The following is a 69,007-nucleotide window of genomic DNA, read 5'->3' as shown; positions in this document are numbered from 1 at the left end:
TGTGTGTATATGATGTATATGGAGTCAGTTCTTTCCTTCAACCTCTATGTAGTGTAGGTTCAAAAGATCAAACTCAGGGCGTTCCACTTGTGCAGCAAACACTTAATCTGCTGAGCCATCTTTCCAGCCCTGGGCTTGGTTTCTGGTATGGAGGGAACTGGTTTTCCCAACATCACTTATTAAGCATACTGCGGTCCCCTGTCCATCTGAGCTGCTGTAGAAACTCCAGTTAGCTCCTAGATTCACACACCCATGTGCCACACATCTCCCTGGGATGTGGCTCTTGGACCTACTTGTGGATAAGCTCACCCTTGCTTGGACCATCACTTCTGTTTGTCAGGGTACCACCACAGCCCTGTGCTCCTCTGTCTTACCACAGCATGCAGGAAGGTGAGAACCCTCTCCACCCCAGACATTAAGGGGCTGATCAGAGAAGCCTGCCTCCTCCTCACTGGAACCAGCACCCGCATGGAAAAGACACGCCCTCACGTGAGAGGAGAAAGTCAAGGCTGCCAAGAAAATGGGTGCGATGTGTTAGCTCCGCTTCCTCCTTCTGGAAACTTCTTTTCCCACACCCTCCCCTCTGTATCAGCACAGAGAGTCAAAAAAAGTGTTACTGACAATTGCATTTTATTTTCCCTGACCCATACGGGGCTGGGACAGGAAGGAAAGTCCTGAGAGGGTGGCCTATCACTGGCTTGCAGCCCAGCCACCATTTGGCTTTGATTTTTGTGGTATAAGGTGGTTAGTCCTCCTCAGGGTGCCCACCTTCCAAGTGAGAAATGGGGGAGGTGTATTCAGTCTTTACCACCTGTCTTCCTTTTAGAAGGTGTTGTGACAAGGTCTCGGCTATCCCAAAGGTTGCTCTGAGCTCTCTACAGCCAATGGCGGCCTCGGAGTGATGCGCTCCTAGGTCGGGGATCACTGAATGCAACGCCACACCCTGTTCACACCCAGTAAGTGCTAGGTGAGCATTCCAGCTGCATCCACAGCTGTTTTGTCACTGGGTAGCCCAGGCTGGCCTGAGTCTCCAGGTCCTGCTGCCTCTGTCTCCTGAGTACGGGAATTGCAAGTGTCAACTACTCCCTTCGGCTTTCCTTCCCTTCCTTTTGCTTTTAAAGTTTTCAGTGCTGGGGGAATGGGCAGGGGCAAATGGAGGACAGGGGACAAGGCGGGCAAGATGGCTCAGCTGGTAAAGGTGATTCCTCCAAGCCCGCCCACCAGAGTTCAAGCCCCAGGACCCACAGGAGAAATACAAACCCTGCAAGTTGTTCTCTGACAGAACAGGCCAAGACATGCACGTACCTCCTCATCCTTCTCGTACACACGAAACAAAACTAATAAAATGTAACAAAAACGTTAAAGTTCAGTATGGGGTTGGAGAGCCGGTGGTGGTGGTGGTGGTGGATATTAAGCTCAGGGACTTGCACATTCCAGGCAAGCTGTCTCTCACTTGGAACAAGGAGAGGCTGGTGTTCTGTGACCTTGTCTGACTCCACATGTTAGATAAACTGGGTGCAGCCGAAATGAGCTTATCAACCACCCCCCTACTGCATTGCTGGCCAAACCCAAATGTTGCTCATGTCCACAAGTGACCTGGAAACCACACCCTCAGCCCCTCACTGGGGGATTCTGGGCAGGGGCTCCACCACTGAGCCCCGACTCCAAACCCTTACTTGCTCCCTTCTAACACCTATAGTTTCCCTAGAGACTGACTGCCCTCAGGAGTCCTTGGCTTCCATTGTCTTACTTAGATCTCCATGGCACCCTTGATACTTGCAGGCTACTTGCTAGCTAACATACATGAGAGCTGGGCTTGGCCAGGAGAGCGGGGGAGGACTGGGTGAGCTTATCTCGGCTTTATCCAGTTTACCTAGTGTGGAGTCAGACCAGGTCGCAGGGCACCAGCCCTCTTCCTTTCCCATCTGTATGCCTTACCTTCTCTGCTCACCCTTGACTCTGGTCCTGAGCTGGGGTGCATCCAAGCTCTGCCCTTGCAAGAAGCAGATTGGAGATGGGACCTGGGTCTTTGGGAGGTGGTGAGTCTCCTACAGCTTCCCTGCTCTGTTTCTACCTCAGGTACAGTAAATAGCTCACAAACCACCTTCTCGTGTGTGTGTGTGTGTGTGTGTGTGTGTGTGTGTGTGTGTGTGTGTAGGACAGAGGTCAAGGCCAGGTGCCATTCCTCAGGAGATGCCCACCTCATTTTAAGAAACAGAGCCTCACTGTGGTGAAATATGAACAAAATGCACGTTTTTCCATCAAAGGGTTAAATAAGGCGGAAACTCCATAAAAAGTAGAATAAAAAAGCTGTTTGGCAGACATTCAAATCCCCCAGGGTCAGAGCTTCTTGAAATCAAAACACATGCTCAAGGTTTCACCCTCTTTTCAAACATTGTGCTTTGTTGATTGGCTGTGCCGTGCTGAGCCCTGGGAACTCAGGAATATGAATCCAGGTAAAAGCCAGACCGTGGTGGCACACACCTTTTATCCCAGCAGAGGCAGGCTGGGTTTGAGGCTAGCCTGGTCTACAGAGCGAGTTCCAGGACAGCTAGGGCTACACAGAGAAACCCAGCAAACCTATGGGACCCCCCCCCCAACTGTGCACGCTTGGTTTGCATGGCTGTGCAGCCCTTCTGCAGAGAAACATCCAGAGGCCAGCAAGGTGGCTCAGCTGTCAGAAGCACATGCTGCTCTTGCTGAAGATCCAAGTTTAGTTCCCTCACCCACAAGGGGAGGCTCACAGCAGCCTGTAGGTACAGCTCCAGGGGATCTGATGCTCTCCTTTGACCTCTGTGAGCCACGTATCCATGTGCAACGCCCACAGGCAGATACATATAAATAAAAAATAAATGTAAAGAAATCCGGGGCCTGGTGAAATGAACCTGTGTGTGCCGGCTTGGGTTTGATCCCAGGGCCCACATGGTGGGAAGAGGAAATAAACTCTCAAAAGTTGTTCTTTAACCTCCACAGAAGTCCTCCCTCCTCCCCAAAAACATTGAAAAAATCGAAGAAACAAAAAGATGGGCCTGGAGTGATGGCTCAGAGGTTAAAATATGTGGCTGCCCTTCCAGAGAACCTGGGTCTTTCCCTCAGCTGGACCCACAGGTCATCTCAAACTATAATTCCAACCCCAAGGGATCCGCTGCCTTTTCTGGCCTCCAGGGGCACTACACACAGGTAGAATATAGTCATACGCACAGACAAAACACCCATACACATAAAATCATATATATACATATATACATATATATGTGTATATATATTTTTTAATTTTTTTATTTTTTTAACAAAAAAGAAAAGAAACAAACGTGTTTTTTTTTGTTTTTTTTTTTTTTTTTTGTTTTGTTTTGTTTTTTTGGTTTTTTGAGACAGGGTTTCTTTGTGGCTTTGGAGACTGTCCTGGAACTAGCTCTTTAGACCAGGCTGGCCTTGAACTCACAAAGATCTGTCTGCCTCTGCCTCTGCCTCCCGAGTGCTGGGATTAAAGGCGTGCACCACCAACACCCAGCATAAACAGGTGTTTTAACAACAGATTAATTCCCAACATCCCGCCTGTCCCAGACGTCAGCACATCACACATGGTGAGTCGCTTCCGCTGTAACCTCAAGGCTGATGGAGCCTGGCTTCTCTGCCCACCGTTAAGAGAGAACATTTATGTTACTGAGCTTTCCGTGACAAAATACCTGAACTGAGATAAATACCTCAGAAGGAGGAAAGGCTTATTTAGAATTGGGGTTTTAGAGGTTTCAACTCATCTTGCTTTTGGGTCGGTGGTGAGTTACTCATCATGGCAGGTTTGGGAGGTGAAAGAGGCTACTCAAACCATGGTGTCCAGAAAGTAAAGAGAGAGGAAAGGATAAGGTCCTGTCCTTCTTCAAGGGCTTATCCACCATGACCTAACTTCCTTCCACTGGGATCTATCTCTCCAAGGTCTTGCAGCTCCTAAGATCACAACCAGCCTGGACCAGCCCTTTGACATATGGGCCTTTCAGAGACACTTAATATCCAAACTACAATAACATCAGACTGCATATCACTAGCTTGGGAAGAGAGACCAAAATTCAACATCATAGGCTGGACCCGGGACTGTAGGAAAGAGAGAACTCTTTCTCCCTTAAGTTGCCTTTGCCAGGTGCTTGGCCACAGGCTTAGAAGAGTAACTAAAACAGTTACCGTTTGTGAAGAAAATGTAAAGTTACCAAAGGACCCACGCAAAGTCATTGTCCTGGAGGAGAAGCCACTGTGGTGTCACCGTAGGTCCTATATTTGAATGCTTGGTCCTTAGTTGGTAGAAATGTTTGGGAAGATTCAGAATGGTGTGGGCTTTGAGGTTTTAAATGTCTGTGCTACCTTCAGTTAGCTTTCTCTTTGTTTTGTGGTTGTATCTCAAGATATGAGCTCTCAGTTACTCTCCAGCACCATGCCTACCTGCCTACCGCTATGCTCCTCCCATAATGGTCATGGACTCTAACCCTTTGAACTGTAAGCCCCATATAAATTCTTCCTTCTATAAGTTTCCTTGGTCTTGGGGTCTTAGCAGGCAAAGTATGTAAGACAGCCCCTTGCCCACAGCTGCAGCACAGTAGAAGACACACCAAGGAGGTTCTTCCCATGGTTTTTTATTTCTGGGTCTAAATCTGGATTATGGATGCAGAAAAGGCTCAACTCTGGGTTTGTGGATGGATCCACTGAGGACAATTGGTTTCAACCCAGCCCTTGTCATTCCAGGAAGTGCCCCAGGGTCTGGCTATAGGAACAGAGCCAGTCCACCATTTGAGATGAGGATCTTGATGCCAGGAGACATAGAGCTTCGTCTGGGGAGACTGGGAACTGTCTGAAGCATCCTCAAAGAGAGACAGTGCTCCTCATTGCAGTGGGGTGATGCTGGCTCCATGGGTCCTGGTGTGGATCATGAGTTGGATTTGATGGTATCATCAATCCACTTAGAGAACTCACAAAGGTTGGTGTAGACACCTGGTCTATTCCTCTGGGCACAGGGGAAATCACCCCAGGACACAAGGCCCTGCAGCTGGCCATTGCAAATCACAGGTCCCCCGGAATCACCCTGTTGAGAAAGAATGGAGACACACAGAAGGAGGCAGAGATGTGGTGAGGTAGAGTGAGAAGGAGCAAGACACCCAGTACCATGTGTTGATGCAGAAGGGCCAGGACACAGGAAGCAGGTAGAAACAAGGGGGAGAGGATAGGCAGCAGTCAATGCAGGTAAAACAGGCAGAGGCAGAGAGAAAGGATATTGTCAGTATTTCACTTTAAGTTCAGATTGTAGATAGCCCACCAGCCAGGCTCTAGCCAACACCCTAACCTCCTCCCACCTCTGTCTCTGCTAGCTTCCTCACAAGATTTCTAGTCTGTCTCCTCTCCTCCCCATCTCCCCATCTCCCCAGCTATCCATCTATCCATCCACCCACCCACCCACCCACCCACCCACCCACCCATCCATCCATCCATCCACCCATTCATCCATCTATCCATCCACCCACCCACCCACCCATCCATCCATCCATCCATCCACCCATTCATCCATCTATCCATCCACCCACCCACCCACCCATCCATCCATCCATCCATCCACCCATCCATCCACCCACCCACCCACCCACCCACCCATCCATCCATCCATCCATCCATCCATCCACCCATCCACCCATCCATCCATCCATCCATCCATCCATCCATCCATCCACCCACCCACCCACCCATCCACCCACCCATCCATCCATCCACCCACCCACCCACTCACCCACCCACCCATCCACCCATTCATCCATCCATCCATCTACCCACCCACCCACTCACCCACCCACCCATCCATCCATCCACCCATCCACCCATCCATCCACCCACCCACCCACCCACCCACCCATCCATCCATCCATCCATTCACCCACCCATCCATCCATCCATCCATCCATCCATCCACCCATCCATTCATACACCCATCCATCCATCATCTATATTTGCTTCCTTCCCTTCCCTCCCTCCTTTTCCTCTCCCTCTCTCCCTTCCTGCTTTCCCACATCTCTCCTCTCCCCTACTCTCCTTGTCTCTTCTCCTCTCTTTGTTTATTTTTGTTGTTGTTTGTTTTGAGACAGGATCAGGCCGGGCTGGAACTTGTGACCCTCCTGCCTTAGCCTTCTGACTAACTGGGATGATAGTCCTATGCTCCAAGGCCCAGATTCTGTCTCAGTGATTTTCCTTTAGATCTTTTCATCGAGTTGTGGGAGTCCATTAGTCAGCTTCTCTGAACCTGGTCCCTAAGGCTCAGGACAGCTGCTAACCTGTGCTAATGAGTGGATGCCTGTAAGTACAGTGAAGCAGAGGCAGCCTTAGTCAGTCAACACGGTGATTTTATTAGCAGTATCAGTCTCGCAGTCGTTTACTATTAGTGTTGTTGTTGCATATGTGTGTGTGCACACGTGTGTGCATGTCCGGGTGGAGGTCAGAAGACAGCCTCACATCATTCCTCAGGCACTGCCCATCTTGGTTTTTGAGACAGGCTTTCATTGGCCTGGAGCTTACTGACCCAGCTAGGCTGGCTGGCCAGCAGCCTCAGGGACCCAGCAGTCGCTGCCTCAGCTTGTAAACTGCTTCCCCTGATTCAACTGTGCCAAGAAATAGTGATTCCTTTCCATTCTTTGAATCAGCCAAATCCCTGCCTCGCTGCCTTTGCCTGGAACTTCTCTGTGCCCTTAGCCTGGGTGAGTCTGGCTCCAGGATGTCTCATAGGCCCTTACACATTCTAAGGAAGCCCTTGCCTCCTCATGACCACCGTGGACTGGTCCTTGCATTGGCTGTGGTGATGTATTATTTCTTTTATTTATCATGCAACATTGTCTTTGTTAGTGACTCCATATAACTTTCTGAAATAGCACTACTTGTAAATTTCTTTTTAAGTTGTTACAGTACATTTTAAAAAGACTTATTTTTATTATGCGCAATCAGTGGTTCTCAACCTTCCTATTGCTGGACCTTTTAATACAGTTCCTCATGCTGTGGTGACCCCTAACTATAAACTTATTTTGTTGCTACTTCATAACTATAATTTTGCTATTGTTGTGAACTGTAATATAATTATCTTATAGGCAGGATGGTCTGAGGTGGCCCCTGTGAAAGGGGTCTTTCACCCCAGAGGGTCATGACCCACAGGTTGAGAGCCACTGTGTTAAATTGCACTTACACGTGTGAATTTGTGTGTGGGTGTGTGCCTGTGAGTGCAGGTAACCAAGAAGAAGGTGTCAGAGCTCCCGGAGCTGGAGTTAGAGATGTGGGTGCTGGGAACAGAACTTGGGACTTCTGGAAGAGCAGCCAGTGCTCTTAATGGCTGAGCCATCTCTCCAGCCCTGACCATAGGATTCTGTGTTTTACTTCTGCTTCTTCACCACTTCCAACAATGAAGGCTATCCTAGACACTTTCTAAAATACTTCAAACACGTTTTCTCTTTTCTTTCCTCATGACATTGTAGTGAGATATTCACTCTGTCTGCCTCTGTGGCACTGACCACGCCCTTTGGGGGTGGGGAGAGGGGTGGGTGTGACCTGGGCAAAGTAGGTCTGGGGGAGCCCCCCACCCAGTGTTCTCTGGGACAGAGAGCATCTGGAGGCATCCTTGGGACCAGGAACCTGCTGGTGTTCATCTGTCTCTGTTGTAAGTTATTTCTCTCTGAATAAACATCTATTCAGCCTAAATATGACATGTTATTAGCCTTTATTAGAAAACTATCATCTAATGAATTCTGTTACAATGAGGCATTTACCCATCACATGCTTGGAGACAGAACTGTGACAGCCATTACATAAAGGGGGTCCCCCTGAGATGCAGCTCCTTTTGAGATGCAGCTCCTTTTGCAGGGTACAACCTATTTGACCACAAGGAATAACCTTGATTTTTCTTTGGAGGTCTGGATTGGGATATGGGAGTTAAAGGATGTCTAGAAAACTGAAATGGATTTCCAGGGTAAAAGGCACTGTGTGTTGGGTGTCTGTAAATGTGTAAATGGTGTATTTATAATTGTTATATATTAACTAAATTCTGAAAAATGTCACTTGAGAACACAGAGAGATCACATATTAATTAATTAAATAAATATACTATTAATGTTAATTTCACCTCCTTAGTTATTTATTGTTTTGTAAGTCAGGAGATAGAACTCAAGCCTTGTTGCATTCTGTACAAGTACTCTACCACTGAGCCACACCCCAGCCCCTCACTGGGGGATTCTAGGCAGGGGCTCTACCACTGAGCCACACCCCAGCCCCTCACTGGGGGATTCTAGGCAGGGGCTCTACCACTGAGCCACACTCCAGGCCCTCACTGGGGGATTCTAGGCAGGGGCTCTACCACTGAGCCATGCCCACAGGCCCCTCACTGGGTGGTTCTAGGCAGGGGCTCTACCATTGAACCATACCCCTAGCTTCATTTTTACTTTTAATTTTGAAATAGGGTCTCACCACATTACTCAGGCAAACCTTGAACTTACTCTGTAACCTAGGCTGGCTCTTGGATTTTATTCTTCCCGACTTAGCCTCCCACATATCCAAGATGACAAGTCGTGCCCCATTTCCTTTCATTTTCAATTTTTTCCTATATGAAAACCGGAGGCTCAAGCTGTGTGTCCGTCAGAGAACAGCGAACATGAACTATGTGAAAATAAGGTTCCTGGTACTTAATAAAGCCCAGGGAATCTGTATGGCACTTGATGGGCTGGGGAGGTGGCTCAGTGGTAAAGGTGCTAGCCAAGCCTGGCAGCCTGAGCTCAGTCCTTGGAACCCACTTCCATGTGTTGTCCTCTGACATTCACGCACACCTTCTGACACATGCACTCACACAGATATTTAAAAAGCATAAATGGCACTCAGTGATTTTTCTGCATAAATGGAGCTGCATCCAGTCCTTACCTGGCAGGAGTCCCTACCCTCTTCATCACCAGCGCAGAACATGCTCTTGTCTATCTGTCCGGGGTAGGAGTTTTTACACTTCTCCTCACTCAGCACAGTGATATTCAGGCACTGGAGGACTTTGGGGAAGTTATCTGTCAAAGCAGAGTATTGTGAGGGGCAGAGGGTGAGAGACAGCACAGCTGGGCATGGTGGGGTAACCCTGCTACCCAAGCCCCAGTGAGGCTGTGACAGGAAGATGGAGAGTTCCAGGATAGTCTGGGCAAGAGTTGGCTGAAGAGCCGGAATTAGAAGCCAGGGTACTCACTGTGGCTGCTGCTCGTTGTCCCCCAGCCAGACACCATGCACCTGGTCCCCTGGGCAGGACAGTCAGAAGCAATTTTGACAGGCTTCACTGAGTGAGAGTCACGGATTTTTCTGTTCATTTTGATGAGCATGAGGTCATTGGAGTGGCCAGGGTGGGAGTAGCCAGGGTGGGGGATAGATTTGATTCCCTGGAACATCTGCTGCCCAGACTCGTAGACAGGTGACATGGAATGGTGGCCCAGACGGATTCTGTACACTCTGAGGAACATGGCAATGATCATTGCCAGCCCAGAACTCCGACCACCTGTCCAAGGCAGTCTCAGTCCTTGCTCTAACCCCAACACCATCCATCCAACTTCAACTCAACTTCATCCCATCTCCAACCTCACTCCCTCTTATCCTCATCCACTACTCAATCCTGTCTTCAACCCAACTCTATCCCAGCCTTAACCCCAACTCTACACATTCTGAACACAGTTCTATACCATCGTTCTATACCATGGAGGTCTATGACCTCCATCCCCAGAACAGCTCCCAGCCCATCTGCATTCCATCTCCCACACTGACTGCAGCCTGAGAGTGTGCCATCAAGCAACCATCAGCATGAGCATTCTCAACCCCAAGTCTATATCTTGGGGTTGTCCATGTCTTGCCTATAATCAGATTATGCCCTGCACCCATAGTAACCATCTCAGCAGGGATTGGAAGCATAGGCTTATCATCTCGGATATTAGGAGATGGAGGCAGGAGGATCAGGAATTCAAGGTGTAGCTAGTTTGAGGCCTCCTTGGTCTCAATAAAGTAATGACAAAACAATGCATCAACCCCAAAGTGTTCACTCCATGAACAAACCCAACTACACCTTCTGTCTTATATCCATTCCTAGCCCCAACTCTGTCAACTGTCTTTTTCTCCACCCACCACACTTCCCACTAACCTCCATTCTAGATCCAGTCCTAAGTCCATCTCACCCCAAACCATCAATGTATGTGTGCCCAACCCCAACAGTACTCTTTTCCCAATCCAAAACCATGCACATGGGTCTCTCAAACCACACTCAACTATCCCCATCTCCAAATCCAGCCAGGTTCAGTCACTTTCCTGACTCTAACCCCAACACACTGTCCAATCCAAGCCCTATACCCAGCCCCTTCCTAACATCGTCTTTGTCTTCACAGGTCCTAATCCCACCTCCATTCCAAACCGTTCCACATATCTGTCTCTGCATAACCTTTATAGCCTGCGTCTCTCTCCTTACCTCCTCCCTTACCTCTGTTGCAGGCTCTTTCTTATCTATCTCTACCCCCTTTAGCTTGCAGTTCCATCTATCCCTACCTCCCATGCTCAGATCGGCCCTCTTACCAGTGTTAACCTCATACTCATGCTGTTGTCTCCATCTGTCCTTCAATCTTTCCACCATCCATCCACCCATCCTTCCAAACTCCCATCCATCCACAAATCCATCCATCCACGAAGCTCCCTCCCTCCCTCCCTCCCTCCCTCCCTCCCTCCCTCCCTCCCTCCCTCCCTCCCTCTCGTCCCATCCCTGGATCTCTCTTCTGCCCCATCGCCAGCTTTCTCCCATCCCCTTTTCTCCAGCTGCACTCACGGTTTTCTGCAGTGCGCTGCTGTGAGAAGCCACTGTGGATTGATCAGCACTGCCCCACAGTACAGCTTGTTGGGTCCCAGCAGCAGTGCGCCCTGCCATGGCTGATCATCCTTTTTACAATCTGACCCATTCACGATGCGAGAGCTGCTATCCGAGCGGGAGTCCTCCCCTGACTCCTGCTGAGAGTCCCTGCTGAGGTCTCGGTCAGTCCCAGAGGACTGGCTGCCAGAGGGGTTGCCACAAGAGGAAGCATCATCAGCGAGGACAGGCTCTGGAAATAGAGCGTGGGTGGAGAATGGGCTTGGGGTGGGGCTTGAACTTGGGGAAGGGGCTTAGATGCAGAATCAGGAACTGGAACCAGCCAAATTGTCTGACCTGACCTGACACCCCAGGCCCTTGGATAAGAAATTGCAACCAGGAATGTAGAGGTGAGGGCAGGGGTTATAGGACTGGGCAAGGGCTGAAGGACGAGTCCTAGAATGTAGACAACAGAGCTGTAGGGGCGAGACTAGGGCTGAAGGGTTGGGTCAGGGCTATAGAAGTAGGGCCAAGTGGTAGAGGTGGGGCCAGGTCAGCCAGGTGTGGCCCTATCTATAGGGGTGGGGTCAGAGCAGTGTGGGCAGGGCCAAGGCTGCAGGGAAGTCCCTTTCAAACAAGCAGGTCACAAGTCAGTCAGGGAGCCGGGTTTAGGACAGAGCCCGAGCTCTAGTGGGCTCCTTGGATTTTGCAAGCCTCGGGATTCCTGACATTGCTTATTGCTTTAGAACTAGGTTGGTGATATCGGGGTGGGAGTTTCCCTGGGACACAAGCGCCCTCAAGGGCAGAGCAGGCTTGAGGTTTGGAACCTAGTTTCCAGAAGTGGAGTCAAGCCAAGCCTACTGTCTCAAGCCTGTCAGCCACCTAGTCAGGAGGCTGCAGGATGGCAAGTTTAAGACTTGGGAGGTTGGGTACTTGGAATTAGTCTAGGGAGAGGCGAGGCCAAGATCACTTGGGGTGATTAGTCTCACAAAGAGCTCTGACTTTGGAAGGGGTGGTGGAGCTGAACCCCGGAGCCACCTACAGCAAGGTGGAACCTAGTAAAAAGGCTGGAAATATTGGGTGGAGTCAGAGCTCTCAGGTGGAGCTTGGGGAGGGGGACAGGAAAGAGGACTCTGGTGGGGTACAGCAAGGCTCACTCTCTGAATTCCCACACAGACCTGTATGCCTTCTGCCACCACCCCCTTATCCCTTACAGGCCAGTCACTGGTCATGTTCCTGGCCCAGGTCATGTTCATGACCTAGAGAAGGGGGACCTCAGCGCTCTATGCACCCACAGGCACATTCCAATACACGGAACACACATGTACTGTGGCCAAATGTTTCTGCTCCTGAGTGTCAGGAGCTGTTCCTCAGGAGCTCATGCATCTGACCAGCATCTGAGTGACAGGCAGGTATGTGTGGGTGAGGGTACCACACACAGTTCTGCACAGGGGTGTGTGACACATCACACTTAAAGGAGATTTGTCTTCTGATTCTCAGCTTGGTACAGCCAAGAGAATCGTTCCAGTAGCTACTTCCATCTACATTCACTCAGTTCCCTGAGGCAGGGTCAGGAACCCTAGAAATAGTCGCATGAGCACACATCCAGCTGCACTCACAGCCCCCCAAGTGCACAGCCCCCCACATGTAAAGTTCCGCCTGTTACAATCACAAATACCGTTACAGACACAACCTCACACGTGAAAGGGGCTGTCTATAAACATAAGGGCCACATATTTTCCCAGTGATAAGCAGAGCCGTGCTGCATTCCAGACATAGAGACTGGAGTGCAAAGGAGACACACCGAGCCAAATGCACAGTAGCTTTCATGCCAGCCTGGAATGTGCAGGCACACACTCGCAGCACCGAACACGATCTGAAGTGCAGGGACACCCAGCCATACAAAGTCTCAAAGGGTCAGTGCCATCTGCCACACACAGTCAATTGGTAGGGGAAGAGGCCACACAAGCCACACACAGTTGCTCACAAGCTGAAGCAAGAGGAATGAGTAGAATTCAAAGCCGGACAGGACTGCAGAGTGAGATCCAGGAGAGCCCAGGCTATAGAGCAGGTTCTGGGCTCGCCTAGGCTACAAAGTGAGATTATGACTCAAAAACTAAAAATAAGGAGTCTGGAAAGATGGCTACTCTTGCAGTGGACCTGGGTACGATTCCCCATATTCAACAACAGCTCACAGCTACCCATGACTCCAGTTCCAGAGTCTGAAGCCTGTTCTAGCCTCCTTGGGCATCAGGCAAGCTTAATGTAAAATCCATACAAATAAAGTAAAGTAAACAAAAAACAAAACAAACCAATATAGTAGCAAAACCACTTGATGGCACACAACTGCAATCCTAGCCCTCATGAGGCAGGTTATAAGAGGACTGGCCACAAGTTCAAGGCCAGCCTGGTCTAGATAGTGCTTTCTAGACCAGCCTTATCTACACAGTGAGACTCTGCCTCAAAAAACAAAAGCAAAAACCCCAAATCAGCGCCTCTTCTCCTCCCCAGTGTACACACAGCCATGGGGCCGTCATTCAGTTGTGTAAGCACACAGACACAAACGCACATTCACCTGGTCCCAGGGACACACCCACTGGTCCACAGAGGCAGTTTCTCCTCCGACACCTAGGGACTCTGGTTACCTGAGACCCCCAGAACCAGGGTTGCAATCAGGGTAGCCATGCTCCACTTCCAGGAATGTCTTGCCCTTGCCATGGCTGCTGCACCTGGTAGGAAACAGAGGCCTAGGTGGTTCTGGGAGTCTTGACCCACTTCCCACACCTTCTCTGCCCAGGGTCCCTAGAAGAGATGTTTATCACAGGAGAGGGACAGCTTCACCCGTGGCACTCAGGGACCAGGAGTGGAGGGGAGGGCTGCGAGCATCCAACAGTCTGTGAGTGTGGAGATGCAGGGCGAATTCAAGATAAGACAGAGCCTGCCAGGGGTGCCCCTCTCCTCCCATACCTGCTGAGACCCCCTCCCCAGGTCTCACCTGCCACTGTCCCCAGTCCCCTGGGCAGTGGGTGGTGGGGGTCTGGCTCTCTCTATGGCTGCAGACTTCTCCGGCCGGCCTGAGCTTGCAGCCACCTCCTCTGCGCTGGCACCTGGTGATATAACCACCCACTGGTCCCCGGGGCACATTCCCTGGCAGTGAGGTTCCTGTCAGTCTGGGCCCCAGCACTCACTCTTCCTGTCTCCCCTCCCCTCCACCCCCAGAACACCCCCCACCCAGTGCCTAGTGCCACTCCTTCCCTCCCTGGCCCCAAGGATGGGGAGGGTCCGCAGCCAGGCAGGCCCTCCTCACACTTGGCTTCTCGCCAGCTCAGAGCGTGCTCTTCCAGAGCAAGGACTTCTAGTTCCCCCCCCCCCATGTCACATTCACTCGATCATTGATCATTACGGTGTCAGTCCTCCTAGGACCCTTCAGCGTCTCTCAGCATCTGACATCCAGTGAGTCTGTCAGCATGAGCGAGCCTCTCCGTACCTCTCTGCCCCCACGGCTCTCTGCCTGCTTTTGTGTGCATCTCTGTCTCTATCTCCTGGGCATCCCAGCTCCTCTCTGTCTCTTTGCCGCCAATTCTCACGGTCTCTGTACCTCTCTCTCTCTCTCTCTGTCTCTCTCTCTCTCTCTCTCTCTCTCTCTCTCTCTCAGTTTTTCAAGACAGGGTTTCTCTGTATAACCTTGGGTGCCATGGAACTCTCTCTGTAGACCAGGCTGGCCTCAAACTCACAGAGATCAGCCTGCCTCTGCCTCCCGAGTGCTGGGATTAAAGGTGTGCTCATCACTGCCTGGCTTTCTTCTTTTCTCATTCTCTCTCTCTCTCTCTCTCTCTCTCTCTCTCTCTCTCTCTCTCTCTCTCTCTCTCTCTGCTTTATTCTTTTCCTGGCTTCTTCTCTCTCCCTGCCTTTCTTTTCTATCTCTCTGCCTGCCTCTCATCTCTAGCTCTCTGCATATTGGGTCCCTGTCCCTTTCTGTCACAGTACCACCGTTCCTGTTGTTTGCGCAGGGGAGACAAGGCTATTTGCAGTTGAAACCCAGGACCCCCTTCTGCTCCCCATACTGGGTCCCAGGCCAAGGGTCAGCAAGGGGCAGGGAAGCAGGCTGCCACCACCAGGTGCCCTGGTCCAGCCGGCACAGCCAGACGTGGATGACACAGTTGGGCAGGGCAACCTGTTAATGGAAAAAGAGGCCGAGAGCCAGGACCAGAGGTGGGTGGCTTCTAGTGCTTTGGGAAATGGGACGCTGGCTGGTGAGTAGAGCACCACCCTCTGATCCTGACCATCCGGCATCCTCACTAACCCTCTTCTGTGTCCTGACTTCCCTTTCTGTTGACACCCTCACTCCAGCTCTCCATTCTCTATCCCACAGGGAGGTGGGAGCCCAGCCTAAGGCCAGACATAAGCCTGCTCCCCATGAAATGACAGCCATGAAGACTGAAGATTCCAACAGAGGCGTTAGCCTGGGACGGGCTTTACTGCACAGGAAGAAAAGCCAAACAGCAAAATCCACATGGAGGTTTAATGTGATTCTGGGAATTTCTAGTTCATATATTAAAGCTACAAAATCAGCAACCCGTTTCTCTCTTGGGATTTGTTCTGACTTACATAGTCTTTGAGGTTCAGTTTGCAGCTGTTAACTGTTTTATTTGTAAAATTTGAACTATATTATAGTTTACTTGTCACTTTCTCATTTAAGTGTTTAATTTGGTGTTGTGTGTGCACGTGTGATTTAAACACTCAAGTGGAGATCTGAGGATGGCCCGCAGGAGTTGATTCTCTCTGTCCACCACGTGTCTCAGAGACCAAGCTGAGGACATCAGGCTCAGGAGCAAGTGGTCTCTGAGTGGTCTCCACGGTCCAGTTTTGTTCCTTGAGATAAGATCTTGTGCCATAGGCCAGGCTGACCTCTAACTCATGGCAATCCTGCAGTCTCAGTCTTCCAAGGGCTGGAATTACAGGTGTGAGCCATCACATTTAGTCATAAACTAACATTTTTGTAGACAAGGTTTCATTTTGCCTACACTAGCATTGAACTCATGTCGTAGCTGATGACCTTGAACCCCAGACTCCTCTGCCTCCATCTGCTGAGTGCTGGGGTGGTATGTTCTCCCACAACTTGCCTGATGCAGTGTTCAGATCAAACCCAGGACATCATGAGTAACAGGCCAGCCCTACCAACTGAGTTACATAATACCTCAGTTGTTTTAACTCTAGTAGCATCTTCTTTTTTTTCCTAAGGTTTTGTTTTTAATGTGTATGAGTGTTTTGCCAGTTTATCTGCGTATGCAGCATCAGGTACCCATGGAAGGCAGAGGAAGCCCCATTCCCTGGAACTGGAGTTACAGACAGCTGTGAGCCAACGTGTGGGTGCTGGGAATTGAACCCTGCTTCTCTGGAGAACAGTCAGTGCCCTCAACTGCTGAACCACCTCTCCAGCCCCTAGACAGATATTTAAAAAAAATTTTTTTTTAAAACTTGCTCCAGAGATCTTGTCCCTTTCTCCAGGGGACCATTATGTCTCTCTTATGGTCCTCTTTGTTTCTTAGCTTTTCTGGCAGTGTGGATTGAAGGTTAGTAATCCTTTTCATGACTGGGTTACCTCACTCAGGATGGTTTCTTCTATTTCCATCCATTTCCCTGGGAATTTCAGGATTCCATTGTGTTTTTCCACTGAGTAGCACTCCATTGTGTAAATGTACCACATTTTCTCCATCCATTCTTTAGTTGAGGGTCATCTAGGTTGCTTCCAGTTTCTGGCTATTACAAATAATGCTGCTATGAACATAGTTGAACGGATGTCCTTGTTGTATGAATATGCATCTTTTGGGTATATGCCTAAGAGTGGAATTACTGGATCTTGGGGTAGACTAATTCCCATTTTCCTGAGGAACTGCCATACTGATTCCCTAAGTGGCAGGTGGAGGGATGGGAGAGGGAGTTAGGAGAAAGAGAAGGGGATAAGAGGAGGGAGAGGTGGGCACGAGGAAACAGGAAGATTGAGACAGGGAAAGAATAGAGGAGAACAAGAAAAGAGACAATAATAGAGGGAGACTTTGTAGATTTAAGGAGAAACCTGGCACTAGGGAAATGCCCAGCGATCTACAAGGATGAACCCAACTAACAATCTAAGCAATAGTGGAAAGGCTACCTTCAATGCCCTTCCCCAATAATGAGATTGACGACTACCTTACATGCCATCCTAGAGCCTTCATCTAGTAGCTAATGGAATCAGAAGCAGACACCTACAGCTAAACACTGAGCTGAACTCCTGGAATTCAGTTAAAGAGAGGGAGGAGTGATGAGCAAAGGGGTCAAAAGCAGGCTGGAGAAACCCACAGAGCCAGCCGACCTGAACAAAGAGGAGCTCATGCACCCAATCTGATAGCTGGGGAACCAGCATAGGACTGACCCAGACCTCCTGAATGTGGGTGTTAGTTAGGAGGACTGTCTATGGAGCCTCTGGTAATGGATCAACATTTATCCCTAGTATACGAGTGGACTTTGGGAGCCCATTCCACATAGAGGGTTACTTTCTCAGCCTAGACACATGGGGGAGGGACTAGGCCCAGCCTCAAATGATGTGACAGGGTTTGAAGACTCAGCATAGAAGGCCTCACCCTCCCTGGGGAGCAGAAAGGAGATGGGCTGGGGTTTGGTGTGTGTGGGGAGTGATAGGGGAGGATGGGAGGGTGAGGGAACTCGGATTGACATGTAAAACAGCCTTGTTTCAAATTTAAATAAAAAGAAAAGAGAAAAAAAAAAAGAAAGAAAAATGAAAACATTTTTAAATTTATTCGTTGAGAATTTCATTCATGTGTACAATGCCTTTTGGTTATATTCATCCTCGCTATCCCTCCAGCTCCTCCCAAATCCCCACCCTTCCCAATGCTTGTTTGTTTTTAAATTTTCATTTATTCTTCTCTCATAGAATACATCCCAATTGCAGCTTCCTCTCCCTCCACTCCTCGGTTCACCCCACCTCCTCTCTCCCCCAGAAACAGCAGGCCTCCCAGGGACATCACAGCTCAACAAGATACAATAAGAGCAGGCACAAAAACCTCACATCAAGGCTGGGAGAGGTAACTCAGGAGGAAAGGGGTTCTCAAAGCTGTGAAAAAAATCAGAGACATGGGGGGGGGGGCGCCAGGGGCTTGCGTTGAAAGATGGCGGGCAGCTGGGACCTTAGCACTAGCATGACTATATGAAGGGAGAGGAAGGTTTTTCTGAAGATGAGGCGACTGAATCGGAAAAAAAAACCTTAAGTTTGGTGAAAGAGTTAGACGCCTTTCCCAAGAGTCCTGACAGCTACGTGGAGATGTCAGCCAGTAGGGGGGAGGGACAGTTTCTCTAATAGCATTTACCCCTATGGCTTTATTAACAATAATGGAATTCTCAGTGTATCAAGACACATGGATGAAGTATGAATATGAAGTAGACAAGGATTTTTCTAGCAAGTTGAGAATCAACGTAGACATTACCGTTGCCATGAAGTGTCAGTATGTTGGAGCAGATGTCTTGGATTTAGCAGAGACCATGATTGCATCTGCAGATGGTCTGTCGTATGAGCCCGATGCTGCAGCTGATTCAGAGTAGGCTTCAAGAAGAGCCTTCCCTTCAAGATGTGATATTCAAAAGTGCTTTTAAAAGTGCCACCAAGGGAAGATGATTCGTCACTGACTCCAGATGCGTGCAGAATCCACGGTCACATCCATGTCAATAAAGTAGCAGGGAGTTTTCACATGACGGTGGGCACGCACATTTGGCAGCACTTGTCAACCATGATTCTTACAACTTTGCTCACAGAATAGACCATTTCTCTTTTGAAGAGCTTGTTCCAGGAATCATTAACCCTCTGGATGGAACTGAAAAGATTGCTGTGGATCACAACCAGACGTTCCAATATTTCAGTACAGTTGTGCCAACAAAGCTACACACAAACAAGATTTCAGCAGAGACTCACAAATTCTTTGTGACAGAAAGGGAGCGCATTATTAATCATGCTGCAGGCAGCCATGCAATCTCTGGAATATTTACGAAATATGACCTCAGTTCTCTCATGGTGACGGTCACTGAGGAACACATGCCTTTCTGGCAGTTTTTTTGTAAGACTCTGTGGTATTATTGGAGGAATCTTTTCAACAACAGGCATGTTACATGGAATTGGAAAATTTGTAGTGGAAATAATTTGTTGTCGTTTCAGACACCACTTTACCATTTTTAGAAAATAATACACATTAGCACCTCTTGGGTGGAGAAAAACATTTTGCCTGAAACAAATTTTTTCTAATAATAAAATGTGCAATATATTCAAAAGAAAAAGAAAAAAAATCAGAGACGCTGCTGTTCCCACTGTCACCAAGCCAACAACACGACACATATGCAGAGGACCCAGCATAGACACATGCAGGCTCCTTGTTTGCCCCTTAGTCTCTGAGCCCCCAGAGCCTGGCTTAGCTGACTCCACGGGCTTTGCTCTCCAGGTTTCCTTGACCTCTCTGTTCCCACAATTCCTCCTCCCCATCTTACATGGGGTTCCCCAGTCTCAGAGAGGGATCTGATGGAGACTTCCAGCTTGGGCACTCTCTGCCTAATGTTTGGCTGTGGGTCTTAGCCTCCACTCCCACCCCCCTCCCCCTGCCCAGTCTGTCAGCAAAACATATTCTATTTCTGCCTCCCAGGGAGATCAATTTGTCCCTGCTTGTTACTTAGCCTCTCTGGGTCTGCAGATTGTAGCATGGTTATCGCTTGCTTAACAGCCAATATCCACTTATAAGGGAGTACATACCGTGTTTGTCTTTCTGGGTCTGGGTTACCTCTGTTAGGATACTTTTTCTAGTTCCATCCATTTGCCCGCAAATTTTATGATGTCGTTTTTAAAAAAGTTTTATTTTATTTTATTTATTTATTTTAGCTGCGGAATAACATTCCATTGTATAAATGTACCACACTTTCTTTATTCATTCTTTGGTTGAACGACATTAGGTGCTTTCCAGTTTCTGACTGTTATGAATAAAACCTTTATGAACATTGTTGAGCAAGTGTCCTTGTGGTAGAGTGGAGAGTCCTTTGGGTATATGCCCAAGAATGATATACTGAGTCTTGAGGAACCGCCATATTGATTTCCACAGTGGCTGTAGCAGTGGAGGAGTGTTCCCCTAGCTGCACATCCTCTCCAGCATGAGCTGTTACTTGTGTTATCAATCTTAGCCACTCTGACAGGTGCAAGATGGAATCTCAAAGTAGTTTTGATTTGCATTTCCCTCATGGCTAAGGATATGTTGAACATTTCTTTAAGTGTTTCACAGCTGTTAGAAATTTCTCTGTTGAGCATTCTGTTTAGAGCTGTACCTCATTTCTTTTAAAAAAAAATAATTTATTTAACTTTATTTTATGTGTATTGGTATAAAGGTGTCAGATTCCCTAGAACTGGAGTTACAGACAGTTGTGAGTTGCCATGTGGATGCTCGGAACTGAACCCAGGTCCTCTGGAAGAGCACTCAGCGCTCTTATGCGCTGAGCCATCTCTCCAGGCCCGTACTCCATTTCTTAATTGGATCATTTGGTTTGATGTCTGGTTTCTTGAGTTCTTCATATGTTTTGGAAATAAGCCCTCTTTTCAATATGGAGTTAGTGACAATCTTTTCCCATTCTGTAGGTTGCAGTTTTTCCTATTGATTTGAGTGCCCGTGCTATCAAGAGTCTGCCCAGGAAGCTGTCTCCTGTACCAGTGCATCCAAGGCTAGTCCCCACTCCCTCTTCTATCAGTTTCAGTGGACTTGGTTTCATGTCAAGGTCTTTGATCCACTTGGACTTGAGTTTTGTGCAGGCTGATAGATGGGGACCTATTTGCATTCCTCTATATGTAGACATCCAGTTAGGCCAGCACCATTTGTTGAAGATTATTTCTTGTTTCCATTATGTACTTCAATCAAAACTCAGGTATCCATAGGTGTGTGGATTTACATCTGGGTCTTCCATTCAATTCCATGATCAACCTATGTGTTTCATGCCAATATCCTTCGGTTTTTTATAACTGTAGCTCTGTAGTACAGCTTGAAATCAGGGATGGTAATACCTCTGGAAGTTCTATTATTATTCAGGATTTTTATTTTAACTATCCTATTTTTTCCCCATACAGTGTTAGAATTTTGATGGGGATTGCCTTGAATCTGTAGGGTGGCCATTTTCACTATGTTAATCCTACTAATAATACATGAGCATGGGAGATCTTTCCAGTCTCTGATATCTTCATATCTTCTTCAGTTTCTTGCTCCAAATCCTTGATGTTTGTCATACAAGTTTTTCACTTGCTTAGTTAGAGTTACACCAAAATATTTTATATTATTTGTAGCTACTGTGAAGGGTGTTAGTTTCCTGATTTCCTTCTCAGTCTGTCATTTGTATATAAGAGAACTACTGATTTTTTTTTTTAGTTCATCTTGTATCCAGTCACTTCACTGAAGGTGTATATCATCTGTAGGAATTCCCTGGTAGTATATTACCTGTAGATAACAATATTTTGTCTTCCTTTCCAATCTGTATCCACTTTGTCTCCTTTTGTTGTCTTACTGCTCTAGCTAGAACTTTGAGTACTATATTGAATAAATATGGAGAGAGTGGACAGCCCTGTCTTGTTCCTGATTTTAGTGGTGTTGCTTTAAGTTTCTCTCCATTTAATTTGATGTTGGTTATGGGCCAACATAGGTATGTTCACTGTATCCCTAATCTCTCCAGAACTTTTATTATGAAGGGGTGTTGGATTCTGTCAAAGGATTTTTGGGTATCTAATGAGATGATCAAATGTTTTCTTTCCTTTCAGTTTGTTTACATGATGGAGTACATTGACTGATTTTCATGTGTTGAACCATCCCTGCATCTCTGGGATGAAGCCTACTTGATTAGCGTGGATGATCTCTTTGATATGTTCTTGGATATGGTTTTTGAGTACTTTATTGAATATTTTTGCATCAATGATCATAAGGGAAATTGGTTTGTAATTCTCTTTCTTTGTTAAACTTTCATTTGGTTTGAGTATCAGGGTGACTGTAGCCTCATAAAATTAATTTTGCAATGTTCCTTTTGTTTCTATTTTGAGGAACATTTGAGGTAGCTCTTCTTTGAAAGACTGGTGGAATTTTGTGCTAAAACTGCCTGGCTTTGTTTGTTTGTTTGTTTTGTTTTGTGTGAAACTTTTAATGACTGCTTTTATTTCTTTGGGGGTTTTAGGACTATATAAACTATCTGATCTTGATTTGACTTTGGTAAGTGATATCTACTGAGAAAACTATCCATTTCTTTTAGATTTTCCAATTTTGTGGAGTATGGGTTTTCAAAGTCTAACCTAATGATTCTCTGGATTTCCTCAGCGTCTGTTATTATGTCCCTCTTTTTCATTTCTGATTTTGGTAATTTTCATATTCTCTCTCTGCCTCTTGGTTAGTTTGGATAAGGGTTTGTCTAACTTGTTGGTTTTCTCAATGAACCAACTCTCTGTTTCTTTGATTCTTTGTTTATATTTTATTAATCTTATCCTTGAGTTTGATCATTTCTTACAGACTACTCCTCTTGGGTGTGATTGCTTCTATTGGTTTTAGAGTTTTTGGGTGTGATGCTGAGTCACTAGAATGAGATCTCTCCATTTCTTAAAAAAAATGTAGACAGTGCTGTCTACAAATTCACGAGTGCAGTGGCCATGTCATGCCTAGAAGACACTATTTCTTGACACTTCTCCCCATTTTCTGACTTGCTATACAGTATAAGGCCCTGAATTCAAACTGACAGACTCTAAGTAAAGTCAGACATGATAGCATTTTCCTATTCCAGCACTCCTGGAGAGAGACAGACCAGACGGTCCACAGATACTCATTGGCCAGCTCGCCTGTCAACACAGGGGAGGAGGTGTAGTCTCAAACAAGGTGGGGGATGAGAGTTGATACCTGAGGCTGTCCTCGACCTCCACAAGAGCCCTGGCATGCACACTGCTGCATTCACACACGTAGGCGTGCTCACTCCCCCCCCCCCACACACACACAGGGGAAGGGATACATCTCAGAAATGATGCTCTTGTCTAAGGCGTGTGAGACCTCCATTCCATCTGTAGCAGCATCAAAGACAGGCAAGAGAAAAGCAAGAAAAGCACAGACCAAAAACTTACACATTTTAAGCCGGGTGGTGGTGCACGCCTTTAATCCCAGCACTCGGAGGCAGAGGCAGGCAGATCTCTGTGAGTTCAAGGCCAGCCTGGTCTACAAAGCTAATTCCAGGACAGCCTCCAAAGCTACAGAAAGACCCTGTCTCAAAAAACAAAAAACGAAACAAAACAAAAAAAGTTACATATTTTAAGCTAAAGTTAAAGACTGCCTATAATAGGAAAATTCTCTTTAATATGTGAGTAAGAATCTCATGCATGGAGATTCTACTTAAAAAATTCACACCCAATTTCCAGGCCAATTCTGACCCTTGCCATATATGCATTTGAAGGCAATGGGTTAGGCTCCATGTGGGAGGCAGTGGCTCTTCCTGTGCCTCAGTTTCTCTATTTATAAGATGGGAGCAACGATGGCTCCTACAGCACAGGCTTGACACAGGATCTAACAAATTAACAGCATGGAGAACAGAATTGTTGTGGTTATAAGGCCGCTTTTATTGATTGCTATTTTTGAGGGGGCAGGGGAAAGCAGAGGATCCAGGACCTCACACATGCCAGGCAGATGTTTTACACTCAGCCACGTGTCATTGGGGTTTTTTTTTTTGGCAGGGGCTTAAACCCCTGAGCTACAAGCCCTGCCATTCACTGGGTGATGAGCCTTACCTCAGGCTCTCATTGGGGGATCCCAGGTAGGGACTGTAGCAGTGAATTGCATCCTACCCCTCTTTTTACTTTTTCTTGGGGGCACAGGGCTGCACTAAATTGTTCGTACTGGACTTGAATTTTCTGTTGTCCTGGCTGCATGGCCTGAGTAGGTAGAGTGTGGTAGTTTCCGTGAGAATAGTACCCATAGGCTCATATATTTGAGTGCCTGGTCCTTAATGCAACTGTTTTGGGAAGGATTAGGAGGTGTGGCCTTTTGAAAGAGGCGTGTCAGGGGGGTGGGTCTTTGAGGTTCACCCACTCTAGGCCCAGGCTCACTCTCTCTGCCTCCATCTTGTTGATTAAGACGTACATCCTCAGCTTCTGCTGAGCACCATGCCTGCCTGCCTCCCACCCTGCTCCCTGCCATGGTGGTCATCCTCTCAAACTGTAAGCAATCTCACAGTTAAACAGGAGACTGGAGAGCCCACTCAGGGAGCTGAAATTTTATGACTACATTTACTGTTCCCAATGTTTATAGAGCGTTGGTTGAGCCTGCCTGGCTGTCACCATTTTGTTCTCCCATTCCCCATTGTGACTTGTCTATAAAATTGATATTTATTTGATTCTTAGGGCAAAGCTCTAGCAGAGGACTTGCCCAACATGTGCAAAGCCCCAGGTTCGTTCCCCAGTGTGATGGTTTGAATAGGTACGGTCCCCATAGACTCATGCGTTTGAATGCTTGCCCATCGGGAGTGGCACTTAGACAGTGTGGCCTTATTGGAGGAAGTGTGTCACTGTGCCGGAGGGCCTTGAGTTCTCAGCCGGTTCACTTCCTGTTGCCTGTGGACCCAGATGTAGAGCTCCCAGCTTCTTCCCCAGCACCATGCTCGCCCGCACGCAGCCATGCTCCCTGCCATTGGGTGGAAACCTCTGAACTGAAAGCCAGCCCTATTTAATGCTCTCCTTTATAAGAGTTACTGTGATCATGGTGTCTCTTCACAGCAACAGAAACCCTGAGACAGAACCCAGCAGCACACATAAAACTGAGCATATAATGGTGCATTTTTATAACCTAAGCTCTCAGTAGGTGGAGGCAGGGGGATCAAAAGTCCAAGGCCATGTAAAGAGGTCAAGGCCAATCTGGACTACATGAGACCTTTTCTCAAAAACCAAAAAAAAACTTCTCAAGGTTCCAACTCTCAGCTCTGAGCCTGTTCTATCTCTCAGAGTCAAACCTAGTCATCCCATGCCCCCCCCCCCAGTCACGCCATCTTCTGTTGACTGATATCTCCAGCCACTTCACCTGTTTCTCTTGCCTCAAATTCCACTGTCTAGTGTGGTCTCCGGAAGCTCTTACAGCTAGGCTTTCCCTTACTGCTCCTGCTACCCACCTAACCTCCACACGCAGATCCCTGTCTTTAATCCTCTGAGTCCTCCCCAGTTCCAATTCTTACCAATCTGCACCATCATCAAAGCTCCTCCCATACCACACAAGTATAGTCTTTTCCCTTTGGCTCCCTGCATATGGCTACTCTCAAACTTTCCTATGACCTTCAGGAGAAAACCCTCATCTCAGACACTGGTCCCTAAAGTCCTTTATGATTTTATCTCCCATCACTCTAACCCTGCCATAATCTCACACTCCTCAAACCTCATGCTTTGTTTGTTTGTCTGGTTTTCCTGGAACTGTGTAGACCTGGCTGGTCTCGAACCCACAGAGATCCACTTGCCTCTGTCTCCTGAGTGCTGGGATTAAAGGTGTAAGCCGCCACACTCGGCTTCACCTCCTTATTTTTGCTGCTACTGAAGTGACTAAGATAATAAACGCCATCTTGTCCTGACTCCATGTCTACTTAGACTTCTCAGTCCTCTGTCCTCTTCCCTCACCAACAGTCATGTCCATCTTGGAATTTCCATGAACCTGACCATGATCCATATGTACTCACTAAAATAGTTAATATTTACACAAACTAAACATTAATGAAAATAACCAAAAAAGACTTAAATCAAAATTAATTGTCATGTTGTGTCTGAGATTGCTACTACCCTCTGTCAAAAGAAAAAAAAAAGTTGCAAGGTTACTGTGACCCTCAACTGATATGGATGCAATTGTGTTTTCTGCTTTTGAAAACACTATTTTACATCTCAAATTCCAGGTTAGCCAGGGCTACACAGAGATACCCTGTCTCAAACCAACCAACCAACCACCCGGCAAATACAACCCTTGAACTTCAGCACCAAGGGTCATTCTGAGGCGAGCTCTGACTAAAATAACGGACTTTAATTTTGTTGTCATGGACTGTAGGTTTCTCACCTACAGAGGAAGGTTATCTCTGAGGGGCCAGAACAAGGCAGAGGAGTCCAGGGTGGATATCAAATCGGGGTGTAAAGCGGTGGGCAAAGCTTACTCCTAAGGAGCAGCGATGGGAGCATGAACAGCCGCCTCTGTGTGCCTTCACTGGTACAGGGGAAGGGGCACTTCCTCCTTGTTCTTGCAGTAAGTGCTGTTAACCACAGAACCTTTCTCCAGCCCCATAATAGCCCAACTTCACAGATGAGTACGTTTACACCATAAAGGAAAGCACTTACTTCCCAGAGTGCCCAGTGGGGTGGGAGGCATCCTGGGATGCAAAGATTGAGCAGAGAATATTTAGCCATGATCTGTGCTCTGTGCCACTACATTTATTAAGCATCAGTGTCAGATGTGGGCGTCTGAAGGCTCTCAGGGTAGGGTAGGGTCTCAGGGAGAATCTGTAGCAAGCCAGGGGTAGGGGGAGTCGAAGGTCAAGAATTGGGTATCTCATGTCAGAACTTGTTTTTTATGATGTTTTGGATCCATCTGGTATGGAAGCAAACATCAGTGTAAACTCCCGGCTTCTTCTTCGACCCACAGGGCAAGTCACCCCATGATACGAGACCTCGGAGATGATCTCCACATACCAGGGGACCTCCAGAATCACCCTATGTGGAAGAGAGAAAATCAGAAACTCACACAGGAGCAGGAGGGAGAGGAGGAATGTGGGGTAGGATGGGAGAGTTAGAGATACTCAGAGATGGAAGGAAAGGCTGGTGTGGTGGTGCATGCCTGCTGTCTCAACTACTCCAGATGCGGAGGCAGGAGGATTGCAAGTTTGAGGCTAGCTTGTGCAAGGTAGGAAGACCCTGTCTCAGAGTAAAAGAGGGATGGGGGTGTGGCTCACTGATGGAGCACTTGCTGGGCATGTGTAAGGACCTGGATTCAATTCCCAGTAAAAGACGGAGGTAGGTGGGGTAGTCAAGACACAAGTTCCATAAAGGTATGTATGGGTGGGAGGGGGGATGTTCAGATGAGCCATTCATCCTGGAGGGAAGGTTCATAAGACTCAGGATGTTCTAAGGGGAGTTGAAACATTCCATCCCACAGCAAAGATCCTTAGGCTCAATAAACAAACAGCTCAAGGGCTTCAAGGAGTCCCTGAAACTGACCAGATGCACTAGGCCCCTCCTTCTCTGAGCATATATAAGCAGTGTCACTCTCAGACAAGATGGGCTGCCTGGAAGAGGCCCTGCCTGCTGAGAGCTGAGAGCTGCTAGAGAGAGAGACAGTCTCCAACCTGCAGAGCTGCCTGCAGGCTACACAGTATGCGCTGGGCTCTGCTCTGCTGGGGTGAGCTGTCACCCATGCTGGGGTGAGTCATTTCTGTTCCTGAAAGTAACCCCAATAAATCTCATTGGTTCACCAAGCTGAAGTTTAGTTGTTGGCTCCCTGTCTGGGGGTGAGTAGATGTTTGTTCTCATCAATGGAGGAAGAGATCACAGGACAGAGAGACACAAGTCCATGAAAGTAAAGGCTATCAATGTTGGGGGGGGGGAGAGGGAGAGAGAGGTGCAAAAATGCTAAGACCAGCAGGAGAGATGGGGGAGGGCAAGGACTCAAATCACTCTCCCACTTTCTTGGCCTCCTCATCCCTCACCCTTGCTTTCTTGGTAGGTTGATTTCACCCTTCCCTGGCCTAGAGTCATTCTGGCATAAGAAGGAGTGTGGAAGGAGAAGAGTTAGGGAAGCTCCCGGTAAGGTATTGTAGACTAGACGGGTGAGTTCCAGAGGAGCCGGCTACAGGTTTTGAGGGATGGACATAGAGTCCCTCTCTTTGCAGCTGGGATGCCCCCTCATCTGGCACTCAGCTTCATGGCTGCGCTCTGAGGAAGGATGGCTCTTTGTAACATCTGTTTGGCTTTTGAGGCTTTTCAGTTGTTTCAAAACTTCAACCAAGGTGACTAATCATTGAAACTGGTTTTTAAATTTTCAAGCTCGCTAGATTCACCCACATTTGGCTAGCCATTGTAGTATATCTCCGGCTCTTGGTGTCTCCCTCTGAACTTGCATCTGAAGTTTCTGTTTCTGCTTGGTGTCTTGTGTGTGTGTGTGTGTGTGTGTGTGTGTAGGTGAACATGTGAGAGTATCGTTGGCCCCAGCTCACCGATTAGGCTAGGCTGGCTGGCCAGTGAATCCGAGGGATCTGCCTGCCTCTGTCTCCCAGTCCTGAGATGACAAGCTCATGCCATTTTGCCCTTCAACTCGGGTCCTCATTCTTGTGTGGCACATATTTTACTGGCTGAGTCATCCTTTCTGCCCCAAGCTGCCTTGTTTCTTTATCTGTCTGCTTGTGTGAGATGGACTGTCATGTCCTCCGGTGCCCTCTGTTCTGCGCTCTTTTGGTCCGTGTCTCTGTCTTCCTGCCTGTGGGTGATTTCAGGTCTCTGCTCCCGTTCTCACCTGGCAGGAATCATTCCCTTCTTTCTTGTCGCCTGCGCACACCATGCTTCGGGTGATCTTCCCAGGGTAGGCACGCTCACACTCATCCCGGGACACCAGTTGGACATCGGCACACTGAAGGGTGTCAGGGAAGTCACCTGGGAGGAGGGAGGAGGACCGGGCTGTGTCAGCCTTTCCTCTCATGTCTTCACTGCTCCCCCCATTTCCTCCCGATTTCTTTCTTGTTTCTCTCCCATGCTTAGAATTCATCTCCCTCATCCCTGCCTCCTTTCCCCATCATTATTGCCCCGATGTCCCGACTAACCATTGCGTCTCCATGAATCCTCATTTCTCTTCTGGTTGGCCCTTCATTTTATGGCCATCTTCTCCATGCTAGTCATCCATCCATCCACATTTGGTCCAACTCCCCAAACTTCCCCCCCCTTCCCTTCATGTTCTACCCATAAACAGACTAGCCTGGTCTTCTCCATCAGCACTGTCTCATGGCCCACCATCTACCATCCCACCTCCATCTTGAGGTCCCCTCTCTTTGGCCACTCCCAGCCATCTCCCCTCACTGACCGTTTTCCATCTTGCCCCAGCCCAGGATCTGACAGCTGCGACTCTCCTTGGAGCAGTCTTTCTTCAAAGGCAGAGGCTGGATCTTTTGAGAGAACGTGACTGAATCCCTCAGATGCAGCATCATGATGTCATTGTCATGGGTGTCAGGGTTGTATCGGGGGTGGACAATTGTCCGATCCACAGAGATATGCCTTTGGAAACTCTCTGTTTGCCGTAAGTTGTGTTTCCCCAAGCGCACCTCCAGATTCCTGGGAAGGAAGCAGCTAGATCTTACCTGAGACCCCCAGAGAGATCATCTACCCGACTCCTCCCTCCTCCCTTGATCTTCCCCATCTCAGCCAAAGGCCAACTCATTCTTCTAGAATTTTGCACTTAAAATTTTTTTACAGCACCTCTTGACAGTCAACTACCATAGCTGTAGGTTCTACATGCGCAGACTCAACTGACCACAGATCCAAAGAACTGGGGGAGGAGCTGAGCGTGGTGGTACACACCTTTAATCCCAGCACTCTGGAGGTAGGTGCTGGAGGATTTATATGCATCTGAGGCCATGACTACATAGAGAGACGACTCAAAAACAAACAAACAAACAAAACATTGAGGCAGCCGATGGCAAGATGGCTCAGCAGGTAAAATGGTTGCTGCATAAATAAGCCTACTGACCTAAATTCAACCTCCAGAGCCTACATAAAGGTAGAAGGACAGGCCCTGACCCACAAAGTTGTCCTGTGACCTCCAGAGGTGCACTCTCACACACGCACACCCACACAAATGTAATAATAAATAAAAATTTCTAAATATGTTTGGGGACAATACAGAGATTTTTTTTCTTGCTATTGATTCCCAAGATAAACAGTTTAATAACTGTTTTTACACTGCCATGGGCACCACAGGTACTTTAATTTATTTATGAATTTATCTTTTAAGATTTATTTTTATTTAATAATATATGTGGGTAGGTGGGTGCATTTGCGTGCAGGTTCCCATGAAGGGCCAGAAAAGGTGTTGGATCTCCTGACACTGGAGTTACAGGCAGTTGTGAGCGGGGACTGAACTCAGGTCCTCTGCAAGACATTATGCTCTTTTAACCGCTGAGCCATCTCTCCACTCCTAGTGGTTTTTTTTTGGAAGGTTTTATTCGATGTGTGTGTGTGTGTGTGTGTGTATGTGTGTGTGTATTGGTGTGTGTGTGTAACGGTGTGTATTGGTGTGTGTATACTGGTGTGTGTGTATGTGGATTGGTGTGTGTGTATTGGTGTGTGTGTGTATGTGTGTGTGTGTGTATTGGTGTGTGTGTATACTGGTGTGTGTGTATACTGGTATGTGTGTATGTGGATTGGTGTGTATGCTTGTGTATTGGTGTGTGTGTATTGGTGTGTGTATGTGTATTGGTGTGTGTGTATACTGGTGTGTGTGTATACTGGTATGTGTGTATGTGGATTGGTGTGTATGCTTGTGTATTGGTGTGTGTGTATTGGTGTGTGTATGTGTATTGGTGTGTGTGTATTGGTGTGTATTGGTGTGTGTGTATTGGTGTGTGTGTATTGGTGTGTGTGTATGTGGATTGGTGTGTGTGTATACTGGTGTGTGTGTGTATGTGTATTTGTGTGTGTGTGCATGTGTGTGTATATTGGTGTGTGTATGTGTATTGGTGTGTATGTTTGTGTATTGGTGTATGTGTATATGTGTATTTGTGTGTGTGTATTGGTGTGTGTGTTGTATTGGTGTGTGTGTATGTGCATTGGTGTGTGTGTGTATTGGTGTGTGTGTGTATTGGTGTGTGTGTATGTGTATTGGTATGTGTGTGTATTGGTGTGTGTGTATTGGTGTGTGTGTATGTGTATTGGTGTGTGTGTGTGTGTATTGGTGTGTGTGTATGTGCATTGGTGTGTGTGTATGTGTATTGGTGTGTATGTTTGTGTATTGGTGTGTGTGTGTATGTGTATTTGTGTGTGTGTATTGGTGTGTGTGTTGTATTGGTGTGTGTGTGTATGTGCATTGGTGTGTGTGTGTATTGGTGTGTGTGTGTATGGGTGTGTGTGTATTGGTGTGTGTGTATATGTGTATTTGTGTGTGTGTGTATTGGTGTGTGTGTATTGGTGTATGTGTATGTGTATTGGTATGTGTGTGTATTGGTGTGTGTGTATTGGTGTGTGTGTATGTGTATTGGTGTGTGTGTATGTGTATTGGTGTGTGTGTATGTGTATTGGTGTGTGTGTGTATGTGTATTGGTGTGTGTGTGTATTGGTGTGTGTGTGTATTGGTGTGTGTGTATGTGTATTGGTATGTGTGTGTATTGGTGTGTGTGTATTGGTGTGTGTGTATGTGTATTGGTGTGTGTGTATGTGTATTGGTGTGTGTGTATGTGTATTGGTGTGTGTGTATGTGTATTGGTGTGTGTGTATGTGTATTGGTGTGTGTGTGTATGTGTATTGGTGTGTGTGTGGGGGGGGATTGGTAGACATGTGCAGAGGTCTGAAGAGGGCTTCGGATCTAAGTTGGAGTTAGAGGAATTTGTAGGCTGTGACATGGGTGTTTGGATCCTAAATTCAGTCTTAATGATTGGGAAGCAAGTTAACTAGGGAGCTATCAATCCAGCTCCTGTTTTTGTTTTTGGGGGGCATCTCTCATATCCCAAGCTGGCCTCAAGCTCGCTATGTAGCTGAGGATCAGCTGTGCTTCCGATTCTCCTGCCTTTATCTCTCAAATGCTAAGACTGCAGTGATACACTACCATGCCCAGTTTGGGAGGTCCTGGGGAGGAAAACCAGGGCAATCACTCCACCTGCTGCATTACCAGCCCCTGGAGAGGTATAACTTCGAACTCATGCAAGGATACCCATAGACTACACAAAAGTGCTGCACTACTTCGTTTGTAAGCGGCTTGAGTGTCTGCAAATCTTGATAACCCTCAGGTCCTGGAATCTATCTGGCCGGACAAAGCTGCTTCTAGGATGGCGAGGGCTTAGTCTGCCTCCCTCCTGAAGTTTGCAAGGCAACCTCTGGATCCCCTTACACCCACTTCTCAAAGAAAGAGACACTCACGGTTTTCTGCAGTGGGCAGCAGTGAGCACCCAGTGTGAATCAACGAGGACCCCACCACACAGCAAGTGACCAGAGGTGTAGAGGGCAGCTTGGAAAGGGTGAGAGTTCTTCAAACAGGGGACACCGTGTACCACTTTGTCCTGCTCCTCAGTCCAGGCTAAGAGAGGGAGGGTCTGAGTTAGAGAAGACCTCAGAGAGCCTCGGTCAGTCCCTAATCCCATTTCACCTCCAATCCTACCGCCCTCCTCCACTCTACCTCCATCCCCCCCGTCTGTGTGTGTGTGTGTGTGTGTGTGTGTGTGTGTGTGTGTGTGCGTGTTTATTTTCTTGGAGACAGGGTTTCTTTGTGTAGCCCTGTCTGTCCTGAAACTCACTCCATAGACCAGGCTGGACTCCAGTTTAGAGATCCACCTGCCTCTGCCTCCCGAGTGCTGGGATTAAGGCCCAGGCCACCATGACCAATTGTCTCCATCTTCAGAGCCATTATTCCTTATCTTCAAACCCACCTTCCAGATGTGTTCTTAGCCAGGGTCTTCCTCATTTTAAAGCCACCTAGTCCTGTCCTAAACTACTATCTGCCAACAATGCCCACCCATCTACCGACCCTGTTCCCCCTTCTATCCAACAATGCCCACCCATCTACCGATCCCATCCCCCTTCTATCCAACAATGCCCACCCATCTACCGGCCCTGTCCCCCTTCTATCCAACAATGCCCACCCATCTACCGGCCCTGTCCCTCCTCTATCCAACAATGCCCACCTATCTACCGGCCTTGTCCCCCCTCTATCCAACAATGCCCACCCATCTACTGGCCCTGTCCCCCCCTCTATCCAACAATGCCCACCTATCTACCGATCCCGTCCCCCTTCTATCCAACAATGCCCACCTATCTACTGATCCCGTCCCCCCTCTATCCAACAATGCCCACCCATCTACCGGCCCTATCCCCCTTCTATCCAACAATGCCCACCCATCTACCGGCCCTGTCCCCCTCTATATTCCTTTTATCACCTGACTTAGCCAGAACCAAGCACAGGGCCAGCATCTTCACCGTCATCTTCATGGTCACCTTGAGTAGGGGAGCCAACAATTGCATTAGCTATGTCCTAGCCTCTCCAGGACCCCACCCTGTCCCCCCTCGCCCTCTCCATCATCCCTGCCCTCTACTCCTGCTGTTTTTTGATCTTTGCCACCCTCCTCACATCCGGATTCCTCCATTTCCCAAACCACACGTTGAATCTGAAGGCGCCCTGAGAGCAGATGTGAAACAGGATGCAGACCATGTTTATGATTCCAGACACTTTTGGAAAGAAACACAGCCAAACTTCCTGCCTCCCTGGACTCTGGTCTCCCTTTGTACTAACAGAGGTAAGTCCCACGGGGTCACTGGCAACCTTCCCCTCCGTGGGACGCCCTTCTGTACCTTGACTTCATCCTTACACGTCACTCACCCAAACCTATAGGTGTTACAGCGCATGTGTCTTACCTAGTTGATGGCCAGCAGCGTACCTGCCAGCACTTAGGAGGGAAAAATGACACCAGCTATGACAGGAAGCCAGAGGCAGGAAAGTCAGCAAGGCAGGGTGCTCCAGGAGATAAGGGAGAGAACAGGAGAGGTTGCTTTAAGATCCGGATTGCACAGGGTAAGGGGCAGCTGAGTGTGGGGTCCCAAGCAGTAGACTGTCTCCAAGAAACCTGCCTGGCTCTATGGCCTCCCAGAAAGAGGCAGGCTCTGTCCGGCTCTCCCAGCTTCCTTTTAACCCCTCTCTCTCTCCTCTAGTCTCTTAGCCAGAAGGAAGCCAGGCACACCCTTTTCTTCACCCAAGCCTCCCACATACATTCCTTCTGCCCCACGGCTCTGCTCCTGGTGACCCCTGATCACATAGCTACAGGGAAGGCAGTGCCTAGCGCTGGTCCATGGTGACGCTGGGTCTCTGGGTCCAGAGGGAGGAGCTGAGTCCGTTCTTCTGGGTCTGAAGGAGAAGGGTCGATGTTTGGTCCCCTGAATCTGAGGGAGGGCTAGGTTTGAGGTTTGAAGGAAGCAGGCTGAGGCCTAGTCACGTTTGAGGGAGGAGTGTTGATCCTGGACTCTTGAGTCTGAGGAGGAGGGATGAGCCTGCACCCCTGGACCAAAAGAGGAGGGTTGGGGTCAAAACCTTTGGGACTGAGGTAGAGAGAGAGATGGGAGCTCATTCCTAGCTTTGGATTTGTGAGATTTGGGACCTAATCAGACTTGAGTGCGCAGTGCCAGCTCCCAGGTTAGTCCGTGGTGCCCCAGCCTCCACAAGTACCCCGCCTGTACCCGCTAGGGAGCCTGCAGGATCTCCTGGTTTGTATCTCTGAGGCACTGGAACCAGCTGCCCAGGTTCAGTGGGGTCAGGCTGACTCATCTACCCGTAAGTCCAGCTGTGGGTGCTGGAGACCTCCACATCCCCGGGTGAGTGGGAGCTGCCCGCCAGTTGTTGAGAAAGGGTGTTTCGCTAAGCTGTCCCCCGCCCCTAGCCCGGGCTGGGAAGCAGGATGAGCAATGTGAAGAAAGAGCCTTCCAACAATCGGGCATTGTCTGTCCCCAGAAACCTGGTGCCCAGCAGCACCCTTTCTCAACCTCGTTTCCAGGAAGATGGGCGGCAGGCTGTCTCACTGGCTTCCCTTTGTGCCAGGGTGACTAACAGTCCTGCTGGATTCTCCATCTGAGTATTTTAGAGTTCTGGACCCTCTCCTCAGGGACTGCCCACCTTCCGGTTCTCTGGGCCTATCACCCATGTTTGCTCGTGTCCGTCTCCCTCCATCTCAAATGTGTTGGCATTTCTCAAGCCTTTGCTTTGTTATTTTTTTTTCTTCTTTTTCTCTGTCTTTTTGTGTCTCAGACTTTCTGTTTCTGCCTGTTTGCACATCTCTATTTCTCCCCCTCTTTCACTCCCGTCTGTCTCTGTGTGTTTGCCTGCTTGTTTTTGTCTGTCTTTCTTTCTGTGCATTTGTCTGTCTATTTTTTTTTTCCTGTGTCTGACTCTTTCTCCATTTCTCTGGTTCTGTCTGGCTTTGTCTCTCTCTGTCTCGCTTCTTTTCATCTTTCTCTCTCTATATCCATCTCTTTTCTGTCTTTATCCCTCTTGATTTCTCTGCTCCCAGGTCACTCTGTCTGTCTGTCTGTCTGTCTGTCTGTCTTCTGTCTCCTGTCTCCTGGACTCTACATATATTCTGCTCTCCTGCTGGCTCTTTCCCTGTACTATTTGGGGAAATGTGTGTGCACTTGGTACGCAGGTATATTCCTGGGGTGTAAGAAGGGACGGCATGGTGTTGGGGGGCAGCTAGTGAGGTACAAGAGGGTACGTAGGCTCCCTGATTACATCTTGCACGCACACAGAGACACACAGGTAGAGAGAATCTGGCATGCAGGAACAGGAGCAGCACCGAGGAGCAGCGCTGAAAATTGTGTCATCAACAGGGAGAATTATGGGAGGTGCCTTTGAACGTGGGTCTGAGAAGCAAGACCCGGGGAAGAAGACAGGATGCAGGCAAGTGTGGGAAGAGCAGGCAGAGGTCAGTGAGGGCTGCAAGCGAGGGCCTTACAGAGGAAGGTGGAGGGTGGAGGGACCTGGGGAAGGGTGCGCGGATGTAGAGGGAAAATGAGGACACCCTAGGAAACTGTCAGGCAACAGCAGCAGTAAGCATGAATAATGTGCCCCTCGGCATTTGCTGGGCATGGCACCTCATGCAACCTTCTCCCGATCTTGTATCCCCCAGTCCCGTCACCCTGGTTAGACATAGTTGGTGCTTCACACTAGGTCTCTTCTGAACTTGTGTCCCACTCTTTCCCCTGACCCAGAGTCAGCTCCCCTCACACAACCCCCTGGCCATCCAACACTGTCCCATTGCCTCCCTTCTGTGGGGCCCAGTCCTCTCTGGTCCCGTGGACTGGCCCCAGTTCCGATTGGCTCATCACCCTCTGAGCACTCTCTCCACTCTCTGGGTCTCTCAGCAGATTGCAAGATGGGGCTCCCTGCACTTTGCCTGGACTAACTCTGGCCTTGCTTCTCACAAATCTGCCCTAACTCCTCATGCTGCTTGGGACAAAGTCCTACTCCTCAGCCAGAGATGGGAGGATCTTCAGAAACTAGCTCAGTTGTAGATTCTCTTCCTGGATTCTCCAGCAAGGGGCTGGAAATAAGGCTCAGACGTAAAATGTCTGCCTAGAATGCCCTACCGAGGGGCTGGGGCATGGCTTATTGTAAGAGGCCCTGCCTAGAATCCCCCAGTGATCGTCTGGGGGTGTGGCTCAGAGGCTGAGAGCATGCCTAGCATGGGCAAGTTCCTCAGTTCCATTCCTCAGCATTATCAAGTGGTGTTGTATGTTCTTATTGCAAAGAGCTGAAGTAATGGCTATCTTATAGAGTTGTTTTTTGTTTGCTTGTTTGTTTCTCTGTGTCGCTTTGGAGCCTATCCTGGCACTCGCTCTGTAGCCTGCTTAACTATTCCACATTGTATTTGTACACTTATTAAAATCCCATAAGAATATGTGATTTTCACTTGTTCCTTGAAAGTAAATTTAATAAAGAAAACGGCTAAAAAGATCCAGCAGCAATCAGTTGAGTTTGATGAATAGGCCTGTCATCCCGGCTAGTCCAGAGGCTAAGGCAAGAATATTGCAAGTTCAAGCCCAGTCTGGGTCACAGAATGAGACCCCATCTTAAAAGGAAAAGGAAAAGGGAAGTTGGCAGCACACCCTGTGGCTCCGTATTGACTTTGCATGCACGAGGCCCTGGGTTCAAGCACTGGTATGATAAAATGAAACAGGAGTTCATTCAGTTCCTTTATCTAACTCAAGACATTAAAGGCACATATTTAGAGTGTGAAAGTTACCAAAGGACCCATTTGCCTCATGTCTTGGTATACAGAGTGCTTAGACTCTGATTGGCCTTTTACACTTATAACCCAACTCAGTAGGAAGTCATCTTATCCCTTCCCGCCTTGAAGACCCATGAGCACCCTGGCTACACACTGCTTGGAGCAGCCCGCTGCCTTCCTGGGCTCCAGCTTTGGAGACTATATTAAGTGTCTGGAGTTGCTCCATACCTCATGGCCCTGGAGTCTCTGCTCCTGAAGCTTCCCCTTTGTTTCCCTGTCGACCACCTCTTCTCCCTTTGGTCTTGGCTGGAACATTGCCTCTTAGACCAAGTTTCCGCTGGACACCATCCAACGCCACCTGTCATGATTGGCTGCGTCATTCTCTTGTGTGGGCTTCCACAGGTGTCTCTTCCCAGGTGTCACCCTGGACCAGAGCCAATTGTGCCAGTGTCCATCTCCTTCACTGCATCTTGAGCTCCACGAGGGCATGGACTTTGCTGACTCACGGCCGTCTCGGGAAATATGGACCAGTGACTGCCATGACTTCATCACATCCACTTCTGTTGCAGATAGGAAAACTAAGGCAAGAGGTAGGGAAGTTCATTGCTCAAGTATAAGCACACAGGAAGTGATAGATACGACACTGGCACTCAACTTCCAACACTGTGGTATTGCATATAACCTGAGCCAAAACAGCAGCATTCCAACATGGAGGATCTAAGCTAACCAGCCCCAACATGCTATATTCTCACATGTATCCCAACCCAGTGTATTCCAACATGGTATGTTCTAACATTGTTCCAAAATGAAGTCTTTCAGCATAGCGGTATTCCAACATGCACATGTTCCAACGCACCATCTCTCTACAGTTCGGCCATCTCTCTACAGTTCCCCAAAGAGGACTATATGTTTCCTTACTACAATACAAGGTGAGTGGGCCCAGGAGGAATGAACTATGAGGGGAAAGGAGGGAACGTATGCATTTGAGTTTCTCATGGCCTGCTCATGCCCATTCCTGTCCCATTGCCTCCTGCTATTCCCGTATTACTGGTGGGACTAGGAAATCTTTCAAGAGAGAATGAAGCCCTCTTACCCATGCATCTATCGGTGACCTTCATTATCTTATCTCTGATCAGACCATGCATGCTTAAGTGTCTGATTGTTTGCATCTAAATTGACTTATTCAACTGAAATCCTCAATAAGAAAATTTTAAAGGAAATTTTATGAGAATAAACAGGAAAAAAAATATGAGAAGTAACACACACTGAGGACCAACTCTTGGTGCTTTGTGTTGCGTCTGATGCTGCTCCAGCACTGCTTCCATATGAAGTCGTTTAATCATTATGACAATGCCAAGAGGTAGGAGCTTGCCCCCCCCCCCCTCCAACTTAAAGGAGGAAGAAGCATGGATGGAGAAGAAAGACAGCAGGGCAGAAAGGGCAGTCAGTGGGCTGGAGTCCTAACTCAGTGTAAGAGCTTCTACGTAGCTGGGGGGGGGAGGGAGGGGGAGGGAGGGGGAGGGAGGGGGAGGGAGGGGGAGGGAGGGGGAGGAAGAGAGACATTAGAAGAGGAAGGAGAAAGAAAAGTGACCGGGAAGAAGGAGAGAAGAGGGAGGAGAAGAGGGGAAGAGGGATGGCAGAGCAGAGAGAGAGGGGACCTTGGACAAGAGAGGAGGGATGGGAGGCCAGGGGACAGAGGGGAGGAGACAGGGATAAAAGACAGGAGGGACAACACACACAGGAGTAACATTACTGGGAAAATTGGAATCCTTAGCCTTTTTAATAAAAGAATTTAAAAAGTGACTTGGGAATCATTTTTATTAGAAATTGGAGGTACAGGGCATACATGAAATTATCAAAAACGTAATAAAATCTTTTCTTAAAAAAAAAAAAAAAGAGGAAGGCAAGATGCCTAGTAGAGGGAGGTGGGGAAGGGTGAGAGAAAGCTGTGATTTTTGCTGGAACATTCAGCAATGGGGGTTGGCAAGCAGCAGCAAAGTGGAAAGGGTAGGGGGCCTTCAGAGAAAAATGGAGAAATCTCTGAGTGTCGGGGACTGGACTTTGGCCAGTATCTGAAAGAGGATTGAAAAGTCACTCAGAACAGCACACAGGCAGCACGAACTCGTGTGTGGAGGAGGGGTTTGTGGGAAGGGTAAATTCATGATCTCATTAAGGGGATAATTATTCCTCTCTTCACCTTAGCGTGCCTTCGGGTGAATCAGATTTCCTGTGAAGTGGACGCCTGACCAGATGATTGACAGGTCCGTCTGGATTAACTTTGAGGAGATAGCAGTCTATAGTAGCCTGTCATGTTCTAATCTTTGACGCAGATCATTGTCATGTCTCCACCCAGACCAGGTAGATTCCATTCTTTTGACCAGGAGGAAGTCATTCTCTCTTAATGGACTTCAACAAAGACCTGATGTCTCCGCCTTTTCTTTTCCTTCCTTCCTTCCTTCCTTCCTTCCTTCCTTCCTTCCTTCCTTTTTCTTTCTTGCTCACAAACATTGGACATTTAATATCTACAAAGATGACATGACCCATGTCAGGCTTGTTTCCTGCTTAAGAGCATCTTGTATTATTCTCTGATAATGCCACACACGCATACCCACCCCTTATTCTGCCCCCAGTCCCTCTGGACATCCCCCACTTTATCTGCTCTCTGCTTTCATGCCTTCTCTTTTCTCTTCTTCCTTCTTTTGTTTGTGTGGGGTATTGGGTTCCGTCTGTTGGGATGTTGGGGGGTCTTGTCTTTGCTCTCCTTTTACACAGGTGGCCATGCTTGCTGCACATTCATGAGTGCAATGGCACCAGGAAGCCCTTCCCAGAAGACAGAGTTTCACCGCGCTCTGTCCCATCCTCTTACGCTTGTCTTGTGCATTCGTCCTCAGTGTTCTCGGAGCCTTGGAGCTATTGACATAGCTGTCCCATTTAGGGCTGAACACTCCACACTCACTTCAATCACATGGACCAGGTCTGAGTCTCTGCATTAATTCTGTAGGCTGCAGAAAGAGGGTTTTCTGGTTGAGAACAGCACTAATCTATAACAATATGGCCATTTAAGCTAAACAACAATAGGATCCTCCCACCCCCACCCCCACCCAGGGCCTATGACCTCCCAAGTCATGGGCTATTGACAATGCTTACTGTAGCAGGCATGAATTCCCTTCTGCAGGACAGGCCTCAAATCCAATCAAAAAGTGTCTGATTACTCCTATAAAACATCATGTCACTAATACACCAGTCAGGGTACATGTTGCTGATACCCACATTTTAATGGGTTCAAAGATGATATTTCTCTTTATAATGTTAACAGCTAAACAAGAGATGGAGTCCAAAGCCAGTCATGAGGGAAAAGTCCATCCTTGTTGGCCTCCAAGGCTGTTAAACCCTGTCTCTCTACCTAACAATAAAGAACAGGGAAGAGAAGCAAGAGGAGAGAGCTAGACAGACAGACAAACAGACAGGCACACACACACACACACACACACACACACACACACACACACACAGGAAATGGATGGTAGGCGCCACACAGCAGGTTTTTAATGCAAGAAGCCAAGTTCCAGAAGCTACTGATTTTAACTATAAGTCTACTGTCTGGTCAAAGAAAACAAAACCCTTTCCAAACAATCCAACCTGAGTATGAACTTACGTCTTTATAACCGAGTCAGTCTCCGGGTGGCCAGACTCAGTGGTTCTGGCTGACCATTTTGACTCTGGGTTACTTGTTATTTTTAAGTTATGTTTTATTTTATTTCTGAGTGGTGTGTGTGTGTGTGTGTGTTGACATTGGCTGTCTCTCACTGTCTAGAGATAAATAGACTGGCTGGCAAGTGAGGCCCCCATAGACCCTTTGTCTCAGATCTTTAGCAATATAATTACAAATGCACACAGCCATGGATTGCATTTTATGCTGGCATTGGGGCCAAACTCAAATCTTTGTGCTTGCATTCCCATCACTTTACCCACTGAGCCGCCCCCAACGTCCTCTCTTGACCTTTTTGAGACAGGGCCTCGCTGTGTAGCTTTGACTAGCCTGGGACTGGCTGTGTAGACCAGGATGACCGTACATTCATAGAGATCTTTCTGTTTCAGCCTCCCAAGTGCTGAGGGTAAAGATGTGCACCACCGTGCCAGACCCTTTAAAGTTTAGATGGTGATTTGGGTAGTTTGAAGAGAGGGGAAAAAAAACTAATGAAACTCCATGGGGATGGAGGGCCAGATTCCCTTGGTATTCCTTAAGCTAGATGCAGGTCTGGATTTAAGCTGATAGAGGAAGGCCTGGGGCTGGATTGCTGGGTCTGAGGGAGGAGGCTGGGGTCTGTGCTGTGTGCTACCTTGTGCAGAGTGTAGTAGCTGCAGCATTTCTGGCTGGCTGAGAGCGGTCAGTGGAGACTGAAGGAAGAGTGTTGGGAAGAACCCAGAAGAAATTCTGGGAGAGAAACAGGAAGGACAGGCCCTTGGCTGTACTGCATCTCTTTGTCAGCAGATTCGGAGGTGTGGAGGTGTCGCTGCCCAGAGAAGGAAGGCAAGCTGCCTAGGTGTGGCTCTGCTCTGACTCACAAAGCACGCCTCCCTTCCAGAGCCCCCTAACCTTTTGGGAGAAGCCTGCTCATCACCATCTTCCTCGGGACCTCAGTTTCAGGATGCTCAGCCTTAGATGACCCCCAGAGGACCCGAGTGTCCAGTCTTTGGCTCGCCCACCCCTCTCTGTCACCTGAGGGAAATACAGGCCCTTCTCATTTTTTCACCTGGTGATGTATGTACTTACTCTCCATTTTTTCTTACCTCCCTCCCTCCATCTCTAGCTCCCCTTTTGCATGTAAGGGAAAAAAAAAAAAAAAAAAAAAAAAACAGAGAAAAGCATTCCACCACCAGGGCCAGGCTGGAAACAGATACATGTCCTTAACAATTAAACACATTAAAGATGCTTTATTTAGTTTTGTGAGCAGGTACACAGGTGCCACAGCACATCTGGAGGGCAGAGGACCACATGGAGGAGTCCATTATTTCCTTGCACACTGTAGGCCCCAGAGATGGAACTCCAGCTCTGTCAGGTGGGCAGCAAGCGCCTTTCCCCACCGAGCCATCTTGCCGGTCCAACTCTTCCTCCAGAATCTCATGCCTCCGCCATGGACGCTTCCAGTTTACCCTCCACTGTTTTCCAGGCTACGAGCACACACATGAACGTCACTTGGATTTTTTTTTGTGTGTGTGTTTCATTTGACACATGCAGCTCATGTCAGTTGGTACACTTCATACGCCATTAAACATCATACAGTAACAGTCAGTCTTGCCTAAGGCTGAGGTATTGTTTTTCATGGGTTCATAATATTCTGAGAGAAGCCAATCTATAATCAAAACAATTTCCATTCCTTTGCCCCCAACAATAAATAACGCAATTTTCTTTTGTTTCAAGAACTCTCTAGAATTGGAGGGCCTGAGCCAAAGGCAGTGGATGAAGGTCTCGAAATTACCAGCCACTTTCCAAAAAAAGGGCGGTAAGGATTCCCAGCTCAGCTTTCGGCATCTTCCACCGCCTTGGGGTTTCTTAGTCTTTTGACTTGATTTACTTTCAGTTCTCTGGGGTTCTGATTGGTTTATAAACTTGTTTTTGTGTTGAGGCTTTGCTGTGTTTTGGAGGAAAGGTAAAGCCAGACAGGACTTTACCGAGCTGTGGCAGGCATCCTTACTCAGTAAGCATGTCCTTGGAGGCTCCCAGCTTGGCTCCTGACGCATTAGCAATTGGTTTTCATGGTCTCTTGCAACCACCGGCTGTACTTGCAGACTTGAGTGTAGACACCTGGGTCGTTGGGCTGGCCACAAGGGTAGGTTCCCCAGGACACCAGACCTTGAAGGGTGTTGTTGCACACCAAGGGCCCCCCTGAGTCACCCTATGGAGAACAGGAGTGGTTACTTTTAGCTTCAGAGGAAAGCTTTGTGACCTCTAGGTCACCCTCGGGTACCCTCTAGCTCAGTCTTTGTCCTGATAAACTGTATCAAGTTCACCCTGGCTAAGGAGCAAGGACTCATTGCCTTTGGGAACCAATGGGAGAGCGGGAATCCATACTGTCACGGTGATGCCCTGGGCTCCATTAGAGCCTCTTGGCAGGAAAGGGTGGGACTTCCTGGGATTCAAGTACAATTTCCTTACTGATAAAGTCTATTTATTAGGGCTGGTGAGAATCTCTAGGGGCTGGGTAGGTATCCCCTCTGCTGTCAGGAAGCTGGCCCTGCACTGGGAAGCGGCGTGCCCTGGTTCGCAGGGACAGGCCTGTGCTCCCACCACATGACATCTGTCCTGTGAGCTGGGGGAGGAGAGGGGGTCGATGAAGAGGAGGAGAGAGGAGGAGGAGGAGCAGGAGTGAAGGAGGAGGAAGAAAGGAGGGGGGGAAGGGGAGAGCAGGAGGAGGGGGAGGGGGAGAGAGGCAAGGAAGACAAGCGACAGAAGCCAGTCCAAGACAGAGCCAGCAAAAAGAGAAAGGAGTAAGACAAAGCTAGAAATACAAAGAAAGAGGTGGGAAATGTCCAAAGACAAGCTGGTGATGCGAGAGGAGACCTGAGGAGTGGGAAAGCGCCATTCTTGCCCCACGACCAGGTCTGGATCTGGCAGAAAATGTCAGTGGGCATCACAAAACAGGAGTTAAAAGTCAAGTGGAGACTAGTCAGCAGCACTCCAGGTCACGAGTTCAAATCCTACCTTAGCTACAGAGTGAGTTCAAGACAGGGCTGCATAACACTTAACAAAGCAGGGCTGGAGAGATGATTCAGTGGTTAAGAGCGTTGTCTGCTCTTCTATAGGACAGCAGGTTCAGCACCCAGCACCCACACGGTAGCTCACAACCCCCTGTAACTCAAGTTCCAGGGGGCTGACACCTCCTTCTGGCCCCTTTGGTCACCAGGCACACAGGCAGTATACTTACATACATGTATCCAAAACATTCATACACATAAAACATTTAAAATAAACCTTGGAGAAGAAATTTGACAAGGAATGTTCAGCCCAGCATACCAGTCATCCCTGCAAGTTCTGCCCTTGGGAGGCTGAGGCACAGGTATTGTGTTGAGTTTGAGATCAGCCTTGGCTACATAGTTCTAGGTTAGCTTTGGCTACATCATTTCAGGCTAACCTGGCCTACAGAGTGAGCTCCAGACCAGCCTGGGCCACAGAGGAAGACTGTCTCAAAAATGCAAAACTAAAATAATATCAAGCACCGAGTTTTGCAGCTTCCGCAAAGTTTGGGCAGGGCGTGGGAGGCTCACTCACATTCCTACATCTCCATCTCTGTATCTCACAGCTCCACTAAACTACTGGCCTGTGTCTAGTTCATTCCATGCATGAACTGTGGCTGTTGACCAGCATGGAGTGAGAGAGCTAAGGAGGTAGGACCTGGGACACGGCCAGGACAGTCTGGGACAAAGCTCTATGCTGATGTGAACAGAAAGGGGCTGGGGGCAGGGCAGAAAAGACTCACGTTGCAGGTGTTGGTCTTAGAGTCAGGAATGCCAGCACACAGCATGGTTTTCCCCAGCAGGTCCTTGTACACCTTCTTGCACTCCTTGGAGGAGATGAGCTTCACATCCGAGCACATAAGGTCCGAGGGAAAGGTCACTGTGGGGAGGAGGGCATCAGCTAGCACTGTGTAAGGGACTGAGTAGGGTGGGGAGCGGAGGGGCTGGGTCAGGATCAGGGATCCAAGGGAAGAGGGCTGGGACCTGGATTCCTGGGATTGAGGGAGGAGGCTGGGCGATTCCCGCCCTCAGGCAGACTCACCATCTGGGCTGGTTGTGGTACCCCATCCAGAGACAGTGCAGGATGTCCCTGGGGGTTCACAGTGGGATGGAAGTTGGACTTTCTGCACGCTGGATGACATCTTGACAGGCTTATCCATCTTCACAAGCATGATGTCATTGACGTGGGTCTTTGTGGAGTAGCCAGGGTGTCGGAATGACTTCCTGGCCTTGATCTTCTGGGCCTTCTGATCCCCGATCTTATCACTGCCCAGATGCACAGTGTACTCACTGGGAGAAGAAGGTGACACTCAGAGGGGGAGGGGAGGAGAGAGAGACCCAGAGAGGATGCACAACCCTGCCAGGCCTTGCAGTGCCTACCGCATTTTGCAGTGGGCTGCTGTAAGCACCCAACATTCGCTGACCAGCACTCCTCCGCAGTGGAGCTGATCGCCTCTGAGCAAGGCCACCTGCCATGGGTGGGAACCCTTTTCACATGGGTAGCCGTCTATAATTCTGTCTCCATTTCTGTCACCGTGATCTGGATATGACAGACACAAATGGGCATCCAGCATCAGGGGGAGACACTCAGGCAGACAGCAGGGATTCATAGAGTCAGAGATGATTCTATAAGGCTCAGGAATGAAGGCAGAGGATTGGATGGGGGGATGGTTCAGAGGAGGGGAGAGTGGGCTAGGGAGAGCCATGGGACCACTCAAAGAACCCCCATGATCTTGTCCTGTAGGGGCCCCATGGAGTCTGTCTGATCGGGACAAGAGGAGAAGACCCCAGGGTCACAATCACTGGTTCAGCCCTCCTGTGGGGAGAGCTATTTGGGTGAGAGGATTCAGACTCAGGGTGTTTGGGACACAGGGCAAGCTCTCACCTCCTTGTCCAGCAGTTTCCAGGGCTAAGGACAGCAACACAGTTAGCAGGGGAGGGAGCCAGATTCCCACCATGGTGTCTGTAGCTCAGGGGCAGCCAGATGAGGAAGCTAAATGTTGCCAGAGCGAAAAATGTTGAGACTGAGACACTAAGATACAGCCCTACCCCTCCTCCCTTGAAGCCAGGAGTCCAGTTCCCAGACTATTCATTCTCTCTCTCTGGGATTCACAAATCTAGACAGAGCTCTCCTCCCTCAGACCCCAGACCTCCTCTCTCAGACCCTGGAGTCCAATTCCAGTCCTCCTCCCTTAGATCCAGGGGTCCAGACCCCAGCCTTCTCCTCCCCAGATCTGAAAGTCCTCCTCCCTCAGACCCTGGGATTCAGACTCAAGCCCTCCTGCTCAGCCCCTCTCCCCAGACAGCACCAGAGATCCTCTCCTGCCATCCTGAGCCTGGATCCACCCTTTGCTTCCTGTCTCAGTCCCTGGAATCCCAGTACACAGGGCGGTTTGTGCACACCCCTACTGAAAATCCCTCTCACCTGGGAGAGTCTCACTTGGTGAGGCTCTGTCCTGGGTCAGGAGCCCAGTGCCTTCAGCCCTCTGTAGGGCTGGTCCTTTTATAACACCCCTGCCCCCGCACCGCCTCCAGCACCCTGGGGCACAGGTGGAGCTGTCTCTGGGTGTCTTCCCTCTGCTTTGAGTTTAGGGTTATCTGAAATCCCTGAGGCAGCCCTGGCAGTAGATACCACAGATCTCTCCCTCCACCCTCTCTGTACTGTGGCCGGGCTGGCAGGGCAGCTCCCGAACAGCCACCCCTGCACATTCTGACTCCACCGTGTCAAGGGGTCGTTCCCTGGAGCAGAATTCCAGAGGTGCAGAGGGCAGAGGTGTATTCAGTTTGGAGCCTTACAAAAATCATTTTCTAACTCTGAGAGAAGCTCAGGGTGGCCCAGCCCCCATGCCGTGATTGTGACCAATGTGTTGGAACTCGTGCCTGCTGGATCTAGTCCTGTCTTGGAGGCTGAACTCATTGCCAGCCCAAACAGACATAAAATTTAAAAGACGATTCCACACCCAACACCAGCAGGGAGCTTATGAATGTCGGTCTAGTCTCTGTCTTCTTGTTCATTTTTAAAAATTAAATTATATTAATAATGTAAAAATAATGTAAAATTCATGATGTAAAATTAAATTACGTTGATAAAGTATTGTCTGTGTGCATGCATGCCATGCTTTGCATGTGGAGATCAGAGGACAACATTGGGGATTTGTCTCCTTCCGTGTGGGGTCTGGTGCAAGCACCTTTACTCACTGAGCCATCTTGCCAGTGGTCATACTGATCTTCAATCATATTATACATAGGTCTCTCCACATACTGTTTTTACAACAAAAATGTAAATATCAAACATTATCTAATAGAATCTCCACCCCACCCCCACCAGTTTTCCTTATCTCGATTCTTTTTTCCATAAGATTCCACTCTTCCTTCCTTTGGCGGGGAGAGTATTGGGAATTAAACCCAGAACCTTGCACACAGTATGCAGGGGCTCTACCAGTGAGCCACGCCCCAGCCCCTCACTGGGATTCTAGGCAGGGGCTCTACCAGTGAGCCACGCCCCAGCCCCTCACTGGGGGATTCTTATGTTCATGAAGAAACACTGGAAGGCAGATGTGCTACCACATGGCTGTCATTTCAGCGCTCACAAGGTGGCAGCAAGAACATCGGGAGTTCAGGGTTGTCCCGATGCAAGTGGGCTCAAAGGACCATACCAGATACTGTCTCCCAAAAATAAAAAGGGTGGCTCGGCTTTCATCCTGCCTGCTGGTGTTCCTCTTCTGAGGTGCCAATTCTGAGACTGTAGCCACCTTCTTAGGACCATGAAGAGAAGTGGGAATGGGCCAGGCCAACATACTATGGATGACCTGAGGTGATCTTCTGGGTTTCCAGTGATTTCTGAGTCAGTGAACACATCAGCAGTGGCATGTCTTCCTCTCCTGACCCTTCCAAGCATCCTTGGTTATAACTATTCAGTCCTGACAGACACGTTCATCCTTCCTGATACCTTGGTGTTGATTATAAGGCCAACTCAAATACAGCTCTCAGCATGAAGCCCAACCCAGTTCTAGACTCTTTCCCCTCCTCTTCCCCCTTTCTACATGTCACTCTACAGCCCAGGCTTGCCTTGCGCTTGTATCCTTCTTATCTGTCTTGCAAGTTTGAGATGCCACGTCTCTGAAGCCTTACATCAACCTACAGGAGTCAATAAAAACAAGTCTTCTTTTGGTTCTTGCTTTCTTCACAGTTCTCATCCCATACCCTGTTTCAGACCCAGTTCCTCAAACACTTGAAAGATCTGTATTGAGTGAGCATCAACGGTATACCAGCATGTCAAGGACACAGAGATGCACACACTTGGATAGAGTCCCTTTTGTTTCAAGGTGTTGACTGACTTGTGTAAAAACAGTAATCAAATAATCTATGATAAGGCTGGGGAGATGACTCAGTGGGATAGGGTACTTGCTCTGCAAGCTTGAGAACCTGGGTTCAAATCCCCAGTACCCACATAAAAAGCCAAACATGTTGTGTATGTCTACAACCCTATTATTGGGGTTAGGTGGGGACAGGCAGCTCACAAGAGATTGCTGGTCAGCCAGCCTAGGTGAATGGCAAGCTTCTGGTTCATTGAGAGACACCATGCTCTAGCCTCCTCAGCATGTGTGTGGGTACATGCACCTACATACCCACGTGCATGCAGACAGACAGATGTGAAGTAGCAAAATATATAAGGTTTTATTAGTTACTTTTTTATTCTTGTGACAAAACACCATAATCACGGTGACTTACAGAAGAGTTTAATTTGGCTTGTCATTCCAGAGAGTTGGCATCCAGTTGGAGCAGGAAGCTAAGAGCTATGCCCCTAGCCACTCACTGAAGGAGGAGTCTAGGCAGGAGCTCTACCACTGGGCCACACCAAGACCCTTACTGGAGGATTCTAGGCAGGAGCTCTAATGTTGAACTACATTTTGAGATCATCTCTGACTCTGATCCTCCGGTCTGAACTTGAACTTACTCTGTAGCCGAATGTCTGATCCTCCTGCCACAACCTCTGTTCCCCCTCCTTTCAAACTAACTGTAAAATAATTTCTGTCATGATGTCCTGATACAAACACCATGGTAACTATATTCAAACAAAGTTACTAAAGCTCAAGACACTCCTATCCAGTCCCAAGTCAGAACGCAGAATGCAGATCCCCATCATGAGACTTGGGCCTCAGGGCGTGTTAGCCTTCCCAACTTGGACTCCCAACTCAATCATCAGGAGATCCCTGGAAACACTGCCTAAACCAGGTGTGGTGGTTCTGTGACTGTAATTCCAGCAATGCCGGGAGGTTGGAAGCTGGAAGATTGAAAAGTTCAGGTCAGTCTTGACTACATGGGTAGTTTGAGTCTAGCTGAGCTACATGAAACACTGTTGCAAAAGGGTCAGGGGAGTGAGGGAAAAAAGCTCTGGTTTCCCAAAGATTTGTTGTCTATTTTGAAATCCCTAGATGTTACTGTGCGTGTCTGTCATTCTATTAGTCCTCCTTAGTAAAGCTGGTTTTATGACTAAACACTGCTCCCCGGGAGCAGGTGAAACGTGTGTGTGGTGTTCACTGTTTTCTTTAACTGCCAGCCCACATCAGCTGGAGGTACTTAAATAAACAATATTTTGCAAAACATCTGGCACCCACAGAGCCACCTCCTTCACACTCAGTGCTGCTGAGCCATTCTGCCTCAGGGTGTGACAGAAAAGAACGCAGCCTCACAGGTCAATCAAACGCAGAGTTGTTCACCCTGTGACTTCGGGTGAGGGACTTCCCTCTGCTGAGTCTCACAGCACCCTTCTCTAAAGTGGGAGAGAATGAAGCACACTGGGAGGATTACCCAAAGGTATGCATGAGAAACACGGGCACAGAAAGGATGCTGAGCCCAACGTGCAGCGAAGGAAGAGGGTTCCATTTCTTGGCAACCTACAGAACATGCGTCAGATGCTTCTTAGACCTCGTAGCTGATTTTTAAAAGGTTTTATTTAAGTGCAGTGTGCATATCTCTTGTGTGGGTAGGTGCACCTCTATGGTTAGTTAGTGGCAAGCTCCATTCTCCAACCTTCAGACAGGCTTCATTTGTACAAGCAAGATACCACCACAATAGGTGGTTGTGAGACACCTCACCTGGTTGCCGGATACTGAACCCTGGTCTCCTGGAAGAGTAGCAATTGCTCTTAACACTGAGTTGTATCTCCAGCCCCACTTGTTTATTCTCATAAGGAGTGGATAGAAGATTGTCACCCTCATTTCACAGATAAGAAAACAAATAGCTACTCACAAATGTCAGAGTCTGGGAGCTCTGGGAGAAGATAGCTCAGTTGGGAGCATGAAGACCATAACCCAGTGCTGGGGTGAAGAGACAGATGGATTCCTGGGATTTGCTTGTTGGCCAGTCTAGCCTACTTAGTAAGCTCCAGGCCAGTGAGCTAGATCCTGAAGGTGGGCTGTGCCTGTGGAAAAATAGCTGATGTTGACCTCTGACTCCCCCCCACAGACACAGATACACACACACACACACACACACACACACACAAAGAGAGAGAGAGAGAGAGAGAGAGAGAGAGATGAGAGAGACTGACTGACTGAATGACTGAGTCTTGGTCCTATTAAGATATACATCCTCACACATACCTTTAATCCCAGTACTTGGGAGGCAGAGGCAGGATGAACCTGGACATTCCTGGGTTACACAAAGAAACCCTGTCTGGAAAATCAAAGCAAAACAAAAAGATATGCATCCTGTGTCCTTTGGAGTTAATCTCAGCACTTGTCAATAAGTCTCACCCAGTGCTTTTCCTTGTCCTCAGATCTCTGTCCTGAACCTTTGTTGGTGACCCCTCTGACAGCCCACAATCACATTTGAGAGTTGAAAGGTGGTCACCCTTCACCCATGCACCGCCTGAACACAGCCTGCACACATCGACTCCAGCAACCCCAGACTCAACGCATGGGTTGCGTTCTCCTGACCGCCTGCTTCTTGTTTGCATTCTTTCATTTTTAGAACAACATCCACTCCTTTGAGGGAGATGCTCCCTCCTCTCCTATATCTGGTGAAAACATGCATCAGAGTCCTCCAATCCCTCCCTCACACTGGGATGGATAAGGACTCAAGACAAATCAACAGTAGTGATGAATCCTGAGTCAGTGGTCTCCTTAAAGCTGGACCAGAGCTGGAATCTAATTGTGCAAGGCTCTTGACACACCCACACACCCTGTGTAGGAGAATGGTCCTCAAACAACCCAACCAGCCACATGACACCAAAGCCACTGGCTGGTTAGGATTTGTCTCTTGAACAACGTGCAGTGAAATCATTAGCCATTCAGTAATCTGTGATGTGGCTGAAGGAGGAAAGATGAGAAGGACCAATGGTTCTCTTTTATTTAAACAAACACCCCACCCCCCAAATTCATGAATTCTCGGGGCTGGAGATCTAGCTCAGCCATTAAGAATACTTAATGCTCTTCAAGAGGACCTGAGTTCACCCCCCTCACCTCCATGGCAACTTCACCAGAACCATCTTTAACTCCAGTTCCAGAGGATATGACACCATCTTTCGGCATCCTTAGACATCAGGCATATATGTAGTGTGTGTGTGTGTGTGTGTGTGTGTGTGTGTGTGTGTGTGTGTGTGTGTGTTGTATGCAGATAAACACTCATAGATAAAGAGAAAGAAAGACAGAGACACAGAGAGAAACACATACACATACACTTGGGGGTGGAGAAAGAGAGAGAATTTGTTGCTTTTGCAGAGGACACAGGTTCTGTTCGCAGAAGCTGCGTGGTGGTTCACAACCATCTGTGTAACTTAAGCTCCAGGAATCTGGTGTCAATATAATATTTTTAATATACCTTAAGTGTATTCTTTGACTGCTTATGGGTACAACAGTAGTGGCATAAATGTTATGAAAGTAACTGATGGCTTTAGATTGAATTTAAGGCCTTCTCCACAGGAGGAAGTGTGTGCCTAGAATTACAAATCTGGCCAAGAACTCAGGAATTAAAAATAAATAATATCCAGAATTTTAAAACATTTATTCTTATTTATGCACATCTCTCTATGTTTATGTGACACATCTATGCCGCTGTCTGAGGAGGCTAGATGTGTCACATAAACATAGAGAGATTAAAAATATTATATTGAGAGGTTGGAGAGACAGCTCAGGTGCTAAGAGCAGTGCACTGTTCCCTCAGAGGATCCAAGTTCAGTTCCCAGTACCCACAAGATAACTCCAGTTCCAGGGAGCCAACGCCCTCTTCTGGCCACCATGGCCACTGTACACATGGGATACATGTATACACATGCATGCAGGCAAAACACCCATACACATAAGATAAAAATATTTTAAAATTATATTAAAATGTCGTACCAAACCTGAACTTTATAGTCAGGCATGGCCGCATCTCATCACTTAGGAGGAGGAAGCAGAAAGATCAGGAGTTAAGGCCATCCTTTGCTATGTATCAACCTCAACATTGAGACCAACCTGGGCTTTGAGAGACCTTCTCAACAAATGAATGAATGAATGAATGAATGAATGAATGAATGAATGAAAAAGCACAGCCAGTGCTGGTGATGAGGATCTACAGTCTCAGGTGTGAAGAGGCTGATGCAGAGGGCTTGTACGTCCAAAGCCTGTGGTGCTTCCAGAGTGTGTTCGAGGTTCCAGTAGGCCTGGATAAGCTAGTGTGAACTGTCTCGAAGGAGAACATATTAATAAGGGTCTGTGGGGTTGACAAGATGGCTCAGCAGGTAAAGTGCTTGTCACACAAGCCTGACCTCCTGAATTGGGTCCCAGAAACCAAATAAAGGGGTGGGGAGTGGGGAGAAACAACTTCATGGAGTGGTCCCCTGACCACATGTATGATGTATGACACACACACATATCATTCACACAAGGATAAGGCTTTAAAAAAAAACATTAAAAGGACTGGATGTATCTCAGCAGTAGGGCTGCCCTACCCAGTGAGGGGCTAGGGGTGTGACTCAATGTCAGAGCTTCTGCCTAGACTCACCCAGGGAGGAACTAGAGACATGGTTTGGGGGTAAAGCACTTGCCTGGCATGGGAAAAGCCAGGAGATCAATCCCTAGCACCAAGTTCTGAAGCATGAAAAGCATAATGGAGAATCCAAGTATGCTGGTATTCTCCCATTTCAGCACTCAGGAGGCTGAGGCATCAGCATCGTGATTTTGAGGCCAGCCTGTCCTCTACAATAAAGCTCTGTCTCACAAGGGAGTGTGTGTGTGTGTGTGGAGGTGGGAAAACACCTTTTCTTTCATATTTGAAAATTCTTACAACTGTTTGAGCCTCTGAAGGAACTCTTCCATTAACCAAAGTTGTCTCCTCCCCCTCCTCCTCTTTTTCTTCCTCCTTTTAAAGACAAGGTTCATATAGCCCAGGCTGGCCCTGAACTCACTATGTTACTGAGGCTGGCCTTAAACTCTCTATCCTCCAGCCTCGACCTCCTGAGTGCTTGGATGACAGACACGTGCTACCATGCCCAAGTCCCCCAAGTCCTTGTAGTCACCCAGGCAATGTGACAGAAGCCACAGGAACCTAGTACCTCCCCACTAAGTCTGTTAGCAAAGTGTAACCCTTTCTTCTCCCCCTCCTCCCCAAACACAGGCCAAAATACAGTCAAGGAGTCAGCCAAAGGTAATGTTTATTGCCACCTCCATCACCAGGATCAGTCCCTGTTGTTCATGGTCTTGTGGATCCAGTCACTGTAACGGCAGATGTTGGTGTAGACACCGGGTTTTTCAGGTTTCCCACAGGGGTCTGAGCCCCAGGATGTGATTCCTTGGAGCACGCCATTGCATACCAGAGGACCTCCTGAGTCACCCTGGACAGGGGCAGAGTTGTAATTGCCTTAGAAGGCCCACATTTTTTTTCCCTTCCGCACCCAGAACTTAAAATTTTGGATTATATTTATTATCTAATGTGGTGCATGGAGATCACAGGTCAGCTGGGTTCTGGGGACCAAAGTCAGGCTGTTGGGCTTGAGTATCAAGTGCCTTTATGTGCTGACCCACCCTGCACTGAACCCCTCAGCATTTAGTCTTGAGATAGATATGGTCTCCTGTAGTCCAGGTGCCTTAAAGCCCCTAGGTAGCTAAGCCTGACCCTGAATTTCTGATTCTCCTGCTTCTGCCTCCCAAAATACTGGGATGGCAGGCATATACCACCACACCCAGTTTCTGCAGTGTTGGGGGTGGAGCCCGGGGTTTTGTGTGTGGTAGGCAAACACTTTCCCAAGAGCCACATCTCTTGGCCCTATAACCAGTTCTTCAGCATGGAGGAGCGATTGGTCCCTTATATAGTAAATGGAATGAGATGTGGTGGTCCAGAGGGAGGAGGCGGAGTTTCCAATGCACAGAAGAGTTCTAAGGATGATGGCCAAATCCCTGACCAATGAGGAAAGAGAGTCAAGTGTCCAAAGTCTAATTCATCGAGGAGACACCAGGCTTTCAAAAGGGGGACTTAGCTAAAAGCTCCGGGTGGGGAGCACAAAAGAAAGAGACTGAAGGAAGGGTACCCGGCGCATGCACAGAACCAGTCCCTAAGGGGCATCGGCGGGGGAAGGGGTATTTGTGGACAGAGCACGGTCTCTAAGGCAGGCTGGACTGTCAGTGATGGGAGCAGCATCACTGTTGGCCAATGAAAGGTCTGCCTTTGATACTAATCATTAGTGATGCGGGTGGAACTTCCAGGAAAAGTCCTAAGGACACAGATGCAGTGCAGTTGACAGGAAAGAGAATATGACCTCTGTGGAAAACAAATCCCATAAGGGCAGGATGGGAGGTTGAGCAGGGCTAGGGGTGGAGTTGGAAGTCTCTAATTCCACCCCCTGGTCATCTGGGAAGGCAATGTGGATCCCCAAGGACAAAATGACAGAAGGAAGCCTCCCTTGGGAACCCAGTGACAGAAACCAAACCAGTTTAGAGACTCCCGCTGGGAGCAAAACATTGCCCAAGCCTCAGTTTCAGACTGTCCTCCATACCCTCTGCCACATCTCCACAGTTGATTGTGTAGACAAAGACAAAGGATGTGACCACAAGGCTCCTGAGCCCTCTAACCCCAAGCCTGCTATGTGACCTCCTGGGAGTAGCGAGCTTGCTCTGAACTCTGCCAGGATGACACAGCTTCTCTGTGTACTAATTCTTTGGGTTCGCCCCCACCCACACCAGACTGTGAGGGGACTTCAGAGGTTACTTACCTGGCAAGTGTCAGCCCCATTGCTGCTGCCAGCACAGACCATGCCCTCGGTGACCTTCCCCGGGTAGGCCTTCTCACACTTGTTCTGGGAAAAGATTTCCACTTTTGCACAGTTGAGGGTGTCTGGAAAGTTCTCTGAGGAGGAAGGGAAGAAAGAGGAGCCCTTTCCCTCCAATACCATCTGCACTGGACTCCCACAGGGCCCATGACTTCACACACCAGTGCCCAGTGTGCCTTTGCAGGTCTAGGCAGCAGCCCGCAAGTCTTACCTTTCATTTCTTGCTTTTAGTCATATTTAAATCTAGGGGCAGATGATGGAGGGGAATTTTGGAATACCTCTCTCTGACACATCCTGTTCTCTCCTTCACTTTCTTGTCACTAGGCCACTAGGTCCTTAATTTCATCTCTAGTCTACTTTTCGCAAACACCATCTCCTCCTAGAAGCCCTTCCTGACCATTCTAATTAAGCACACCTATCTGTCCACGCCTCTGAGTGTGTGTATGGGGAAGCGGACAGAGAGAGGGAGAGGGAGAAAGAGAGAGCAAGGGAGGACGGAGATGGGGGAAGGAGGGAGAGGAAAGAGAGAGGGTGAGGGACAGAGAGGGAGAGAGAAGGAGAGAGAGGGAGAGGGAGAGAGAGAGGGAGAGGGAGGGGGAGAGGGAGAGAGCGTGCAAGCTGAATTCGAGCTCTTGTGCATGCTAGGCGGGCACTGTATCATTGAGCTACATTCCCAATCCCTTTTCCTTAATTTTGTTTCTTTTGAGGGCAGTCTCATGCGGCCAACTCTCTGTGTGGCTGAGTGACCTTGAACTCCTGATCCTCTGGCCTCTAGCATCCAAGTGTGCAGGCCACATCACACTTTTTATTTTGTTTTTTTATGTTATGGCCCTCATTAAACTGCTTAGACAGACACTGGTCTTGAGACGCTCAGCCTCTGCCACCTGAGTACAGGCTGATAGCTCTGTTCTCCTCACAGAATTTTCCATCTGTTCCCCCTTTACTACTGTCCACCATAGCACTAGCCTCTGATACTTTGTTACACGTGTTTGTCCTGTTGTCTATCTCCCAGCTAGGATGAGCTCCTTAAGAGACTTCTAGTCTGAGCATGACATTATGGTTGTGCAGGTGTTGACCTCAGTATCTTAGACATTCTGGCTGTTTAATACATGGTAATGACTGACTGTGGATGTGTAGAGCCCCTGCCTAGAATTCCCGAATGAGGGGCAGGGGGGCGTGACTCAGTGAAAGAGCTCTGCCTAACAAGTTGCAAGGCCCTCTGGTCAATTTCTAATACTGACAAAAAAAATTAATGACTGAAATTACAATTAACTTTGCTACTAATCCCTTTTAAGAAGAAGACAAGGAAAAGATCCAGAATCTGTCTGCTTACAATCTCACATAACACTCACAAAAGTGCTTTGAAGGTGTCAGGATGCATTCATTCATTTTGCCATTCATTCATTCATGCATGCATGCATGCAGGAACGTTTATCAAACATTTCCAGGGTCTCAGGGAACTTCCAAGCACCAAGAGCAGATGGACCTAGGAGTAGTGATGGACACTTTTAATACCCAAACTTGGGAGGCCGAGGCAGGTGCCTCTCTGAATTTTGGGGCCAGCCTGGTCTACATAATTCCAGGACAGCCAGAGCTGCATAACACAGAAAGCCTATCTCAAAATAAAACAGAACAGATTGGGGCTGAAGAGAGGTGCTCAACAGCTAGGAGCACCCAGGTTCTGTTCCCAGCACCTAATTGGTGATTTTAAACTATACCACCAGCCCAGGACTTCTCTGGCCTCTGCAGGTGCTGCAGAGCACAGATGAGTCTGGGAAAGATAGCGCAGAGAGTCAAGCCTCAAGCCCAATGGCCTGGCTTTGATCCTTGGGACATCGTGGTAGAAAGGAGAGAACTCGCACAGGTCCCGTACTTTCACCTGTACATTGTGGAACACACACATTGCATACACGCAATAAATAAAATGCAATAAAAACTAAAGAAGATTCATGGAGTGCACTGCCAATTGGATGCTGACTCCTAAACATACTGGAGGGAATGAGGCAGGGGATGGAAAGTGGCTCCCCAGGGCTGATGGAAAAGAAAGATCCACCCAATTCCTCAGCATACATTTCCAAGCCACACGGCCTTGGTAGAAGTCAGACATGTCGGGACCTGATTACTGGCATGGCCAATCCTGGAGGGCCCCATTGTCTCCCCGAGCTGAGTCCCACTGTGAAGTTATAAGCTGAGGGACATCCCAGAGAGACTGATGTTTGGCTCATGAGTAAGAAGAGAGTTTGGACTCCCTTGGATCATGGAGGCTGTGTGATGATGAAGGGTCTGGACCCTGAGGGACAGTAAAGAAGGTCAGGGTCAGGCTAGGGCTTTGCCTGAGTCTACTAGGAAAGTTATACGCAATGAAAGAGTGTACAACACGAAGGAAAGGTTTTTTTCTTTTTTTCTTTTCCTTTCTTTAAGTTCTACTTACCACTAATAACCTTTTTAATCTCCTTCCCATTATCTAGTATTCAAGGTTTCTAATGTGGGCCCAGGTGAACGTGCGTGTGTGCGTGAGTGCGTGTGTGTGTTCAGCAGTTAACCAATGGTGTTGATCCTCAAGGTGGATTTCCCTTGTGCTTTGAGCCCACCAAATCAGCCAGACTGTCTGACCAGAGAGTCCCAGGGACCCACCTGTCTGTCTGTCTGTCTGTCTAGCTCCCCAATGCTGGGAAGGTGGCTCAGCAGGTGAAGGTGCTTGCTGCTAAGCCTCACCACCTGAGTTCCATTCCTCAGACCTGTGCCGTGGAAGGAAACAGCTGATCCCTACAGATTTCCCTCTGACCTTTGCATGTGTGCTGGGGCACACATACGTGTACATGATCATATACAAACAAACAATAAATACATGCAATCTTCAAAACCAAACAGTGCCTATGCTTCACCACATATACGTATTGAGCCTGGATCTTACCCTTTAAGCTATACTGTTTGGCTAATGGGCCCTGGGATCCACCTACCTCCACCTCCCAGGACTGGAGACCCTAGTGCATGCTGCTGCACTTGCCTGGTTTCTGAAATCAGGTCCTCACCCTTGCTCAGCCTACAATTTACTTACAGTCCTGCCCTCAAACCCCGGCATTTTCTCCCTTTTTCCGTACAACTTGACATCGGGGTCACTTTCCTCTTTCCCTATCCACCCTTAGGGTGTGTGTGCATGGGTGAGGGCGTGTTGGGAGATGAGATCTGCAATGGCTTGGGGTCCACTGGGCTGGCTGCCTTCTATCAGTGTCTCAGTCAGGGGCCCATCTCATTACCTCGGGGACTGGTGACAGTGCCCCAGCCGGATATGGTACACTTCTGGCCAACTTTGGGACACTCATCGGTCAGTTCGATGGACTTCACTTTGTCCCCGAGGTTTGCTGGATGGCGCAATCGGATGAGCATGACGTCGTGACTGTGATCCTCAGGGTTGCTATTGTTGTAACAAGGATGCTGGATAGACTGAACCACTTGGATCTCCTGTTCCGGCTTATCTCTACTCTGCAGGCTGTGATCGCCCAGACGCACTGAGTATTTCCTGCACAGAAGGGTTGGGGGTGGAGGTTGGAACCCAGGCTGGAGTTGGTATATAGGCATTTCCTCCAGCCCCTCTCCTTCAGAACCCAATCGTCTTCCACCGAGCCCCGGAGTTCAGGTCCTAGCCTGTCTAACTCAGATGTCCTCCCTAGCCTCCTTCCTCCTCCTTAATCAGAGCCCTCACCCCCTTCCCTCCAGTCCCACCCATCTGTTCCCAGCCCTCCACTCACTGTTTTTTGCAGTGGGCTGCAGTGAGGACCCACTTGTCTCCTACCAGGACACCCCCGCAGACCAGTCGCGGGCCCTGGAACAAGGCTGTCTGCCAAGGCTGGGAGTGGGGCTCACACTCCTGGCCCTCCAGGACCTTGGACCCCTGAGCTCTGGTGAGTCCTGTGTCAGGAGGGAGAAGGGTGGGTCGCCACCCTCTGGGGCAGAGCCAGGGCCAGGAAAGCCACTGTGGGTTCAAATGGACACACAGGCCAGTTCCTCTGCTTGTCATCTCTTAAGAATTCAACAGGTAAGGTCCTGGCATCCATTGGAACACGGCCACGTGGCCACACATGTAAACTCATTGATACCTGCCTCCCCCACAGATCTAGATGGGTCTTTGTATGTCCCCACATTCAAATCCCGTCCCTTGTCTGGCAGGCAACAAGAGTACCTTTCGCAGCCATGCACCCAGGGAAAACTCAACCCACTACCCCCACCGTTATGTTGCTGCCTCTACCCACTTCCAAGAAAGCTCCTCAGTTCCCAACACTACCACATGCACTCTCAGGTCAGCAGGAGCTCACTCAGAGTCCAGTAACCCCACCCTGGGTGGGAGCACCTATCCACCTCACCTGCCCACGTTCCCATCAGCAGAAACAGAAGGATCCACTTCTGGATGGTACAGGGTGGGGGGCGTCCCATGGTGGCCTCTGAGGAGGAGGGTGGCGCTGGGAGGACGTCCGAGGGAGGAGTCTGAGACCTTGTTTTGGGAACTAGGGGAAGGAGGTGTTTCCGGAGGATGGAGTTGGGGGTCTGACCCGGAATTTCTGTGTGGGGGACAGCTTGCTGGCAGGGTTCCCGACACTCTGAAGGAAGGAGCTCGGGCCCACTCGTGGGATGGAGGAGAAAGATCTGAGGCTCCAACCTCCTGGGGAGGAGGGAGCTGGGAGGCCCGCTTGAAGATCCTGAGCGAAAGGATGTGAGGCTTGGGGGGGTCCTGGGCCCAGGGGAGGGGGAGATCTCTGCGCCTGAGATCCTTGTCTGGGGATCTCGGCGCCTCACCTTCCAGAATGCAGGGGGCGTGGTCACTCGGACTCGGTGGAAGAGGCCCCCGGACTTCCTTCGGTGTGTTGGGTGTACGATTTTGCAGCCTTTTAACTAGGAAGCCCTGCCCATGGCTCCGCCTCCTGCCCGCACCTGGCGGCGTTGCGGCTGAGCCGGCCAGCGCGAGAGGAGGGGCGGGGGCTGGAATGACTTTAGGAAGAGGGGCCGGAGTCTTGGAAGCCCAGGTGAGGTCTGGAGGGGCTATGCCCCGACCCCCGGGCTAGAACGGAAAGAGCTGGGTCAGAGAGAGGGCGGCAGCTGGAATCTGGTTTGAGGGAATAGGGATGGGTCTGGACCTCTGGGTCTGAGGGAGGAGGGCTGGGTCTGCACCTTTGGGTCGAAGGGAAGAGGGGTGGTGTTTGGATTTCTGGGTCTGAGAGAGGAGGATCGGAGCCTGGATTCAGGGAGGAAGGTGGAGCCTAAATCCCTGCCTGAGTCAGAGAGAAGTGATCTGGGCTTTGAATAGCTGGTCTGAACCTCTGGGTCTGAGGAAGGAGGGCTAAGGTATGGACCCCCGAATCTTAGAGCGGAGGCTGAATCTGAAGGAGGAGGACTGGGGTCTTCTCCAGGGTAGAGGGAGCAAGGTTTTGTGGAAGGTGGGGAAGGCGTGTGTTCCGGTTGGGGACTTTGAGGGTGGATCAGCAGCCGGCCCGGGGCATGTGGGTAGGCAGGTTCGGGCGGCGCTGTGACCTGGTTTCCCCTTCCCCCTGGGGCGGCGGGACCAGCCCTGGCTGAAGTCCCAAGGTGCTGCAATAGACTTGCTGTTAGGGTCAGTATAAAGGTTCGGATGGTGTCGGTTCCCTTGCTTGCCCTTTCCTTCCCACCTATGAGCACCCTTCAGCCCACATCACAGAAGATAGGAAGTCATGGCTCCTTTGGTTTATTCTGATTCTTTCAGTGGCTCTGGGGAGATCAATACTCCCATCATCCCCTCATCAAACCTACAACACAGCCTGGGCAGAAACCCAATCCGTTGTGAAGTCCATGTACCCGGAGTTAACGTACGCCTGACATCACCAGAGGTGGAGCCAAGCGGGGTGGAGTCCAGAGAAGACATCCCAAGCGGTAAAATTTGGAGGGATGCAGCTCTTTAGTAAAAGACATTTCTTGGTGGTGATCTTGAGGGTTGGGCTACTCCAGAGAGAGGTGATTAAAGTCATGTAGCCTGGGTCAAGAGCAATGGAGGAGAGTCTCTGTTGGGCTTTGACGGGGCGTGATCTTATTATAATAGATTTGCCTGTGAGCAGAGCCCCAGAGGGCAGATGACCTAAGAGGGTAGAGTCCTGAGGCGGAGCCTAAGGAGTGGAGTGGAGGGGGCGGAGTTTCATTGTGGGGGACTGTGCCACAGAGGCTGGAGGTCTAGGGTGATAAACTGAAGCTGTGGAGTCCTCCAGTATCTTCCAGTCCTGCATCCCTCGTTCTCTCCGGTCTGTCCTTAGCATGGACTCAGTTTTCTTCCATGGTTTTTTGGACCCAGTCCCGGTAGTGGCATACGCTGGTGTAGACAGCCGGTCTCCGGGGTCTGGAACAAGGCTCGGATCCCCCAGAGACTATACCCGCCAGGGTTCCATTGCACACCAGGGGTCCCCCAGAGTCACCCTGGGAATGGTGAAGATCAGAGCAGTTAGTTGGGTCTGTTCATGAGAACCGAAGCTTCCTTCTGAGAAAGCCTTCTGCTTCCTGCCGTTCAACACCCCAGAGGCCTGGTTTGCAGTCTCTCCTCCCTCAGACCCAGGAATAAAAGCTTACAGACCTCACGCTCATCCCATCACATAACACCCTTGACTCCCAGAATCCCCTAGAACTCAACCTGGGATCCTTAGGTCCTGGAGTCTGTGCTTCCTGCGTCTCCTGCCCTAAGGTCTAGAAAAAGACCTCCATCTCCCTGAAGGGGTTGCTCACCTGGCAGGAGCCTCGTCCGCCCTCCCACAAGCCAGCACACAGCATCTTCTCAGAGATGTGCCCTGGATATGCCCAGCGACAGAGCCTGTTGTCCAGAATGCTGATGTTGGCGCACTGCAGTGTCAATGGGTACTGTACTGTTGGGAGAAAAGGCAGAGGATGGTGCCAGAACCCTCTAGAATCTTCCCTGCAGCCCTTCCTTCCCCAGGACTCCTGCAGGGCCACAGGGCCAAGACTCAAAGATGGAGGTAAGGGATGTCAACCCAGACAGTCACAAGGCTGGAGAAGAACAGATGTCTAAGACGGGGAGAAGACCACAAGGGAGAGGGGAAGAGAAACAGGAAGATGTATGTGTGTGTGTACAACTCACAGGGGTGGGCTGAATAGAGACCAGGAAAGGAGGTGGACACCCCTGGGGGGAAACCACCATCAGAGGCAAATGGCAGGGCAGACGCGCAGAGAAAGGGGTCCAGAGGTGTTACAGGGAGCCGACATCACGGTGGGAGTACTTGGTTTCTGCAGACAGAAATCTCTGGGGTAGTCTCTACAACTACTCTGAGGGGTAGCCTGCACTATTGATCCTGACAAATGGGTACTATTTTGAGAGTGTGAACACCTTATTGCCCATTCTTTGAATTGTATTATTTACTTATACTTATATTTGTTTTGTTTTGTTTTGTTTTTGAAACAGAATCTCACTACGAAGCCTTGGCTAGGACTTTCTATGCAGACCAGGCTGGCTTCAAATTCCAAGAGATTTCTGTCTGCCTCTGCCTCCCAAGTCCTGGGATTAAGGACATGTACCATACCCTGCCTCGGATTTTCTGTGTGTGTGTATGTAGTATATGCACACGCGTGGAGTGTACACAGCTGTGTATGAGTATACAGAGGCCAACGTCTCCTGCCCTGTCATTGTACTTACTGTTCCCCTCAGACAAGGTCTGTCACTGAAGCTAGGCTAGGAGACACATTCCGGGGGGGGGGCTGGGGAGAAAAAAGAGGAGGGGATGAAGAGGAGAAAGAAAAGGAAAGAGGGAAGGACAAGGAAAAAGGGAAGAGGGGGAAGAAGGAAGGGGAAGGGGAAGGAAGAAGATGGAGGAAGAGGAGGGGGAGATGGCAGAGGAAAAAGAGGGAGAGGGGAGGAGAAAGAAGAGATTTGGGAGGAGGAGATGAAGGGAGGAGGGCAGGTGCGGGGAGAGGAAGAGCAGAGGGGTGAGTTGGTAAGAAATGAGCAGACTCGAGGGCGCATCCATACATTTGGAGCTGGACACGCTGCCCCAGCCAGAGATAAGGCACTGGGAGCCCACGGTCGGCAGGCTCTGGCTGAGGTTGAGGGGCTGTACAGCTGCACTCATCTGGACCTTCCTAGGTAGCCTGATCAGCATGATGTCGTCATTGTGGTCATTGGCAGAGAGATCCGAATTAAAACCAGGATGGGGAAAGAAATCCGTGGCCAGAAGCAGCTTCTCGGGGCCTTCCCACTGCCACAGGTGATGCTCCCCAAGGCGGACCCACAAATACCTGTGAGGACAGACCAGAGATCAGGCTGGGGACAGGTGGTTCAGTCCCTCCAATGTAGTGTACGCCCCTCCACAACCGTGCACCCTCTCTGAGGCTCTTAGCCTACTTTGTGGACTCAATCACCTTCTTTCCTACCTGATCTGGGGCCTCAGTGGTGACCTGGGTCCACTGGAACTTTGTGGATGCACGGGGACCCCACCTACCACACAAAAACAACCCCACCCCTGCCCCCACAGGTCTGGTGGCTTCTGTGGGAGTGGCTTTAAGTGTTTTCAATATGTGTATGGAGGGGGGTAGGACGTGGAAAACTTCCAAGTTTTCCAAGAGGCCTTAAGCCACTCCTACCTGTAACATCCTTTATTGCCCAGGCATTTCTTCTTGCTACAGCCCCAGAAAACTTGTTCTGGTCTCACTCCATGCTGTGGGCATTTGGGGACTGTCTTAGGTCTCCATGTCCCCTAGCATCCAACCTTTGATGATGATGATTGAAAATTCAGGATTTGGGGAGTATGCGGTGTTATTTCTATATCTGGCATCCCGAGGGTGCAGAAGCTAGCCTTTTCATGCCACTCCACTCCCTGACTCTTCTTCAATCTCCACCGCCCTGCCGGGGGGTTGCTAAATCAACACATCATCCCTCTCAGCCCTAGATGGTGCCCATCTTGGAGGGATGCATATTGGGAAATCCTGGCGAGAATGTTGTAACACCCTGGGTGACCCTGGCCAGGGGCAATGAACAGATAATTCTCTCGCCTCATGGAGTCCAGGACCCTAGAACACCCAGAATAAGGATCCTAGAGTTTTGAGAGCCTAATACCTCACTGCCCATGTTTTCTGGAGTTCTGTGATGCTCAACTTAGGGAACTGTATAGATCCACACTTCCAACATTCTGGTCTTGTTTCATAAAAAGTCTGAGATGTCAGTCCTGGATGAGTTCCTGTCATCCAGCACTCAGGAGGTAGAGGCAAGAAGAACAGGGGTTCAAAGACATCTCTGACTGCGTTATGCAGTCAGTTCAAGGCCAGCCTGGACTGTGTGAACCCTGTCTGGAAAACAAACTCCAGGATTTGAAGATTGTATTAAACCTAATGCTCAAAGATTCTAGACTCCCAGTAGGCCAGGACAGTAAGACAAGAGTTCTGTCAGTCTAGCAGTCTATAAACATTTGATTTAGAAAATGTTAGGCATCCACAGTCAAGAGCCCCTGAGAAAAGCCCTCTTGGTCCAGTGGTGGGATTCCAGGACATGAAACCCACCAGATTGATATGTTCATCAGTCTAAGCTTATAGAATTCTCTGTATTCCAAACACTGGCTGAAAAATCTATTCATTTCTGCTGTAAGATTCTATAATTTCCCTCCATCTTTCCATTCCCTCTTGTCTGTCTCTCTCTAGGTCTTTCTCCATTTATTCTCCTTTGGTCCCTTCCCTCCTCTCCCATCAATCACTTTTTTCCCTCTCCCTCTCCCTCTCCCCCTCTCCCTCTCCCTCTCTCTCTCCCTCTCCCTCTCCCCCTCTCTCTCTCCCTCTCTCTCTCTCCCTCTCTCCCTCTCTCTCTGGACAGAGTCGAATGTATCACAGCTGTTTGAGAATTCTTTCTTTACTGGAGAATGATCTTGAATTCCTGTTTGGGCCAGGATGTCTATAACCCTTACACTCTGGGGAGGCAGATGTCTGTGGATCTCTGTGTTCCAGGCAGTCTGGTCTACATTGCAAGTTCTAGGACGGCCAGGATGACACATGACCCTGAAGAGCCTACATGTTGAGTCTTAGAGTAAGGTTTCTGAGCAGGACCCTAAGATCCCTACCCTGACGTCAGACCTCTCCTGCCTCCAACTCTGAGCCCCCAACCCTCCACCTCAGCCCTTTTCCTACTCCTGTTTCCCAGCCCTCGCTGGGCCTGGTCAGCCCTGGACACTCACGGCTTGCGACAGTGGGCAGCTGTGAGTAGCCATCGGTCACTGATCAGCGTGGCTCCGCAGAGCTGTCGGGTGAGGTAAAAGAGGCCCGCCTGCCAAGGTTGAGAGTGGCGCCGGCATTCCCGGGCTCCCACGGCGCGGGTGTCGGCTCCACAGTGGCCTGGGGTCGGTGGAGGGCACAGGGGTCAGAGACAGCAGGCTGGGGGAACTCGGGGAAGAGCACGCTAGGGAGTGCAGTGGGCAGAGGACATGGCATAGGGTAGCATGGGGTTGAGGGCGCGGAGCTGGGCTTCTCACCTGCCAGGAGAGACAGCAACACCAAGGTAAGTCCCAGCTTCATGACCTTGGGCGCAGGTCCAGCAGCGGCCTGCAGCTGGGCGCCTGGCCTTCTTTATGGTAAGCCATAGAGATCTTCCTTCCTCCTCCCTGGGGCCGCCCCTGTGATTAATCAGGGTTGAGAAATGTCCCCGGGGGAGGGGGAAGGCCTGATGCCAGGGTCCTCTGGGAGGGAAGGTGGGCACAAGGGGACTCTCCATGGGCTCCTAGCTCAGCAGAATGGGCTAAATGCGGAGTGTGCTGGACCTGGGTGAGGTTCGCCAGAGCCTTGAGAGGGTGGGAGTTCGCTTCCCTTGACCTCAGGCTGTGAGATCTGAGTTCAGGATGTTCTGTGGCTTAGAGGAGGGGAGTGGGGAGAAGGGGGGAAGAGAAGAAGGAAGAGGAAGCAAGAGCAGGGGAGGGAAAGAGAGAGAGAGAGGGAGAGAGACAGAGAGAATATGAGTATGAATGTATGAGAGGGAATGAATGAATCTCTCAGTGAAGCTCTCTCCACCAAACCAAACCTGTTCTGGGACTGTGATCAGGGCTCCTTCCCTCAAGCACGCGGGCCTCTGCTGTCTGTGTTGAGAAATCTGAACCCATCTGGACTAATCCGCTCCTGTCATATAACCTTCCCCACGGTTCCAAGTACCCCAAGAACCCAGGAGCTCAGCTTCTCTGGAACCAAGTTCAAGTCTGTCTGCCTATCTCCCCGCTTCCCTCCGACCCTCCCCGCACCTTGCTCCTGCTGTATTGCTCTTACCCATCCCCCACCCCATTTGTCTTTCCTGCTTCTCCCTCCCAGCATGGGGTGAATCCCCTGGAGAGCCCAGTCTGGGTCTGACTCATTCCTGTCCCCAGTATCACCCTGTTCTGGGTGTGGCTCTCTGGAGTCCTCCAAAGGTGCTAATGACTGAGTGAATGTCTTTCTCCATATCCTTATTCATCTTCAAGACCCAACGCCCCTCTGCTGGCATGTCTTCCATGATTTCTTGGGCCAAGACTGACTTGGCCCTGACCAGCACCACACACTTTCTGCTGCCCAGGAGCCTGAATATCTGGTTGCCATCTACTCCCTATGACATTGCACTTTGAGCTGGACCATCTGTGCCCAGTTTTCTTGGGGGTAAAGATTAGATGCATGACTTACTTGTTGGAGCTGTTAAATGACAATAATAACCAAAGCTTCAGGGAGGGGGCGATGGCACGGAAGAACAGATGCTACTCTCATAAGAATGTCTGGGGAGATGGTTAAGTGGGTTAAAGTACTTGCTGTGCAAACCTGAGTTCAATCCCCAGTGCCCTGTTTAAAATACAGAGACACACATGTACTTGAACACACACAGACACACACACAGACAGACACACACACACACACACACACACACACACAGAGAGAGAGAGAGAGAGAGAGAGAGAGAGAGAGAGAGAGAGAGAATGGTTCGTGTGCTTTAAATACCAGCACAGATCCTGGGGGCTTGCTGGCCAGGCAGGCGGGCCAATCTGTGAGCTCTAGGTTCAGTGGGAGGCTCTGTCTCAAAAACCAAGGAGAGCCATTGAGAAAGCTCAATGGTTGAAGGTGCTCGCTGCCAAACATGGATTTGACCCTCGGGACCCATCTGGGGGAAGAAAGAAGTTGTGCCTTTACCTCCACACATGCACTGTGCTGGCAACACTCCGCCCCATCCCATGCATATGTGCATATGTTAAAAATAATAAGATAATAGGAAGAGGTAGGGGGGCTGGAGAGATGGCTCAGGGGTTCAGAGCACTGGCTGCTCTTCCAGAGGACCCAGGTTCAATTCCCAGCACCCACCTGATGGCTCACAGCTGTCCAGCTCCGGGGATCTGACATTCTCTTCTGGCCCCGGGGCACTGCATTCACACAGTGCACAGACATACATGGAGGAAAAATGCCCATGCATATTAAATAGATAAATTATTCTTAAAAAGTTAGACTGATATTTGCAAAAGGAAGGAGGAATGGAGAGTAGCAGAGACAAATGATGTGGACCTCTGGCCTCCACACGCACACACACATGCACACACACATGCACACATGGACAAGTGCACATACAGACACAAAACGTGCCTGCTATGTGAAGCATGTTCAGCAAACTGTCTTCTTATCCACCACAGAGCCCTGCACAGTCTTCAGGTGAGCTATTGCTCTCCACTCAGGTGTGGCTGTCTCTGAGAGCTGGGACTGGGTGCTGTATGCTAAGGACTACATGTGTGCTTTAGGAGTACATTCTAGGGGCTGGAGACATGGATCTGTGGTTAGGAGCACTTGCTGCTCTTCAAAAGATCAGGTTCAATTCTTAGCACCTGCATCAGGTGGCTCCCAATATCCCATATTGTGAATTGTAACTCCAGTCCAGAAGATCTAATGCCCTCTTCTGGTATCTGAAGGTACATACTCATCTGTGTGCACACCCACAATTAAATAACGATAGAATAGATTTTTAAAATTTATTATTTTACATGTCAATCCCAGTTCCCTCTCCCTCCCTCCTAGAATAGAGTTAGTTGGGCGGTGGTGGTGCATGCCTTTAATCCCAGCACCACATAGGAGGCAAAGGCAGATGGATCTGTGGGAGTTCGAGGCCAGCCTGGTCTACAAAGCAAGTTCTAGGACAGCTTCCAAAGCCACAGAGATATCCTGTCTCAAAAAACCAAACCAAAAGAAAAAAAAAAAAGTATGTGTTAATAGCTATCCTTTGGGAAAACAAACAAACAAACAAAAAACCACTTATTTTGTGTGTTGCAAGTGTTTGTTAGTGCTCTGGGTCATCTCAGCTACCTTCTAACAATTACATTTATTTAATTTATTTTATGTGGGCACAATACAAGACATGTGTGGAGGTCAAAGGACGACTTCCCTGTGGGTCCTGTGGATGAAACCCAGGCTTGGCAACAAGCACCTTTACCCACTGAGCCATCTCAATAGCGCAGTCATCCAGAATGGGATTTTACAAAGATTTTTAGGATTTTATTTTATGGCATGGATATTTTCCTGGATGTGTGTATGTGCGTAGTGTGCATACCTGGTATCTGCAGAGGTCCCACGAAGGCATTGGACCCCCTGGAACTGGAGCTGTGGATGGTTGTGAGCCACCGTGTGGGTGCTGGGAACGGGAACAGCCAGTGTTCTAAACCACTGAGCAAGCTTCAGTAGCTTGGATTTAAATACGAGGTTTGTTTCTGTTATTTAATATGCACGAGTCTAATGTAGCTGATATCTCTGTTTCAGGGCAGGGGGATTGAAGCAGGCAGTGTGTGATGGGGAGGAAATAAATAAAGATACAAATAGGACAGCAGGAGTCCTCATAGATGCCACAGAGGAAATGGACTGAGCCATTGAGATCAGTAACCAACACGGCAATCCAGGAAGGCCTCCTGGAGGAAGTGACCTCACAGGCACCTGAATGACAGGAATGTGAGACTTGCCTGTCTTCTGGACCTGATGAGCAACTTCCTGGGGGTAGGGTTTGGTTGGAGTCATCTTGGGGCCTGGCAGAGGACATAGATGAATTACCTCCAAACATGAGGCTGGGTTGCAAGACCCTCAGATGACACAGAGGACTGACATTTCCTGAGCATGCTACTGGTGTGGGATGGGGGAAGAGCCAACAGAAGGAAGCTAGCTGTAGGCCAGACTCCATGTTCTGAAACTGA

General features: G+C 49.1%; 5 protein-coding genes and 1 pseudogene across 5 annotated transcripts; 1 reads left to right on the top strand and 5 right to left on the bottom strand.

Annotated features, from left to right (window-relative positions):
* Positions 1-4,797: 4,797 nt before the first annotated feature.
* On the bottom strand, positions 4,798-13,570 carry Klk5 (kallikrein related peptidase 5). The gene is made up of 5 exons (XM_051174345.1): positions 13,498-13,570; positions 10,835-11,105; positions 9,227-9,483; positions 8,920-9,053; positions 4,798-5,068 (listed from the first exon to the last, which is right to left on the bottom strand). Exons 1-5 carry the CDS (start codon positions 13,568-13,570, stop codon positions 4,913-4,915), a joined length of 891 nt encoding a protein of 296 aa, XP_051030302.1. The 3' UTR covers positions 4,798-4,912.
* A 4,438-nt stretch (positions 13,571-18,008) lies between these two features.
* Positions 18,009-19,083, top strand: LOC127213757 (endoplasmic reticulum-Golgi intermediate compartment protein 2-like; annotated as a pseudogene).
* Positions 19,084-26,358: 7,275 nt separating this feature from the next.
* Klk6 (kallikrein related peptidase 6) lies at positions 26,359-33,528 on the bottom strand. The gene is made up of 6 exons (XM_051174352.1): positions 33,498-33,528; positions 33,023-33,080; positions 32,010-32,166; positions 28,966-29,213; positions 28,405-28,541; positions 26,359-26,609 (listed from the first exon to the last, which is right to left on the bottom strand). The coding sequence occupies exons 2-6, from the start codon at positions 33,072-33,074 to the stop codon at positions 26,454-26,456; spliced, it is 750 nt and encodes a 249-aa protein (XP_051030309.1). The 5' UTR covers positions 33,075-33,080; positions 33,498-33,528; the 3' UTR covers positions 26,359-26,453.
* A 9,069-nt stretch (positions 33,529-42,597) lies between these two features.
* Klk7 (kallikrein related peptidase 7) lies at positions 42,598-45,601 on the bottom strand. The gene is made up of 5 exons (XM_051174219.1): positions 45,477-45,601; positions 44,972-45,131; positions 44,634-44,881; positions 44,335-44,471; positions 42,598-42,753 (listed from the first exon to the last, which is right to left on the bottom strand). The coding sequence occupies exons 1-5, from the start codon at positions 45,547-45,549 to the stop codon at positions 42,598-42,600; spliced, it is 774 nt and encodes a 257-aa protein (XP_051030176.1). The 5' UTR covers positions 45,550-45,601.
* Positions 45,602-53,211: 7,610 nt separating this feature from the next.
* Klk8 (kallikrein related peptidase 8) lies at positions 53,212-59,692 on the bottom strand. The gene is made up of 6 exons (XM_051174348.1): positions 59,631-59,692; positions 59,201-59,341; positions 58,589-58,748; positions 58,097-58,359; positions 54,783-54,916; positions 53,212-53,408 (listed from the first exon to the last, which is right to left on the bottom strand). Exons 2-6 carry the CDS (start codon positions 59,268-59,270, stop codon positions 53,253-53,255), a joined length of 783 nt encoding a protein of 260 aa, XP_051030305.1. The 5' UTR covers positions 59,271-59,341; positions 59,631-59,692; the 3' UTR covers positions 53,212-53,252.
* Positions 59,693-61,074: 1,382 nt separating this feature from the next.
* Positions 61,075-65,386, bottom strand: Klk9 (kallikrein related peptidase 9). The gene is made up of 5 exons (XM_051174349.1): positions 65,312-65,386; positions 65,018-65,174; positions 62,830-63,095; positions 61,575-61,711; positions 61,075-61,271 (listed from the first exon to the last, which is right to left on the bottom strand). Exons 1-5 carry the CDS (start codon positions 65,352-65,354, stop codon positions 61,119-61,121), a joined length of 756 nt encoding a protein of 251 aa, XP_051030306.1. The 5' UTR covers positions 65,355-65,386; the 3' UTR covers positions 61,075-61,118.
* Between the last annotated feature and the right edge of the window lie 3,621 nt (positions 65,387-69,007).

Source organism: Phodopus roborovskii, unplaced genomic scaffold, assembly GCF_943737965.1.
Source record: "Phodopus roborovskii unplaced genomic scaffold, PHOROB, whole genome shotgun sequence".
Classification (NCBI taxonomy): Eukaryota; Metazoa; Chordata; class Mammalia; order Rodentia; family Cricetidae; genus Phodopus; species Phodopus roborovskii.
The sequence above is the reverse complement of the archived record's forward strand: the minus strand, read 5'-3'. Positions and strand labels throughout refer to the sequence as shown.

Coding starts and splice junctions, on each gene's coding strand:
- Klk5 (XM_051174345.1), bottom strand. CDS start 13,570: ATGGCAAGGGCAAGACATTCCTGGAAGTGGAGCATGGCTACCCTGATT. Junction 11,106..13,497: donor CCTGGTTCTGGGGGTCTCAG/GTAACCAGAGTC, acceptor CTCTATTTCCAG/AGCCTGTCCTCGCTGATGAT. Junction 5,069..8,919: donor AGGGTAGGGACTCCTGCCAG/GTAAGGACTGGA, acceptor CTTTCTCAACAG/GGTGATTCCGGGGGACCTGT.
- Klk6 (XM_051174352.1), bottom strand. CDS start 33,074: ATGAAGATGACGGTGAAGATGCTGGCCCTGTGCTTGGTTCTGGCTAAG. Junction 32,167..33,022: donor CTTGGTTCTGGCTAAGTCAG/GTGATAAAAGGA, acceptor TCCCTCTCTTAG/CCTGGACTGAGGAGCAGGAC. Junction 29,214..32,009: donor GCTGCCCACTGCAGAAAACC/GTGAGTGTCTCT, acceptor CTTCCTTCCCAG/GAATCTGGAGGTGCGCTTGG.
- Klk7 (XM_051174219.1), bottom strand. CDS start 45,549: ATGGTGGGAATCTGGCTCCCTCCCCTGCTAACTGTGTTGCTGTCCTTA. Junction 45,132..45,476: donor GGAAACTGCTGGACAAGGAG/GTGAGAGCTTGC, acceptor TGTCATATCCAG/ATCACGGTGACAGAAATGGA. Junction 42,754..44,334: donor CTAAGACCAACACCTGCAAC/GTGAGTCTTTTC, acceptor TGTTCTCCATAG/GGTGACTCAGGGGGGCCCTT.
- Klk8 (XM_051174348.1), bottom strand. CDS start 59,270: ATGGGACGCCCCCCACCCTGTACCATCCAGAAGTGGATCCTTCTGTTT. Junction 58,360..58,588: donor GCAGCCCACTGCAAAAAACA/GTGAGTGGAGGG, acceptor CCTTCTGTGCAG/GAAATACTCAGTGCGTCTGG. Junction 53,409..54,782: donor ATGGGGCTGACACTTGCCAG/GTAAGTAACCTC, acceptor GCCCCTGTCCAG/GGTGACTCAGGAGGTCCTCT.
- Klk9 (XM_051174349.1), bottom strand. CDS start 65,354: ATGAAGCTGGGACTTACCTTGGTGTTGCTGTCTCTCCTGGCAG. Junction 65,175..65,311: donor GTTGCTGTCTCTCCTGGCAG/GTGAGAAGCCCA, acceptor CACCGACCCCAG/GCCACTGTGGAGCCGACACC. Junction 61,712..62,829: donor CAGCGTGTCCAGCTCCAAAT/GTATGGATGCGC, acceptor TTCTCCCAACAG/TACAGTACCCATTGACACTG.